This window comes from Tenrec ecaudatus, chromosome 14 (assembly GCF_050624435.1).
Source record: "Tenrec ecaudatus isolate mTenEca1 chromosome 14, mTenEca1.hap1, whole genome shotgun sequence".
Taxonomy (NCBI): Eukaryota; Metazoa; Chordata; class Mammalia; order Afrosoricida; family Tenrecidae; genus Tenrec; species Tenrec ecaudatus.
In genome coordinates this window covers 90,870,873-90,931,820 of record NC_134543.1, presented here as the reverse complement: position 1 = coordinate 90,931,820, position 60,948 = coordinate 90,870,873, and the positions used below count along the sequence as shown (strand labels likewise).

Here is a 60,948-nt window from a genome sequence, read left to right as displayed (position 1 = left end):
TCCAGCTGGGAAGAGATGAGCTGGAGCAGCCTGCGGGTGGAGGAGGAAGAGATGAAGTGGATACCAGAGTACCTGAGCTGCTGTCAGCAACCTAGTTTTGGGTGAACTCTAACAATCAATGCTTCAGACACAGTTCTCTTAGGTAAGGGAATAAAATAAAAGATTTAAGTGGAAATAATAAAGGATTTGAAGTACTCCACCTCCTTTATTTTACACTAAATCCTTGCTTTGGGTCCTGTAAGCACCCACTGAACGAACATTTTCCTTACTCGACCCACGGGAATCCCACAAGGAGGAAAAGAACAAGGCCTTATAAGTACCGCGCGCTAACCGATTGCGCCACTGGAGCTTACCAAGGGTGTGAGGGACGATGCTGGGAGAGTGGAGGGTGAGTGGGTTGGAAAGGGGGAACTGATTACAAGGATCCACATGTGACCTCTTCCCTGGGAGAGGGACAGCAGAGAAGGGGGGAAGGGAGACTCCGGATAGGGCAAGATATGACAAAACAACGATGTATAAATTACCAAGGGCATATGAGGGAGGGGGGAAAGGGGAGGGAGGGAGAGAAAAAAAAAGAGGACCTGATGCAAAGGGCTTAAGTGGAGAGCAAATGCCTTGAGAATGATTGGGGCAGGGAATGTATGGATGTGCTTTATACAATTGATGTATGTATATGTATGGATTGTGGTAAGAGTTGTATGAGTCCCTAATAAAATGTAAAAGAAGAAAAGAGAAAAAAATGATTAGGGCAAAGACTGTACAGATGTGCTTTATACAATTGATGTATGTATATATATGAACTGTGAAAAGAATTGTATGAGCCCCAATAAATTGTTAAAATTAAAAAAAAAAAAAAGAACAAGGCCTGCCTGCACGGGGTCTGTGTCCCATGAAATACATATGTCAAGCACACAGACAGCTGCTGTAAAGCCAGACTATAAATAAGAACCTCAGAATATGCTAAAGGGTCTGGAAAGGAGCCGTGAAGTAGGAGCTAGAATTCAGCAGGAGGAGATGAGGATGGGCCTTCCAAGTGATGGGAACAGCAGGAAGAAAGGCGTGGACATGGGACTCTGGGATGTACTCCCCGCTACCATAGAGTCAATGGCAATTCGTAGCCACCTTGTAGGACGGGTAGAACTGCCCCTGTGGGCTTGGTTTTTGTGTTTTTAGAAAAGTGCTCTTTTTAGAGCTAAAATGTTACTTGATGAAAGAACAATTTATCTTTCTTCCCATTTGGTTTATCATATCTACAGGACCTAGATATCTGACTCATGAGGAGACAACACATCGGTGTAACCCAATGACGAGCAAAGTACTAGGAAGTTGCATTAAAAAATAAATTTTAGGTACAGCCTAAACTTTAAGCACAGAAAAACTAATGATAACTTCGACCAACAGAAATAATTTTCCATTCCTGGCTTTCCTTTCCTCATTCTTAAAAAAAAAATTTTTTTTTTGAAGATTGGAATATTAGCCAGGAGCTCAGGCTAGTCTCTTGAGGTCTTGGCTAAGCAGGCTTCTTGAGTGTGCAGGTGCTAAGTGTCAGCACACAGAGTTTTCTGGGGGAAGTGCATTCTAACCAAGAACACCCCTGGCTTACAAAGTGGCTGCTGCAGGAGTCAGAAGGGTTTGTCTTCAGAAGGTTTCCCCTCATGGTCTCTGTGTGCCACCAAATCTCGTATTATAATCTTTAAGAGCCTGTCCTACGAACATCCCTATAGTTTCAGACAGCACAGCCAAGATATGAGCAGGGACACTTGCCCAGCAGACAGGCCTTCCGGTCACCTCTCTGGCTGCTGGTGACCAGAGTCATCTAGAAACTCCAGCTCCGCCTGTCCATGGGAATACTCACCACGCCGGCTTTTCTGGGTCATGTTGGCACTGCCATACTGTCATTCTTTCCTTGTCACACAGACCAGTAACACCGAGCACAGAAACAGAAGTGACAGACAGGCTACCAAGCCTTTGCTCCTGCGGCTGTAGCCACTATGGTCGGGGAAAACGCAGCTCCAGGCTCATCGGGAGATCGCCCTTCACAGCATGGCTGAGAGTTTAAAGGAGTTCCTTTTCCCTTCGCCTTCTTCCTTCTCTGATCCTCTCTCCAAAGGCACCACATTTCTCTAGAGAGTGTGTCCCGAATGCCTTATGTCTACAAAGCTTCTTACAAACATTAATAGACGAATGGTTAGTTTATATAAAGCACACATGTATTGCTCCGACATAGCAGCGAGGAGCCTACAGTTTACATTTTTTGGTCTATCTTTTTAAAAGGGATGAGAAATCATATTCCAGATGATCCAACCATTTAAGCGAGGGAGCGAAGGGGTGCAGAAGGAACCCAGATTTAAAAGAGGTTTAAATTTGGTCTCTTTGTGAGCCAAGTACAAACACGAAGGCTGACATCCTGGATTCCACGGACGCTGACAGCAGTCTCAGATTCATTTTCCTACCGTCGGCTCCAGGCTTTTGTGACTTGGGCAAACTTCAAATCACCGGACTTATTTTTGGGCTCTTAATTAAAACACACATTAATAATACTTATAATGACAGTAAGGCAGACTTGAGTCTTAGTATAAAACCCCGAGGGGGTATCTACTGGCCATGTGTGCAGAATTCTTTGTCAGCCACGTGGGATGCCAGCTCGTCTTTTGCATCTATAAGTTCATATTTTACACAAATGTTCCAACAATGCCAGCTCTTGAGTGACTTAGATAATTTGGAATCCAGGGACATTTTTGGTGGCAAGAGAGTGGTATTTTGAATTTTAACTCTACCTCAGTGGCCGGGGTGAGAGCTCAGTGTAGGAGGTAAGTGTCAGGGGCAGAAGTGTCGACCTGACTGGGAATCTCTCCCCTCCCACCCCATCCCCCACCCGTCCCTTTGAAACCGGTGCATATGGCTGTGGGTCAGTGTTCTCATCTTTAATAATAGGGGTGTGTTACGAGGGTTCCGCTAAATCATGTAGCCAAAGCCTCGTGTTTAGCACATGTGACAGAATGGATTCTAAAGCTCTTTTCCTTGTTATTGTTCTTGGCGAGGAGTCCGTTCCAATTCGGGACAACCCCATGTGTGCCGAGTAGAACTGCTCCCCAGTCTTTTCAGGGCTGTGACCTCATGGAAGCAGATCACCAGGTGCGTGTTCTCAGGAACTAGTTTAAGAAGTATCACACACACACAGGATGGCACCCCATGTGTGCAGAGTAGAACTGAGTAAATACTATAGGTATGTGTGTGCCTATATATATATGTGTGTGTGTGTGTGTGTGTGTGTGTGTATCTACACAAACACACGTTGTTGTTAGGTGCCATGGAGTCAGCTCCGACTCACAGCGACCCTATCCTGTACCATCCTCGCACTGTTCGTATGCCATGGGGGCAGCCATCCTTGAGGCTCTTCCACTTTTTCGATGCCCTTCTACTTTGCCAAAATGATGTCCTTCTCCAGGGGCTGGTCTCTCCTGGAGCACTCTGGCTGTAGTTCTTCCACGGCAGAGCAGCATGTCCTTTGAGCAGTCCATGGTACATTCGATGATCTCCTACACCGCAATCCAAACGCACTGATTCTTCTTTGGGATTCCTTATTCAATGTCCAACTTTCACGTGCAGATGAGGCAATGGAAAGGCCAAGGCTTGGGTCAGTGCACCTTCATCCTCAAGGTAACATCTTTGCTTTTAAGTGCTCTAAAGAGGCCTTGCGCAGCAAATTCACCCAAGGCAACACTTTAGAACTCTTGACTGCTGCCTCCGTGGGCAATGATTATGGATCCAAGCAAGACAATATCCGCGACAACTTCAGCCTTTTCTCCATTGATGATGATGCGACCTGTTGGTCCAGTTACACGGATTTGGGTCTTCTTTACATTGAGTTGTAATCGATCCTGAAGATTACAATCTTTGATCTTCATCAAGTGCTTTTAAATCATGAATGTTCACACAACTGCCTGGTGAACCATGTGCAATATCTAATATATGTATGCATACACATATATTATTGCTGGGTGCCGTGGAGTCGGTTCTCACTCATGACTCTATGCAAAACAGAAGCAAACCCTGCCTGGTCCTGTGTCATCCTGACAATCAATATATTGTCAGTGCGAAAGAGGAAGACTCTCAATGAGACGTACTGACCTAGTGACTGTAACAGTGAACATATATACACACCTACTTTCATACAGTGGCTATATATGGAGTGTGTGGGTATAAGCATGTGAGAAATATCACACTGTATAGAACAAAGAGCTTCATTTAAACCTTTCACTTAACATAATACAATTCCCTTTTCTCAGGCATCATTAAAATTCTTCAAAAATATTAGTTAGCAGTTGTATCATATTCCCTTATGCAAATAAGGTATAACGTTTTTTAATGTTTACTCCTTCTTGGAGTTTTAGGGAATGTAGATACAGGAAGCCAAAATGGAAGAACATTCTCAGCATATCTCAAGTTGAAAGACTTGGGAAAAGTTCAAGCCTCAAGTTGAAATATTGAAGGATTCCATGGGCAAAATGTGGAACGGTGCAGAAAGCATCAAAAGACGATAGAAAGACGACACAGAGCTACTGCACCAGAGTCCGTCAATGTCCAATCATTTCGAGAGGTAACATGAGCAAGAACCAATGGTACCGAAGGAGGAAGTGTAGGTTGCCCTGAAGGCGTCAGCAGGGACACAAAGCTTCGGGGCCCGACAGAATGCCAGGTGAATTCCTTCAACAAGCTGAGGAAGCACTGGGAAGATTCACTCTCGCTAAGCCAGGAAATCTGCAAGATGGCGACCAGCCAACTGACTGGAAGAGATCCTGATTTGGACCCATTCAGAAAGGTGACCCAACAGAATGCGTACAACATCAAACAAATCATTAATATCACCTGCAGGTAAAATTGTGCTGACTCGCATTCAACAACCGTTGCAGGAATCTATTGTCAGGAAGCAGGCTGCGCTCAAGCTGGGTTCAGAAGAGGCTGCAGCCTGTGGGATATCACTGCTGACGCCAGGTGAAGCTTGTCTGAAAGAGGTGAAGCTTGTCTGAAAGACGCTTACTTGTGTTTCATTGACTATGCAAAAGCTTCAGACCATGTGAATCATAACATATTATAGAGAGCACTGAGAAGAACAGGAGTTTCAGAACACTTCCTTGTGGTTGTGCGCAACCGGTATACGGGCCACGCGCAGTTATATGACCAGAACAAAAGACTACTCCGTGGTTTAACAATCAAGTAAGGTGTGTGAAGGTTGTGTCCGCTCACCATACTTATTTAATCTCTGAGCAAATAATCCAAGAAATTGGACTATACGAAGAACAATGTGGCATCAGGATTGGTTTATTAACAGCCTGAGAGATGCCTATGACACAACCTTGCTTGCTGAAAGCGAGGAAGACTTGAAACCCTCGTTAATGAAAATCATAGACAGGTGCCTTTAGTATGGAGTGTAATTCAATGTAAAGAAACTCCAAATCCTTGCAAGTGGACCAATAGAAAACATCATGATAAATGGAGACAATATTAACATATCCACAAACAAAGCGCATGGACGCAGCACTCAAGAAATCAATTGATGTTGAATTGGGAAAATATGCACGAGATCTCTTTAAAGGACTGAAGAGCAAGGATGTCACTTTGAAGGCTGTGACACCTGATCTAGGCTGTGGTGTTTTCACTCTCTCATATGCAGATATATACACACAGACACACACTGTGGTTATGTTGGAGTTGTGGGTTGCAGGAGATTTTCATTTTCAGTATACATATTATTAATTTTATAACTTTTCTAAGATGAGGTTATAATCTCGAGTATTGATTTTCTTTTTTTAACTTTTTTTTTAGTATTGATTTTCAAATTCAATCAAACCTTTGGGAAAAATGCAAGGAGACAGTACCAGGGACTCATTAGGGCAATTACAGCAAGTGTAAAATCACATGCATGCTTCTAGGCTTACAAAACGAGACCAGAAGAGTGAAAGATATATCGCAAAACATCTCGTAGCGAAGAAGACAGTCCTGAAAAGATTGCATGTGAATTAAGCCAAAATAAGCACAAAATAAAAGTGGTTCAGGCCAAGACAATTGGGTAAAACCCAGAAGTTTTCAATTTACTATGCACTTTCAGCAGCTCTCCAAGACACAGCTATTTTAAAATTGTGCTACAGTACACTTTTCTTGGAAAGTATCTTTAAAAAGATTAGATAATGAAGAACTATCATCGTTCAAGATCTAGAGGTAGCAAGAACTCAATAACTTAAGTCCCATCAAATGTGTTTCAAGAGCAAAGCCACCTCGAAGAACATGAAATGTATAGAAAATTTCCAGAGTTACCAAGATTCACCTAGTTTTCAGACCAGGCTGGAGATCTTATGCCAAGTAGTATGATACTTAGGTATTATGTCAACTTGGCTGGCCAGGTTTCTCCTCAAGGCTGTGACCTGCTACCAACATAAGTTGATGCTGTGGAAAAGCTTGCTTGCTTTTTGCTGACTTTTGATCACATCTAACTCCCCGAACTCTAGTTCTCTGGACTTGAGCCAGAGGCGTGGGAATCCTGAGAGTTGTCAGCAGATTGTCGCCTTACCTGTCCACCTTGTATTCACGTGCCCCTGCACCTGGAAGCTGGGTCTGTCAATCTTGAGTTCATTTGCCCCTGCAGCAGTTCCAGTCAGGAGAAGCCTCCAATCTGACATCTTATCCACATACAGTAGAACCCCAGACTTTGACGCTAATCCATTTTAGAAGGAGCGTTGAGTTCTGGATCAATTTTTTCCCCATCAGAAATAACTGAAAATAGATTAATCTGTTCTTGGCCCCCAAGTTTTTACCCTAACCTTGCCTTTTTATACAAAACATTACCAGAAATTTCAGAGGAAATAAGTTCAGAGTTAAAATATATCATTTAAGTAAGAAACACAACATTAAAAAAAGCTTTTAACAACTGCAGTATGGCCCATACCTTGAGACTGATGAAGATCTGGAGCTGTGGACACGGATGTGGAGAGGAGGGATGGAGGGAGAGTCATTGTTTGGAAGGGGAATATCCTTCCCTAAAATCAACTGGTAGCTTCTTTTGAGGAGTTTTTTTCCCTTCTTTGCCTTTTTTCACTAGGACCTGGCTGGCTTCTCTTTAAAAAAAAATCTGTCTAATGTGGTCAGCTGTTGGCATTTCCTTAACTGTTTTCTAAAAGGGTTCACTAAATTATCATCAACAATATTGATAGCATGGCTAATCAGTTCCTTATCATGATGATTCTTTTAAAAAAAAACTCTTAGGACGCATGGTTTTTATTTTAAAACAATTCAAAAGGCCACAAAAGCTAAGAAAAATATAGTAAAATGCTGGGAACACAGATGCAAAAGGTTCAAACAATGTGCTTCGACAACACCAACTAACACCGAGTGACCAAAGCATGAACTTCTTTTGCTTACAAAAATCCTGTGCGTGGGGTCAGAGTCCCACGTTTTGTTCGAGCTCCGGTGCAAAACGTTCTTGACATTTCACGTCAAAATCCAATTGTATCGAGTACTGATGCGGTCGAGTACGGAGTTCTTTTCTATTTGGAACTTGCCCACCTCTACAACCGTGTGAACACCATCTCTTTGATTTTAATTTCTCCCCAAGTACACACATCACTAGTTTTGCTTCTGTAGAGAACCAGCCTAAGACAAGCAGTTTCAATTATGTGGAAGCACCGGTTTGCGGGCTTTTGCAGAGCTCATGCAGTCTGTCTGTCCTGTTTCACTCCTGGGTCTCCGTATAAGAGCCCCAGCCTCCTTTGCTACATGTCCGGACATACTGTTTTTGATTTGATTTTCCCCTCTCTCATGTACTGTCACTGTAGCAGAAACATCTTGACAACAAACTTTTGGCTAAAGTGATTCTCCCCCTGCCCCTTGTAAAAAAAAATATTGGCATGTAATTCACGTGTCATACAATTCAATGGTTCTCTCACACTGAGAAGAGTTATACAATGATCAGCACAATCGGCTTTAGAACACGGTCTTCATTCTTGCCCTCATCATCGTCATCTGTAAATTGATGCTTACAGTGCAGGCAGACGAGACCCAGAGCCTTTGCTCGGCTGTCTGTACTCCACGGAAGTAACACCTACTTACTAGTTTTAATGGAGTTCTTGGGGAGCACAAGTAGTTCCTGGGTACGACCAGTCTGTTGTTCGACCATTAGAGAAGAGGCTGACAGTTCAAATCCACTCAGAGGCTTCATTAGCAAGGCTGACTTGGTGATCTGCTTTGGAAGCTTACAGCCTGGACAACCCAATCGGGCAGTTGTCCTGTGCACACATAGGGAGGCTGTATTAGTCTGGGTATTTTAAAGAAACAAATCCACAGAAACTTATGTATAAGAAAGAGTTTTTTATATAGGTTAAATGTGCATCAAGAAAACATCCCAACCCAGTGCTGCCCAAGCCCACAAGTCCAACACTAACCCATATGTCCAACACCAATCCACAAAGTCCTCCTCCATCTCACAAAGCAGACGCAATGACACCGACTGCAGGAGGAAAGCTGAGTCAGTGAATGTGTAAGCATCTCAGCGCTGGCAGGGGTCTCCACAGGGCTGCTCCAGACCCAGGGCTGCATCGGGTAAGTCCACGCGGCTTCCCCTCGGGGATATTTTGCAGGAAGTGAACCTTGCCAGCTGAAGCAGGGGACTGGCTAAGGCAGCTGCACCCTGGTGCGACCATCACAAAGCAAGAGACCAAAAAACTAGAAAGGCGAGGCTCACTGAGCCATTTATGCCTCCGCCCTTCAATTAACCCCACATGCGTTTATCAGCCAGGTTGGTCCAATAAACTAACTAACTCAGTGACCATGCGTCAGGATCGACTCCACGGCCAGCTAACAACCACTGCTGTCACATCAATGGGAACTGTTTGCTGCGCCATTTCCTGGAATGGTATCACGAAGTTGCATTGAGTTTTCCTTCTTTCCTTCCTTTTTTTCCTCCACGCCCATCTCCCTCCCTCCCTTTCTTTGCAGTCCTTCCTCTGCTCTCCCTCTCTTCCTTTCTCCCTCGCTCCACCACCCCATGCCTTCACCTGTGTAAGCACTCAGGACTTTATCACGTACCTCCCATGTATGATTTGTTGCCTTCTGCACTGTGAATATAAACGTACATAAGACATGCTGATACCATATCTTCATTGTCTTGGCTTTAGCTTCCAATGGGACCCACGTATCCATACAGATACTGTCATTTCTGAGGTATCTGTTGTAGGTTAGGTCTTTTCACTGAGCTTAATTACTGAAATCTGCTCAGAGGTTGGAATTATTACTATTCTTATAATACAGACGCTAAGTTTAGGCTCAGAGCATTCAAATATCAAACGGCACACCGTTTCTGTGAGAAAGAGTCAACGGTTTTCTTCTCATGGCTCTGGATCCAAGTCCGGCACTTTCCCCACTGTGCCTGCATATTGGCTACGAATGGCCGCGCTTTTGCTCCGATGTTTTGCATAATGGGCTGCACATGGGGCATGCAAAATAAAGGTTGGTATGGCACCAGGCTCCAAGTGGTCTGATGGAATCCTCATTTCCCTACTTGTACTTGGAAGCATCGTTTAGTATTTTCACAAGTACGCGCATTTTTCGTATTTAGGAAACTGGAAAAGGTTTCGACTTAAATGTGTTGACAGCAAGGTGGAAACAGCCTCGGCGAGATCAGGAGACATGAAAATGCCAGGGAAGGCCTGCATGTGTCCTGAAAAGACGCCTTCCCAGACTGGAGCTGGCCATGGAAAACATGCAGTCAGAAAAATCCCCAAAGTACCGACGATAATCTGTATCAGGACGACTCTTGAAATTATGATAGGAAGATCAGATTCTGTTTTAATTTGACAAGTGGAACACGCATAGACGCACACACACACAAGATGCAAAGAGAATAATGTAAGTAACGCCTTATACTCATCACCCAGAAATGAAAAGTGAAATAAAAATTTTGTCCTATGTGTCTCAAGATTAGAAACAAACAAACCAATGATCCAGCATCCCCCCTAAACTCCATCTACTCACTCCATACCAATACACACCATCAAAGGTCTGATTTCCAATCCACTATTTTATACAATTATGTGAACAGATATGTTTTCATGAAAATGTACAGTATTGTTTGTGTTTCTTATAGAATGTGCAGAACCGTGCCATTCTACAACTTGCACTGTATTTTTCATATCACAGCTTCTCTGAACTCTGGGTTAAAATACAAAGACCCATTGGATTCTGTTTAGAAGCAGTATAGCATTTTGTTAAGCAAATCAAATAATTTTCTATGGCTATTCCTACTCCTGTTGATGGCTGAGAAGATTGTTAAAAATAATATGCAATAGAGGTGGTGACACGAGTTTCTAGCCTTCCTGCAAATGTTCCTGTTCCTGTGAGGCATTTCCCTAGAACTGGGATCCTAGGTGGTACACTCAAAGTGTAAACTCACTGCCATTGAGTCAGTTGTGACCCCCAGCAAGCCTACAGGACAGGTCCTGTAGGTTTCCGAGACTGTAAATCTTTATAGGAATAGAAAGCCTCATCTTTCTTTCTTGGAGCATGAAGTGCTTTTGAACTGCTCACTTTGCAGTGAGTAGTCCAATGCATAACACACTCTCCATCAGGCCTCCTGGGTAGTACACTAGGGGTAAGTTTAATTTGATCATCAATTGACAAATTACTCTGTAAAACTGATATACACTCTAGTTAAAAAACTCCACCGATGCATTTGAGTATATGTTCTCCATGAATTTTTCAGAGGAGCTCTGGTAGTGTAGTGGGTTATGTGTTGGGTTGCTAACTGCAAGGTCAGAAGTTTGAAACCACCAGCAGCCTCACAAAAGAAATACGAGGATTTCTTCTTCTGAAAATATTTAGCTTCAGAAGCCCACAGGGTACTTCTACTTTGTGTTCTAGGATCCTTGCAGGTTGGGAATCACCCAATCGCAGTAAGTTACACCTTCTTCAATGCAAGATACTCTCAAACTTTTAAATCTTTGCTAAGTCTGATAGGGTATCTTATTTCAGATAGAATTTTTCCAAATTATTGGTATGACTGAGCATCTTCTCATACGGTTTTTTTTTTGTGTGTGTGGCTCAGCTTTCTTTTATTTCTTGTGAATTGTCAGGCTTTGTCAATATTTTCCCCTCCTGGCATATTTTCATGTGTTTCATTTATAAGAGGCATACATTGTAGACATGAACTGTTAAACTGTCACATGCGTTAACTGTCAAAGTAATTGTTTATTTTTATTTCGAAAAAATGTACAAGGTCAATTACAAAAGTATTGAGACTGTATTCTTATTCCCATGCAAGATGGCACATATTGTCTCAACATTGGGTGAACAAGGTTTAAGAGCTTCTGTAGATCTAAGCAAAAAGGTCTCTACAAAGGCCTTCAAAAGCCTTCAGAGTTCATGCCCTTGTGAGTTAGACAGACACAAATACATCCTATACACAGATGAGCAAACCAAGAAGAACGGACTTTACTTTTAAAAACCAGTAGCTGGGCGGGATCTACAAGCCTCACAATAGCCCCTAAGTAGTTTCATTAAGTATAATAACCTGATCATAGTTTAGGCATCTCAGATTTAAAATGTGAAAGTTGATACCAGTTGGTCATTCTACATCTTGAAGTGCAGGGTTCTCTATGAAATTATGCTGAACTAGGTCTGTGGAGATCGTACTCACGTCTTTTTCAGTTTGGATAGTGGCTTCTATTGATTGAGAATTGTGGAAAAGCAAATATGAGGCAGACAGCTCTATAAATACAAATGTTCTAACTGTGAACTAACTCTGTGAACTCAAGGAGTTTCTTTTATCCTCTGTGTGTTTGGCTCAGTTGAGGATCCAATACTCAGAAGGAACATGCTGAACATTTCCTGTCCATAAGTGCTCATTGAATTCCAATTTTGAATTAGATAACCCTATGATCTTGGTGTCACCAAGATGGTCAAGATGGAAAATGGCCTCATGGAACTAAAGTGTGGGTGACAGTGAAAACTGAGCTCAACAAGGGAAAACGAAAGTGGGCAACTGAGTGCGTTTGTTTCTATTGTTGAGCTGTAGTCCCGGCAGCCTCCTGAACAGGGGTTATTATATTGATGATCCATCTTGCCTATAGACAGACACAGAGAGAAAACCAATTGTCCTTAACTCACTTCCCACTCACAGCTGTGTTACGTCCCTGTGGCAGATTAGAACTGGACCATAAGATTTTCAGTGACTGATTTTTGAGGAGTAGACCACCAAGCTTTTCTTCCAAGGTACCTCCCCATAGATTCAAACCTCAGACCTTTCCGTTAGCAGCAGGGCACTTTGAACCTGGGTCACCTCGAGATTCCAGAATAGAGATGTATAAAACCCAAGCCACAGTTCCCACTCACTTCCAGCTCAGGAGATGCGAGCTACCTCTTTCTGCGCCACCCCCCACCCCCCAAACCTCCCTTTGGAGCCACTATATCAGCCTTGAGACATTTTTTCATGAAAACACCGAGTTATGATATAGGAACCATCTGACAACGTTAACGACTTTGTGCAACATGCTCTCTTTGGGGAAGAGTTTACCCACTGATGGGACAGCTCAGTAGACTTGGTGGTGGGCACGGGCTAAATTGTGTATTTCTAACTCCCTCCCTCCGCGGGGGTCCACCCCAAGCAACTATCTTTCTCTGATTGACTGCTCACGTCCTGCAGGCATCCATAAGCTATGAGCCAGGGATGATGTACCTACCCCCTTAGGGACTGAGACACGCAGTACAGTGCAGCTCTGAGCTCGCCGATGAAAACGGCTGTTTCTAGCTGTTCTTTTTAGCACAGACTTCCTTCTTCCTTCAGACACTCGAAAGACAAAACAAAACAAAAAACCTGTTCCGTGTCCCTCACAGCGTCCAGTAAGCATTTCAATGTCCTGTTGGCCCTCTCTCCCTGTTGCCTCCCGAAAGAGAAAATCTGCTTGGTTTGGTTTTCCTTTGGCCAAGCACTTAAATCACCCGATGTTTCACAAGTAACTTGTGATTGGGATTCACGGTTCTGTTTATTTTGCGGGCGTCAGGACAGGCGTCTTCAAATCTCCTTCGGCTGGAAATGTTCTACAAAGTCAGCGCCTGACCTTGCAGATGCGCTGGTTTCTGCGGGGACAGTGACTTCCTCCCTCAACACCCGCGGCCTCTTCCAGAAAGCAGTCTCCTCGTTCAGAGAACAAACGAAAGCGCTCGTTTGTCTTTCGAAAAATACTCAGACGTCAACCCTGTTCGTCTTCCTAAGCAGCACAGGGCGAGAACTTTGGTTTCGACGCACGTAGGTAGGTTCGGTCCGAAGTTTCTGGAAAGTTATTTTCTCCTTGGACTTTCAGGCTGCTTGAGTTTATCATTCACCAGAAAACCGCTGCTCGCCCGGCGATGGTTCTTTTAGCAAGAGAAGCTTTATTGTTCTGAGCATCCTTTTAGGCTGAATCGCCCCCCGTTATTGCCCTCTGTACACCGCCGACCAGACCGCCTGCATCGGGAGCTGAAAGAACCCTGTCGGGCGGCGAGGGGAGCAGGGTGTCACGTTGGCGACAGGGCTCCGGCTGGCGGCGGGCTCGCCTGCAGGGGTTAAGGGCGGGGCCGCCCAGGTCAGCGACCTCGAAGTTGGGGGCCTCGGGCCGAGCCGCGCCGGAGCCGCGGTGCCCTCCAGACGGCAGGGTCCCGGCAGCACCGAGCCCTCCAGGGGGCCCGATCGCCTCCTCGCTCGCGATCTCACGGGGGATCCTGCCTCGGCGACAGTGCGCGTCGTGGGGCCGGCGCGGGCGCGGCGAGAGGAGCAGCCCAGGCCTGGGGCGGAGAGGAATGAGGGGCCGGGAGCCGGGGGGATTTCCTCCCTCGCTTCCCCCTCCAACGGGAGCGGAAAATGTGATTTGCTGTGCATTCCAGGCGCGGTTCCCTGGGGTGACCTCTGCCAGCCGGCCCGGGCGGGGGGAGCAGACAAAGAGGCGAGGCGGGCGGAGAGGGGACCCCGCGGGGAAGTAGGAGGGGTGCGGGGGGCGGGGGCAGTCCCGGGAAAGGGGGCGGATAGCGGGTCCGGCGGCGGAGGCGGCGCCTGGCCAATGGAGAGGCGCGGCCCCGGGCGCCGCGCTCCGCCGCCGGCATTTAAACGGGGGACGGCGCGATGCCCGGCACTCGGGGCGCCCTCCGCGGACCGGGCGACCCAGCGCGCAGCCTGAGCGTCGCTCCCTGTCCAGCTGACCCCGCGCTGAGCCCCGGCGGCTCCGGCCGCGGCCGCACCCCGCGCCACGTGTCCCCAGCGCCGGCCCGGAAGACCCGCCGCAGTGACAGGTGAGCGCCCAGGCGCCGGGCAGGGGCCCGCCAACGCCCACGCCGCCTCCCGCGCCGGTGCCCGTGCAGGGCGCCCGAGGGCCGCGCGCGGCGCCGCCGGGTCTCTGCCGGAGAGGTCGCCCCTGCGGTGACCTCGCGGGGCTCGGTCTGCAGCCAAGGGAAGGGGCAGGAGTGTCAAGACGGGACGGGCTGAGCCCCCGTCTCACTTGGAACCCTGGAGCCCCCCTCGCTGGCGTTTGGTGCCCTTGGGAGCCGCGCCCGTGAGAGGGGTAGCGCAGCGAGGCTGGGAGCGGGGTGGCGGGGGGCAGCCCCGAGTGAGCAGGATCGTGAGAACCTGCCGCTGCGCCACTACCGAGGGGCAAGATCCTCGGAGAGAGGCCCAGATGTCCAAGGCCCTGCCCGGCCACTGGTGACGCCGGGGTGCTCTTCTGAGGCCCAGGGGCCATCCTGCGGTGCGCCCCGGGTCCTGGGAATCGGGGTTTGGCCCCTTCTCTCGTGCCCGGGGTGAGACGGAGCCGCGGGTGGGCGCGCGCCGCCAAGAGCGGAGGACCCCAATGGTGGTGTGTGGTCCGCTGGAATACGGTGCGCAGCGGGCACGCGGGAGTCCTGCGCGCGCCCAGGGCTCACCCTGCAGGCAGCGTACCCAGGGGCGCTCCCTCCCCGGGCCGAGCCTCTCCCGGTTCCCCGAGTGCCTGTGCCGAACGCCTCAGGAAAGCCAGGTCCAGGCACCGGGCAGCGACCACCCGCCCAGTGCCCCTTCCGCACGCAACGTCTGCCCTAGAGGCCCAGCCTCGCCTCCCTCTCAGGGCAGCGCCCACGACGGACGACGCGGGACTGGCAGCAGGAGGCTGGTGTCCGGGTCCGGAGCCCCCATCGCCGCGGTCCCACGCACCGCGATGCTTTCCCCGGCTCTGAGCGCTCTGCCGCGGGTGGGGGCCAGGCCGGGCAGCGGTCGGGCTGTCACCTGGTGCCCTGGAGACGTCTGTAGCCGCCAGGCTTGCGCTGAACAGAGGAGTTCGCCCATAGCGCCTGGCAGTACTGTCTTCTGGGCCTGGCGCCGCGGCGGGGTGCCCTAGCCCGGGGACGTTTCTCCTCCTCGCGGCGTCCGCTAAGGGTCCTGGGACGCGGAGGGTGAGCAGGCTCTGCGCGCCCATCCCGGGTTTGCCTACGCGCCCTTCGCCGAGACTGGCTGCTCTCCGCGGCCAGCTGGGAATCTGGGCCCTTGGGAGAGCGCCGCAAATCGAATGTCGATGTTAGGGGTTAAAATCGCGTCTTACAGTGTTCGGGGGAGGGGGCCGAGAGAGGCTGCCGCCTGCCCGTAGGTAATTGGATCTCCCGCTGCCAAGAGCAAATCCGAGCGGTGTGCGCCACTGTTTATGTTCCCTTTGGAGATGGTGCCAGGACACGAGTTAAATAAAACAATCGCTGTGTCAAGTGGGTCGCAAGGGTTTTAAGCTGTCCCAGGGACCCCCGAATAGTGACTGTCCCCCCATCCCCCCAGCCCGGCGGTACACACAAGTTAAATAAATAACCCAGAAGAGGTTAAGATCACTCCGATCATCTCAGGGTGAGGAGTGCCCTTTCACGCGCGCAGGGCTCGCCCCACCCATTGTAATTTTTCTTTTCAGCAAGGAGGCAAGAAGGGGCAATTGAGCCGGGCTTTCAAAGGGAGGCAGAAACGTTGTTATGAAAACGGCAGTCTCATCTCCCTCAGCACACACCTCGAATGGACCACAGTAGGCGGTTTGATTACTGTCACTGGACAAACTTAGTTGTCATGGGGTCGATGATTCCAAATTGTTAGCATTAACAAATTATTTTAAGAGTCCTTTAGAACTGCAGTGGCTGTGTGTGTGTGTGTGTGTGTGTGTGTGTGTGTGTGTTTAACCTCTAGGTCACCGTCGGAATTAGAGTCTTTTGTAAACTTTGTAATTTCACAGGTTTTCTATTTTCTTTAAAGTTTCCTTTGAACCAAATGTTTTGGTAACCCACCCTCCATAGGAAATCCTGGTTGACCAAAGTACTCCTCACCCCAGTGGCTACCCAGGAAAGAACAGAAGACCCAACCCTCCTGGTGTGGCCTCCCTAAAAGTGATTACACATGAAAGGGATAAAATCGAGTTCAAGACTAACCCAATTTTCATTTAAGTGTAAAGCTTGATAAAATGCTGAGAATTTTTATATCCCAGACCCTTCTCCCAAGAAATTCTTGTTAAGGAAGGAAGAAAGGAAGGAAGGAAGGAAGGAAGGAAGGAAGGAAGGAAGGAAGAAAAAAAAAGGAAATCTGTGCTTAGGAAGCTGTGGCGCTGGCGCTAGCACAGAGAAAGGCAAGGCCAGGGGAGGGCGCTATCCAGCGGAGGGAGGGAAGTGTTACCGCCAGCCCGCGCCTTACATCTGAAAGGGATTTTCTTTAGTTTTAACATATGCTCTTAGAAATGCAAAATACAACAGGAATGCCTGGGACAGGAGAGAAGTCTCTTTCTTCACATAGCTACAAAATCGATCATTATTTGATTTACAGTATTCTACAAGCCCGCTGCGTTAGAAAACCAATCCCTGTGTCCCTTCTTAGAGATGGTGCTGGTGTCGAGAGCATGCATAAAGATGTTTCTTTAGACTGCTTGTCTCTCCCGCAATATGACCTTCGACGTACTCCTAACCTCTTCTGAATCTAGATGACCCGATAAGTAAAAGAGAGAACATTTTATCTGTCCCATAGGCTGTTGTGAGAAAATAAGTGAGACAATGCGATCTGAATTGTTGCATAATGCCGGACACAGGCAAGGCTCAAAAAACAATGGTTAGTGTTTCTTATTGGAGGTGGTGTTGGTAAAAGTAGTAGTGCACAGCACTTGCAGGGTGGTTCTGGAATTGAAGCCTAGAATTCATCCACTCAACGACTAACTTAAATCTTGTGTTATGCTACAGACCTAGAAGTTGATTGCCCTGACATAGTAGTATTCAGTGACCATTTAATAACTATGACCTTCTAACTCGTTTCCTGTTGACTTTAAGAATTTTATACAATCAATCATTATTCACTACAAAAATCTGTCAATGAGCATAGAGCTCCTGAGATAATTAACCACCAGGTGGTCCTCTCTGTTCTCTGTGTGATGCTGGATCCCAGCCTGATTCAGCCTGAATGGTCTTTAAAATAGGAAGGTTGTGCCTGTGGTTAAGGTACTCAGGTCTGCTGGAAGAATGTGACTTTATTCTCCACCATTACCAGTGTACCAACGATTAGCTTTCAAAAAAAAATTACCTTGTCTGGGAAGGGAAAAAAAAATCAACCCAGGATATTGTAAAGACTTTCTCCACTTCATTTCTAAAAGTTGATTATCATTTTAAAAGTTAGTGGTCCAAATAAAAGCAACCAATTTGCTATCTCCTATTTTGCGCTTCTCTAAGATTTAGTCCTTGGAAAAAGGAACGATGATGTTAAAACATGGTCGTCTACCCCCAGGGCACTTGCTGTCACGTCCATTATGTTTTAGATTGGAAGGATAATTTTATAGCATAATTGCTTGAAGTCATTTAAAAAATTTGATTCATTAGGAGAGCCCAACCACAAGTTCAGGTGCAGACATCTGGCTTCCTGCCCATTCCCTTTCCTGGAAATCCACGCAGAACTCCTTTGAATTGGATTGTGCGGGTTTGTTGGCTAAAATGAGAAATAGGATGAGAACAGCGCAGAAAGGGACTGGCGTAAGCTTTCCGGAAGACATCAGCTCCCACCCCTGTGGAGTCAAGAACATTGAAAACAGCTCACACATACTATTTTTATCCCCGCGTTCCCCAGAATTAGAAGATGGTGTCCTCAGAGCCACTGTGAGGGATGGAATAGATCCATGAGATGTGCAAGGACAGTCGGTTATCTTGCCTGGTATTTCTACTTGCTTCCCTTCTACACTTCAGTTATTTTGTTGCTGAGAATACACACAGGAAAACACTCCACATTTCATGCAAATAACACAGGGTCTACGTATGTGTTATATGAATTTGGCACCCCGAGCACGCCCAGCCATGCTGGTTGTCTGTGCGCACGAGGCATGCGCATGCATTACTTGCGTGGCTGCACTGTGTGTGAAAAATGAAGGACACTGATCCAACAGTTTCGGTTGATTGGCAGCTCAGCAGCAAGGATTGCATTCTTCCAGTTGTGCAGTCACTTTCACTCTCCTTTCTGGGTTGTTCCTCCTTCATTTACATAAACTCACTGCTCCATGTCCCCTAAGTTTCCTATCCAATCATTCAAATTGCTGTCATCAAGTTGTTCCCATAGAGAGAGTGCTTGAAAGAACAATGCTGGAGGCAGACTTTTTTTTTGCCAGTGAAACTAAACTCTTGTTTGGCTTTCGGGGTTTAAGAATTTAGGGGCTATTTTTGGCTGAAGGTTTAAAGATGAACTCAGGACAATAGTTTTCAGGGCTTCATCCACCCTGCAGAAAGTCTAGAGTCTGTGATTCTGTTCTGTATTTTGAGCAAGCGTTTCCTGTTGATACACGGTGTTGGAAATGTCCGATAATGGTAGTGGGAACCAGCTAGTTCTTCTGGTCTCCCGATCAAGGAGGCCATTTTTCCATCAGTCCCACATTGCATATTCTCCTCTTATTCCTGTTCCTTTACCCCTGTTGTTTCAGATGAATAGAAACCCACTGCTGTGCCCTGGATGGCCACTTAAACACACGTTTAACACCACAGGCACTGCGCAATGCACTAGGAAGTAGGACAGGGACACTGAGCACGGTATTAGCTGGGATGTTTGCCGAAACCATGAGCTCCATTTCCAAAGGAAGGAACCCAATTCCTCGAGGCGTTCGGTTATACGTAAGCAGCCATGGCAACTCCTTTGTGGGTGGGGTGTCAGTATTGTAAATATATCTAGCACACAGGCTTTGCTAATTCTTTTTATAAGTATATAATTTATGGAGAGCAATTCCATTAATTGGCTGTGGAAAATCTACCCTTAATCAATGCAACATTCTCACCACCATTTACCCCGCTTTCCCACATCTGGAAAGCAACTTTTTCCTCTGTACATTTGGATTCTCTTGTTTGAGAATAAGTGAGGTCATACGGTATTTGCCCATTTGATACAGGCTAATTTCACTCAGCAAATGTCTTCAAGCTCTGTCCACACTGCAGCGTGTATCCTGACTCTGTTTGCCCTGCTGGCTGTGTGGTCTCTATCTCATTGTATGTGTGTACCATACTTTGTGTGTCCATTCACACGCCGATGGAAATTTAGGTTCTTCCCCCTTTGGCCATTGGGACTACAAGGAGCATCGTTTGGGGGTAATTTTTAGTGTCTGCTGCCTTTTGAGTAGAGCCCAGGTAGGTTCATGGTTTATATACTGGGCTAAAATAAGGCTTTTTCTCCCATAACGATTGACAGCCTCAGAAACCCACAGGGGCTGTTCCCTTCTGTCCTGTAGAGTCGCTAGGAGGCGAACTGACTGGAAGGCAATGAATTTGGCTTGGTGTTTTGACTGTCTTTTGGGTAATATGCCTAGACGTGCAATTACTTGGACACACGCTAGTTCTGTGTCCAGTTTGTGCACAACTCCACAACAGGTCACACCATCCGCATTCCCACCAACAGTGGGTGGGGCTCCAGTCCCCCCACATCCTTTCTAGCATTCGTTCTTGTTGGATGTTTGTGAAGCAACCTTAGCCATGTTTAGTTATTCGATGTTTCTGATTATTGTTAGGTGCTGTTGAGTGGCTTCTAACTCTTAATAGAGGCCCCATGTACAACAATGAAACACTGCCTGGTGCCGCACAGTTACTGTCATGCTCGGGCCCGCTGCTGCTGTTGCAGCCGCTGTGTCAGGGCAACTCGTCGTTTATGCTGATGCTCCGCTTTACCTGGCATGGTGCCCTTGTCCAAAAGCCGGCCTCTCTTGACAGGAGGGCCCAAGGACATGAGACCCGGTCTTACCATCTTCACTTTTAAGGAGCATCTGGCTGCACTGCATCCAGACAGATTTGTTTGTTCTCCTGGGAGTCCACAGTACTGCCAGTGTTTTTTTTTTCCTGGTACCAAAATTCAAATGCTTCCGTTCTGCAGTCTTCTGTATTCACTGTCCAGCTTTCACAAGCATATGAGGGATTGGAAATGTCATGGTCTGGGTCAAGTGCACCTTCGTTCTTAATCCGACATCTTTGCTCTTATGCAGTACAGTTAGCCAGTGCACCGATGACCGTGGACGTGGTCAGGTGTGGCAGACTCTGAGAGTACGTATGCCTCTGAGACAGTGGACTGGAAGGACAAACCTACCAGCTGCTGCGGGAGGGGGACATGAGGAGACTGCTTCTGCAAGGGTTTGTCCTCTGTGGTCACTATGAGTCAGAACTGACTTGGTGACAGTGGGTTTGCCTGAGTTCAGGGTGGCACAGAAGAAAGAGGAGTGGGATGGTGGTGTGAAACATGCTGGCGGAGAATACCTGTGGGGGAAGCTGGGCATGAAAATGGGATCGTTTTACTTGGAGATGCACACATGCATGAAGGGGAAGTTGAGTCAGGGTTTGAAAAAGAAGGATACTACTGTCTGCAAAGGAGACTCGAGGGAGGGTTTAATAGAGCATTAGGATGCAGCTTTAACTGAATGACGTGCGGGCCGTTTCCTAAATGGAAACTACCAGCAAATATTTGCACCTCATGGTTGCTCCTGGGTGACGACTCATGGCAGCTTAAATCTGGATCAGCATTTGAATTTTTAAAAAATATATTCTTGGGGACTCCTATTAGGCGTGGATGTGTCAAACAGAAGACAGCCCCTGCCCTCCAAGAATTTCCATCTCCTTGATTTTCTTCCTGCCGATGCTATTTAGCGGCAAAACAGGAGGGATGTTCAGAGCCAAAAGCTGCCATTTCCATCCCTGAGTCATCAAGACCAGTTTTGAGAGTGGGGAGCACAGGGTGGCTTAACCATAGTGAGTGCTCCTCCTCCCCTCCCTCTTGTTAAAATAACCAGCCCCCTTCAGAGCACGGGGTTCTGTCCGAGACGCTGAGGCCTCTGTAGATGGAGATTCTTGAAGATGGCCTCTACGCCTCTCTGTTTAGGATGGTGAAGGACTCAATGGCTTGGCGTTCATCATGGAGGATCACTAAAGGGTAGGCATTTAAAAAACAAACACACAAAGAGCATTTTGTAATATTTTGCAGAGCTAATAAGTCTTCTCTTGAGAAAAATTTTAATTTTTGTAAAACAAAACCTACTAGCTTGCCCTTCTGGATCCCTTTGGTTTATGGGATATTGTGCTCCCAGAGGAACAGGAAGTCTGTCCAACTTAAAACTGAAAACCACCCCTGACTGATTCTGAATTCCCTGCTTTCTTGTTGGCTTCTGCCATGGACATCGTAGGGGGTGTGGTGGGGGGTGGGGGGGTGAGGATAACTCCAATCGGAAGACAAAACCCAAGACATCCGCTGGAGAGCTTTCCTAGTGAAAGAAAGGCAAGTGTTAGGAAACTCCCCTGGGCTAAAAGGAGTTTGTCAGATGGTGTGGGCCAGAAACCCCAAATCCTGCATTTGGCTGCACTGCTTATTGGCATGTGGGATGTCATCTCTAAAAGCAAAGAATGGGGTCCCTGGACACTAGTGTGGCACACAGACACCCTCCTTTCAATGAGTGCCAGGCTCCATGCCAGAGCCTCCTGCGATGGGGATGAATAGGCCTTCACGTGGCCCAGACTAGGTATTTGTTGGGAGGTTGATGGGAGCATGAACAGCTTTGGGCTCCGCTTTTAAAATGGGCAGTGGCTGAGTTCTATTTCAGATTCTGGGCCTGACTGCATAAACAAGAGAAACTTGTGAAAGCTTCCAACATTTACACTGTATTTGCCCACAAGATGGCTCAAGTTATCCTGGTCTCTGGAGAAAGTCAACACTGTTTTACAACGGAACGTTTTTTAATAAGTGATTTTTTTTTGTAAGACAAAGCCGGGGAATTATTTTGTTGCTGTGGGGGGCAAAGAGGGCTCTGTTTGAAGAACAGGGAGGCTGGCCTAAACTGAGAGAAGCCAGGGAGCCGAAGAGTCAGAGCTGGAGCTAATTGTCACATGATCAGCTCAAGTTCGTCCTCACCCCAAAGTGCTAGGGGAATGTTGGAAAGATGGTGCCTTTTAAGGATATTTTAACTTTAATGCTCGACTCTTTTCACTCCTCGTTATTCTTGGGTGTAATGGTCTGGCTTGCCCAGGACCTGCGCCTCAGAGAAGGTCGATTAAATGTAACCTTTGCCTTTTGATAATTGCTTCGGTGCAGTGGTTCTCAACCTTCCTAATGCCTCAACCCTTAAGACAGTGCCTCATGTGGTGGTGACCCCCCAACCATAAAATGATTTTGTTGCTAGCTCATGCTACTTTTATGAATCAGGCAACCCTGTGAAAGGGTCTTTTGACCCCCAAAGGGGTTGCGACCCACAGGTTGAGAATCGCTGCTCTAGTGAGTAATGCAAACTTCTTGGACAGCTGGGGTGAGGCTGAGATGATAAACGGCACTTAGATGTTATCATATAGCCCTGGTGGTGTAGGCTCCATGGATTGCTAACCCCAAGGTCTGCAGTTCGAACCCACCAGGCACTCCGAGGGAGACAGATGAAGCTTACCACTCCAGTAAAGAGTTCCGGTCTTGGACACCCCTGGGGCAGTTCTACCCTGTTCTAGCTGGTCACTATGCGTTGGAATCAACTCGATAGCAGTGGGTTTGAGTTTTGAGAGGTTATGCAAAGGAGCTCCGGTCGTGCAGTGGCTAAGTGATTGCCAAGCACAAGGTTGGTCATTTTTTAAATTCCTCATCAGCCTCTCAGGAGAAAAGGCATGGCAGTCTGCTCCCATGAAGGCGAGAGCACAGGGGACCCCACAGGGCAGTTCTCCGATGTCCTACAGGGTTGACGAGAGTAGGCCAAGGCGCTCACCGCAGGAGCAGTGATGACCATGCAGACTGCTCATGCTGATGTGCAGCAAGAGAGCAGGGCAAGGACAGTTTTACAGCTGCAGCCTTTAGCTTGGCAACCCTGGGAGGAAGAGGTGGGGGGTGTCCAGATACCAGTCAGACTGGTGGGATATCCAGAAGAGGGAGGCTCCGTGAGGAACATGAAACTGACTTCATTGACCGGCTCGGTCCATGGTTCAGTCATTCCCTCTGAGTCCCCTGGAAGTGCTACGGGCCTGGCTTCTCAACTGCTTGCTAGGAAAGTCGGCCTACGGAAGGAAAACCTGCATTTTCACAGTCACCCCCATGAGCTTGCTGTGCATATTTGGGAAGCACTGGTCTAGGAGAATCTGCATAGTATGAACACTTCTCCCCCGCCCCCCCCCCGCCTTAAAAACATGCTTCTCTTCCTGGTTCCCCTCCTCTGTCTATCCTTTTCCTGAAGACTCCCCACTTTACAATCGTACCTGGATGGCAGACACTGCGTTCCACTCCTCTGAGGCCCGGGGGTGTGAATCCACCCGGTGGCAGGGTGATCTGGTTTTATAAGATCACAGCCAAGAAGATCCCATGGAACGGGGAGGCTTGATAAGTTGTTGAAAGTAAACATGAGGAGATGACATCTTCCACCCCCACCTAAGGCACCATAAAATGTAAACACACAAAAAATCCCACTTACCCTGGAACATATGGGGCCACCATGAGTTAGAATTGGCCATGGCCTTGATTTCCCCCCTCTTATTTACATTCTATCCATTTTGTTTTTCTCTGTCTTTGTTTTCCCGATTTTTCCCAGTTTTAGCTGCACCTCTCCCTGTCTTTGTTCATTGTTCATGTTCCCTTGGCCTCTCTGACCCCTGTGTAGCTCCAGGTCTCAGTCTCTCCTTCAGTCCTTTACTCACCATGGCTACAGCCTGCATTACAGTTTGCCTATGCCCAGCCAGTTCTGCCCATTCTCTCTCTCTCTCTCTCTCTCTCTCTCTCTCTCTCTATATATATATATATATATATATATATATATATATATATATATATATATATATATATATAGAGAGAGAGAGAGAGAGAGAGAGAGAGAGAGAGACATTTCACACTGAATGATAGATTGCACGATTTAAATGGTAGGAAAATGTGTCGTTGAGTAGATTCCCACTCCGAGGAATCCCGGACAGAGACGAAGGTGTCCCAGGCTGGCATCTTTCTGAGAGCGCAACGCCAGGTGCTTCCTCCTGCAGAGGAACGTGTGGGTTTCAATCACTGAGGTTTCAGTTAGCAGCCGCATGCCTAGCCCCAGCAGGGCACCTTAGAAACACTGTGGGTCATAGGATAGGGAAAGTCCAATCTCGTGACTTCCTGTGCCGAATCCAACATGAGACTATGTGAAGGACCAAAGGGTCTTATGAATGGTGGGATCGTCCTAATATGCCCACCTTCCCCTATGGCTACCTCTCAGGTGCATGTGACTCTCACTTTTACATCTAATGGTCTGTACCACCAAACTAGGGGTGGGCGTGGGAGGGGATTATGCTTGCCTTTGCTTAGACGAAAGCCTTTGTTGAGACATAAATTGACTTCTCAAGGTCAGACAGCGGCTGGGACATCAGTTCTCACTTTCTGTCAAGTTGCTCTTCCTCTGCTCAATGCTTCCTGATGGTCCTGGGTCTGTCCTTCCCTTCCAATGCCTGGCAGTAAGGAGACGCCTCATAAGGCTTCACATCAGCAAGGCACAGCTTGAGAAACATTCTGGCTTGCTGGGGAGGAAGGGCAAGCCTTGCTTGGAGAAGGAAGCCCCTCAGCATGTTTAGGAAACAAGTTATGAACCCCAACATGGATGAACTTTGAAAACATTTTGCTGGATAAAATGAGTCAGTCACAAAAGGACAAGTTTTGTATGATCCCACTTATGTGACATGTCACGAATAGGCAATTATAGACGGACCCCAAAGTTTATTAGTGGTGACACCATGAGTGGGGCAGGAGGAGGGGAAAAGGGGGAACTCATTGCTTAAGGGACATTTCTGTTCAGGGTACTGAACAAATGTGGAAATGGATAATGATGGTTGATGGCGGAACAACACGAGGGACATGATTATTGTCACTGAATTGGATACATGAAGAATATTGACATGTCAGATTGTTTTGGTTACATGCATATTTACCATGAAAAAAGGTAGACAATGTGTTCTCCCCTAAACTTGTAACAATAATTCCACACCAATGTATCAAGAGCTTACTCACTCACAACCCCACTGCCATTGAACCAATGCCAGTCCCGACAGGATAGGGTAGACTGACTGCTCCTGCGAGTTTCTGAGACTGTAACTCTTTATCGGAGTAGAAAGCTCCACCATTCTCATGCTGAGCCACTGGTGGTTTTGAACTGATGACCTTTTGGTTAGCGGCCTAACACAACCACTATGCTACCGGTCTCCTAGGAGCTCACTAGATATTGTCAAACACATGAATGAATACACTTATTGGAATATACTTTAATACAAAGTCAAAGCCAGAAAGGAAATTCCCGTGGGATTTCAAACATTGGAGAGATAGCCCTTGACTGAGTTCCAACACTGACTCATTTAACTCTTTGTCAGCTGGTTTATTTGCTTGTCAAGCTACGGCATAGCTTAATGATCCAGTGGCAGTAATATAATGCCAACAATAAGAACAGTAGGGGAGCCCTGGTGATGCAGTGGGTTACAAGTTGGGCTGTGAACTCTGAGGTCCACAGTTCGAAACCATCAGCTGCACCACCGGAGAAAGATGGGGCATTCTGGTCCTTGAAGATTTAGTCTCTGAAACTCACAGGGGCAGTTGAACTCTGTCTGCAGGGTCGCTATGAGTTGGAGTGATTGGGGGGCAGCGAGGAAATATGAATAGGGCAAATGAAATGTTACAGAAAGTACGATGCTTTACAGTAACAAAAATGTCGCCACCGAGCTGATTCTGAGGGAATAGAACAGCTCCTTCCTGTGTCCCAGACTCAGTCGTTCTGGGAGCCGTGGTATCATCATCCTCCCTCGGAGCAGCTGCCAACTTGGAAGTTGGCAGTCTGACACTTAACGCACGACACCACCTTGATTAACAGGTGTTTAACAGGTGCACAGGGACAGGGGGAGGTGGCTTTGGGTAAAGCTGCTGACTTGGAGGTTTTGTCTAGTAAGGGGGCCTCCTAAGAAGGGGCTGGTGATCTACCACTTGCCTCCCCTCCCTCCATTCGTCATTGAAAGCTCGCGGGAGCACCATTTCGACTCTGCCGCAGGAGGGATCGCCGTGGGTCTAAATGGTTTTTGGGAGTTTGAGATAGATGTTCGCGGCTCTCGCTTGTCTTGTCATGAATTGACCTTGCCATTTTTCCTGTCTCCCCTACCCGTGCTCCCCCCCCTTTTTTTTTAGCATGAGCCGCACCGCCTACGCTGTGGGAGCCCTGCTTCTCCTGCTGGGGACGCTGCTGCCGGCCGCCGAAGGGAAAAAGAAGGGCTCCCAAGGGGCCATCCCCCCTCCAGACAAGGCCCAGCACAATGACTCGGAGCAGACTCAGTCTCCCCAGCAGCCGGGCTCCAGGAACCGGGGGCGGGGCCAGGGCCGGGGCACCGCCATGCCCGGGGAGGAGGTGCTGGAGTCCAGCCAGGAGGCCCTGCATGTGACCGAGCGCAAGTACCTGAAGCGAGACTGGTGCAAAACGCAGCCGCTGAAGCAGACCATCCACGAGGAGGGCTGCAGCAGCCGCACCATCATTAACCGCTTCTGCTACGGCCAGTGCAACTCTTTCTACATCCCGCGGCACATCCGCAAGGAGGAGGGCTCCTTTCAGTCCTGCTCCTTCTGCAAGCCCAAGAAATTCACCACCATGATGGTCACGCTCAACTGCCCCCAACTCCAGCCGCCCACCAAGAAGAAGCGGGTCACCCGGGTGAAGCAGTGCCGCTGCATCTCCATCGATTTGGATTAAGCCGCCACACCCCGCCTGCCCTGCCCGGGGGGGGCTGCAGCCCCAGGCGGGCGCCGAGCCAGACCCACCACAACTTGATTTTCACTTGGCTTAAACCTAAGGGCACGAAGAACCACCGCTGCCTCTTGGCAGGAGCCTGCTTGTCGGTAGTGGAGGTGCGCGGGTGTGTATGGTGCCTGTGGGCGGTTCAGAGACACCGGGAAGCCGGACAGAAAGAACTAAAACAAAGCATCCTTTCCTGGAGGGCACTTCCAAGGACACCACGGATCTGCTTCCACCAGGCTGGGGCTGATCCAGAAGCCCAAACTGCTCGGAGGCCCAGGCAAAGGGCGGGAGCACCATCTCCCTCGGCCTGGGCCTGGGTCTCCCCTCCAGAGGGCCAGCCTCTCCCTTCCGAAGGCACTCTTGGAGCAGGCTATGCTGCTGGCGCCAGGGACCTGCTTTAGAAGTGCCCTCCACCCAGCTGTGCTCTCCTCTCCCTTCCTCACTGTGCTCCGGCTTGCGTTCTTGCTGCCCGTCTTGGTCTCAAAATGGATGGACTGGGGTGGGGATGTGTGTTCCGTTTGTGAAGCTCTTCCAGACATTGGGGAAGGCGGCTGGAGGAGGAGAGAGAAGCGGAGGAGGGAAGGGATTGAGAGTGAGCTCTAGTTGGGCCCAAATTTGGGTCAACAGGGAGACCCATGGTAAAGCAAGAGTTGTTTCTCTGTTTTGTTTTATTTGGCTTTTTTCCCTTTCGGTCTTTAGCCAGAGCCCTAGAGAAACGAGAGTACCCACAAATCATAAACCTTGGGGAACACTGTGATCGGCTAAGACAAACGGTCACCCACCCGCCCCAAACATAAGGTATGATAAGCATTGGCCACTCCTATTTTCAGAAACAGGTAAAGAAGTCAAACCCAATGGCTCCTCAGGTGGGCAAGAGTTATAGCTCAGAACCCCCAAAGATACAGTCCTATTAGACCAAAGGTCCTAATAGCTATCCCTCCGCTTGGGTAAAATCCCCTCGTTCCCATGTTATGAATCTGCATAATGTTTCTGAGAGCCATGACCTTGTCTCCTAGAGGCTCTACCTCCTGGGAGTATCCCTGATCGAAAAGAACCCATCTGCGATGACAGAGTCCAGGTCTTGCCCTGTGATGTTTCCTGCCTTCCAGCTGTAGTGGAGAGAGAACCAGACAAAAGAGACAGTAAGGAAATGATTACTGCAGCGAATGTGTTGCAGTGGAATGGATTCTGATTCAGAGACCTCATACGGCAGGGTAGCACTGTCCCTCGGGGCTTCCAACAGCTTATGTTTTCAGACCTAGAGTGCCAGGCCTTTCTTCTGAAGCCCCTCTAGGGGAACCAGCACCTCCAACCTCGTGGTGAGCAGATAAGTTTATTAACCATTGGTACTCTCTAGGAACTCTGTCGAAGGAGTATAGTTAGTTCATAGTAACCAGGAGGAGAGGTCGGGGATCTTGCAGTGTCTCCAAAAGCTGGCCACTCAGGAGGATGAGTTGCCCCGTTGGTGGGATTGGCGTAACTTTGTGACTCTTCAGTGTTTTCTGATAGGCACTTGCCTCTGATTCGACATGGGCAACTGAGGATTTACCCAAAGTCCAAAGCAAAGTCGAGTCACCAACCTTACTGCCCTCTGGATTTGCCTAGCCTCTCCTGATCCAGTCCAAGTTAGGTACACCTCCCACAGCTGCTCTTGTTGCCCTGTCTCTTCACAGCCCCTCGCTGTCCCAGTCACGAGTCAAATGGGAAACAAACACGGTGGACCTGAGATGCAGTTGCCTCTCCTGGGCACCACCGGCCAAGGATCATCGAAAAGAAGATGCTGTTTTCATTTTGGTCCCATAGTGCTTTCCCGTCTAACAACTAAACAGGCGCCATGCTTCGAGACCAAGGGGCCGAATCCAATGTTGAACCTTTGAGAACGCACAAGGGATGGTTCTAGATCAGGCACATCTATGCTAACACTTGAGTCTGTGTGTCTTATCTACCCCGTGTGCCCCTGTCTTTGCCCCCAAATCAATGTACCGCCCACATCCCCCACTCGAAAGCACGGAATGGATTTAATTAAGCACACAAAGGCTAAGCTGGGAATTGCGAGGGTTGGGCAGAGGGAGCGAGCTGAACGTACAAAACCACACCAGAGAGGAGAAATGCCACTCGGCACCAGCAGACGCTGCATTTCTGTTACTGATGTCACTCTGCCACACGCAGGCGATTTTGTTAAAAGAGATGACTGAAGTTGGCAGCAGGATTCTTCTGTTAGTAGCTTGTCCCACAGGCTTGCATGTAAGTCAGCTTTGGCTCGGGTAAAGAGAATTGCCTCAAAATTAACTGTACGGAGATAATCAGCAGCATCACTGCCCTGCAGTGAAGCTCTTGCCCAAGAGAGAAATGCCTGCTTTGCTTACTGTGTCTCTTTCAAGACTGGCACAAGTATGGCGTGTCTTCTAACATGTATTGAAAATGCCATATTTGTTACCTATTGTATTGGAGTCACCGATGATGTAATGATATATATATTTCTCGTTATTATAGTAGGATATTTTTTTATGGCAAGATATTTGCGATCTCCATCTTTCCTGTCAAACTAATGCCAAACACCAGATAGGAATTTTATGATGTACGCTTTGGGCTTGGCATTAAAAGAGCGAAACACATTTTGTAAGCCTGTAAGTTGTTTCTTTGTTACTGTCGTTCTTCAAAGTTGAAAATGTAAGCAAAAAAAATCTGAAGGAAAGGATAATTTCCACTGTGTGGAATGTGAATAGTTAAAAAAGTTATGGTTATTTAATGTAATTATTCAAAGCGTTTGGTCACTGTGATGTCCAGCATTTTGTTTGACCTCCTCTACCTAGCTTCCTGGGAGTTGAGCAAGGATGCTGGCCCCGGTGGGAGGGAAAGGCGGGAAGTACTGCTCCTGTGATTCCAGCCCCTCGTGCCCAGGCTGATGCCAAGTGAAACGTGTTAAGACAGGTGTCTGCAATCGGTGGACAGCTGCACACAAGTTCTCTTGGTCACACGGTCGTCCTAGTCTGCGGGGGCTGGTAAACAAAAGGCCCCACCCCGACGGGCTTGGGAAGCAATCTGCCGGGCCATGTAGGGATGAGGCAGAGAAGGCAGCTCAGGCAGTTATAGCCATGGTTTGTGAGGGATCCCCTAGGGGTTCTCTTGACAGGATTTCTCAAAGGACACAGGACAATCATGGGGGCTTATTAAGAACAACTTTTAAGAAAATGGAAAATTGCGTGGGTGAGTCAAAAGCCGGGAAAATTGCACAGAGGAATTACCTCCTGCCATCATGACAGAGCACCTGGTTATTGTTTGAGGCCAGCAGTGACAGCCGGTGAGACATTCACTGGGAATCCTTGCCTCGTCCACCCCGCATCTCGGATCGTGCCCCTTCAGACTTCTTTTTGTTACTAAAACTCAAAGGACATTCAAAAGGAACACAATTAAGAGTCCCCTGGGGTGCCCAAACTGCCGTTCTGATGTAGTGTAATCAGAGAGGAAAAGATTAAGGAGATGGAAATACCTTCAGGAGTGCATAGACCTAAGTGGAGGATATGTTGAGAAATAATCGCTTCACATTTAGATTTGCGGTTTAAGAAAAGTTTCTGTGATTTTTGTAGCAATACTTTTTTACTTACCCTCACATGCTGTCAGAGGCTTTTAACCTGGGACTTCAGGTAAGGGAACAGTCCGTGTTGACAGTTCGTGTACTGAACTGTTTATGACCCGAACGTGTGTTACAGAGGGAAGACCCGAGTTTTTAATCGAATGTGCCTTAAAGGGTACCATTTCTAAAGAAGCCGTAAGGAAAATGTTGAAAGCTATTGGGAAGACGTATGATGAGTGGCCACAAAGAACCCATACTTAAAAATAGTGCACAGCTGAAGTCCTTTTAAGGAGACGTGGAAGGTGTATGTGCAGAGCATTTTTAAATGACCAGATAATATTGAAGAGTGAAAGTAGCTCACTATTGATTTGTCATTCCCGTGAGATATTTCATATCAACTGCATTGTGTATTATGCATGCTTTAACCATGGGATAACGAAGCATTGCTTAGACGATGAGGTCCCTGGCTTTGTATAAGGTTTAGAGGGGATTTGATAGTCTCATAAAAGCCTGTTTGGTTTAAAGTTTTATACATCTGTAACTAGAATTTAATTCTCACCTCAGTAACATGCTAAATATTCTTTCCCAAAGAGCAGCCAATAAATCAGACTCTTCTCTTTGTTTCCATGTTTCTCGGTTTTCTTTTGTCTTAAACTGGTCGTGATCGCAGAGCAAGGGTACACGACACTTCCTTTGTCACAGGAAAACCAAAACCAACCCAGTTGTCCTGGAGTCTGTTTCAGCTCAGGTGACCCCCCATGTCACAGGGTCAGACTCCTCCAGAGTTTCCGGGGCGGTGGGCTTTGGGAGCCAGATCGTGAGGACCACCTTCTGTGGTGTCTGCCACATTTTGATTAGCAGTCGCATGCCTAACCTTTCCCCACCCCAACACTTCTATCGGCATATAATTCACAAATCAGACAAGTCAACAGTCAATCACATCAAGAAGAGTTGTATGGTCTTCCACCACCATCAGTTTTAGAACATTTTCTTCATTCTTGGACTCATTGTTATTAACTCCCCATTTTCCCCCGCAACCTCCTCTGCCACAGCAATAACAAAGTACAACATAAAACAGCAATCAAAAAGAAAGCAGAAAATATTGAAAACCAGAGCAAATTAAAAATGGATCATAAGGGCTGTCGAGTGATAGGGTGCTAAATTCTAACCTAACAGCATCTGCGGCCATCCATTTTCCAATCAATTCTGCATGTTAGCAAGGTGATCCCGTCCTCATCCATGGTCAGAGGGGGTTTACCAGAGGCTTAATTCAAGTGCATTTCCTTTTCACTTTGTAAAAAAACAAAAAACCGGAAACATTTTAAAGTGGTCAGAAGGGAGATCAAATGAGAAAATGTTACATGTTAACTGAACTCTATCTGCCATAGTGGACTTTACAATTCTCTCTGTCTGTTAACATGACTATTCATATCACTGAACTATGATCAGAGGGGAGTCACCAGAGGCTTAATCCATGTGTAGCCCCGCCAATGAATTTTGGAATCCCACTGTCATCCACAGCCCTCTACAAACCAAGTGATCACAATTTAAGCTCTGATACCATTCTCTCCTTTGGATTTGGATTATTTTATTTACAATCCTTGGATCACATAGGCTGGCTTGCTTCTTCCATGTGGACTTAGTTGACATCTCACTTAGATGGCTGCTTGTTTGAAACAAGTCTTTTTTTTAAAAAAAAATCATTTTATTAGGGGTTCATACAACTCATCACCATCTGTATTGGACAAGGTTCTCTAGAGAGACAAACCAGATTGCTAGTGATTATATATAAACATATTTATAAAGATAGATATATAATTCAAAAAATAAACTGTTAAATTATATACAGATAGATAATACAAGAAATTAACAGTTAAATTATAAAGCAGTGAGACACTAGCAGTCCTTCAAGGCTTGAGAGCTGTCAGTTGCCAGTCCCCTTCTGTAGAGAGAGCTGGGCTATATATACCCAGGCAGCAAACAGCAAGGCAGGTCCCCAACTGTCATCAACTGTCAGTCCCCAGCTCCAGAGATGAACATTCCAATCGTGTGGGCTTAAAGGGACCTCAACTTACAGCGACACAGTCCACAGGCTAGGCATCCCACAGGTAGTGTACCCCTTTAAACTGAGGCACAGAACAACCAAGGTGAGGCTCACCGAGCCATTTATCCCTCTGCCCTTCAGTTAATCCTACTTGTGTTTATCAGCAGGCTGGCACAATAAACTATAGCACCATCCATCCATACATCACTTGTGTAAAGCACATTTGTACATTCATTGCCCTCATCATTCTCAAAACATTTGCTTTCACCTAAGCCCGTGGCATCAGCTCCTCATTTTTTCCCTCCCTCCCCACTACCCCCTCCTTCATGAACCCTTGATGATTTAGAAATTATTATTTTGTCATATCTTGCCCTGTCTGACAAGTCTTTAAGACCCCAGACACTATTCTTTCTGATAGCCAGGTACCATCTAGTTTCTTCACCACACTTTGCTATAGCACCTATATCTTCAGTGATCGCTCCTTGGTTTTGAGATATTTAAACACATATCCACACTATATATAATTTGATAGGGGTTGAGTCAGTTATTGCTCTGGGTGCATATTTCTGAATTTCTGAGGTTATTTTCCAATATAAAAACTGCACTGTTATCAAGTTATTTCCAAGTTATAGCGACCCTACAGAGTTCTGAGGCTTTAAATCTTTACCAGAGTAGAAAGCCTCATCTTTCTCTCAAGGAGCAGCAGATTAGTTGGAACTGCCGACCTTGTAGTTTAGAAGTCCAACTTGTAATTCACTATACCACCAGGACTCCTTGTTTACCCAATTCATGTAGATACCCAAGTGTAAAGTGAGAAGCAATTCAAATAAAGTCCTTAGCGCTGTATCTGGCACCAAGACCCCATATATAATTGCTGGGATTGTTTTTATCACTGACCTTAGCAAACACCGTTCAGTACAGAATTTGTGTTAGGTACTATGACTCTGTTATTGATAAAAATCCCAGCAACTATGTATGGTGTATTTATGCCAGGAAGGGTTCTAGGGATTTTATTTGAACTGCTTCTAACTTAACACTCTGGGTTACATGGTGAGGTGGGTACTAGTCTTACCACTGCTAGGAAGCAGTGAACTCAGACGGTTTTTCTACAGAGCCTGTGCCCTTAAATGCGATGTTAACTTGTGAAGATTTTTACTTTGCCATCAGCTCATTCTTTGAAGGACAGAACTCAGCACTTTAAAAATCGGCTCCAACTCTTGGTTATTGACTTCTAATAATGGAGGCTGTCATTGAGGCCATGGGTGAGTTGGAGAAGATAGAATTTTTGGCTTTCATGCCGGGGACCTGGGTTCAATTTCTGGCCAATGTACCCCACATGCAGACCCCACCCTCTGACAATGTGCATTTCGATGATGCTGAACAGATTGCAGTGGATCTTCCAGCTAAGTCAGACTAGTAAGAAAGGCATGGTTACTCAGTTCCAAATAGGAGCCATTGAAAGCAGTATGGACCACAATAGTCTGCAGTAATGAGGACAGTACAGGGCTGCACAGTATTTGACTCCATGGCTCTCTGGGTCTCCACAAGCTGGGGGACAACTTGAGGCAGCTAACAACAACAAAGGTTGTAGTTAGTGCCACCGGAAGTCCTTCTCTGGAGCAATCCATCAAAGTCTCGTGGCCATTTCCCTTCGTGTGAAGGCCTCCTGAAGCCCGCAGGGGACAGTTCAGTAAGAACTAGAGAAAGAGTGCCCCCAGGGAAACACAGTCTGAAGGTTACTTGTGGCCTGGGACTGGGCCTGAAAGCTGAGTGGGACTTGATGCGAAGGGGTTTCCAGATGAAAAGAATGGCATTTGGAGAGACGTCTGTGAAAATTGAGCGAGGACTTCCAAAATTCCCTCCATGAGAAGCATTATTAAATCTGGCCCCCCAAAAATGGTCTGAATCCGTTTTCTCAGAACTCTGGAAATTTAATGAGTGCTTGCCGCAAGAACTTCTGAATATCAATCAGAACACGGAACTTTGCGGCAGCACTATAGTTCCTCTGTTCGATTCCTCCGCGGCAGCCCAAGTAGCCTTTAAACCCCCACAATTGCAGTGAAAAAGCCTTCCATGCACCAGCGGAGGCAAATGCCTTCCCAGGGACCTCATTTCCTCATGATTTGATGTGATGGCACAGGGGGTTACACACTGGGCTGCTAACCTCAAAGTCAGCAGTTCGGAACCACTAGGAGCTCCATGGTAGAAAGATGAAACTTTCTGTTCCCATAAAGTTACAGTCTGGGAAGTCCATAGGGGGAGTTCTACTTGTCCTATAGGGTTGCTATGGGTCGGCGTCGACTTGATGGCAGTGAGAGTTGATTTCCTCAGAGGTTATACTTGCAAGGCTATCTATTTGACTTAACTTGGCAATGAGTGTGGGAAACCTCATTGAAAACACAGGGAAGTTATTTTCATTGGGGTTGCCTGAACCAGTGAAAAACAGTGGGGGTAAACAGCAGGCTATCCAAAAAGCTTAAACAGCTGGGGGATGAGATGTGCAGAGAGGCATTGAAAAACTCCAGTGTGATACTGGAGACCCACAAGACCAAACACATGAATAGGGCAGTATGCATTCTCTGAGCTGTGCAAATCCCTTAAGAAAGACCTGGGAAGGCCCTATGTTCTCACATTGAGCTGACCTTGAGGCTCAGCACACTCAGGAAATAAAGGCAACGGTTGGGTTGTCGATTGCCTAATTATTGACGTATGCCCCAGCATGCACACAGAGCCCCCTGGAAAAGACAAGTTGACGTATTGGTTCCTAGTATTAAGGAAATCTCTGTTTAATCATTAGCTGCTTACCAAGCTAACCAAGCAGAGATTCCAGTGGCCCCAAATAACAAATGATACCGACTTTGCAAAATTCACTCAGAAAACTCACCAAACAGAAACAACTATACAAACAACAATAAACAGCAACAATAACATCCGTTGGAGAAGCCACGGGGAGGAGGTTGGTGGAAGGAAGGTGTGGTAGACCAGGATGGCTAGAGAAACACAACCAGGGACATTCATACATGTGTATGAAAGAGCTTTCTATCAAGAAATCATTATTTATCAAGAAAACACTCCAGCCCAGTCCAATTCAAATCCATATGTATGATTCTAGTCCACAAGTCCCTCTTCAGACTCAGGAAGCCACATGCAATGATGCAGAATGCAGAAACATCACCGGGGAAGTAGATGAAAAATCTGGTGGATCCAATGGTGGAAACATCACAGGGCTCTCGAAGGTCTCAGCTTGGCTCATCAGCAGGTAAGTGAAGGCAGAGAGAGGAACTTTCCTAGGACCTTCCTTTAGGAGAAGTCACACCCACAAGGAGCCACCCAGTACACATCCGGTGTGACCTGATGGACAGGTTAGACTTTACCACCTACACTTTTATATATCAAGTTGGCATGAAGTTATGTAAATGCCACAGAAGAGAAAGGACTGAATTCCAGATTTGACTCATCTATTTTAAATGTCTAATTGTCAACAACAAAATAGAAGACATGCAGACAAACAACCAAGTATGGCTCATACACAGGAAAAACAAGACAATAATAACAACAAAAGCTGTCCCTGATGGAGCCCAGATATTTGACTTACTAGTCAGATTTTTAAGTCAACTATTTAAAATTAGTTCAAGGATTAAGTGAAATAATTTCTACATAACTAAAGGAAAGTATGAGATTTATATCTTGCCAAACAGAAAATATCTGTAAAGAGATATGATTAAAAGAAATGGAGTTGAAATATATTAGAACTGATAGGAAAAATTCACTTGAGGTGCTCAACAATCAATTTGAGCATGCAAAAACCAGATTTCTTTCTGTTTCTCAAACTGGATAATCCTAATAGCCATACATAAAAGACCCTACCTAACAGTAGAATACATATTCTTCTCAAGTGTACATGAAACATTTCCCAGAATAAACCATATTATGGGTCAGAAGACAAATCTCAAACAGTTTTCCTGTCTGTTTTCATGTTTTATTTAAAAATTATTATTATTTTAATTCATTTTATTGGGAGGTCTTTTTTTAATTGTTTTTTAGGGGCTCATACAGCTCTTAGCACAATCTATATATATTTCAATTGTGTAAAGCACATCTGTACATTCATTACCCTCATCATTCTGAAAACATTTGCTCTCCACTATAGCCCTTTGCATCAGCTCCTCATTTTCCCCCTCCCTCCCCACTCCCCCTCCCGCCTGAGCCCTTGATAATTTATAAATTATTATTTTGTCATATCTTGCCCTGTCCAACATCTCCCTTCACCCACTTTTCTGTTGTCGGTCCCCCAGGGAGGAGGTCACATGTAGATTCTTGTAATTGATTCCCTCTTTCTAACCCACTCTCCCTCTACCCTCCCAGTATCGCCACTCACACCGCTGGTCCTGAAGGTATCATCTGCCCTGGATTCCCTATGTTTCCAGTTCCTATCTGCACCAGTGTACATCCTCTGGTCTAGCCAGACTTGCAAGGTAGGATTAAGATAATGATAGTGGAGGGGTGGGGCAGAAAGAAGCATTTAGGAACTAGAGGAAAGTTGTATTTTTCACTGGTGCTACATCGCACCTTGACTGGCTCATCTCCTCCCCTAGCCCCCTCTGCAAGGGGATCTCCAGTGGCCTACAAATGGGCTTTGGGTCTCCACTCTGCATTTCCTCCCTCATTCACTATGGTAAGATTTTTTGTTCTTTGATGCCTGATAACTGATCCCTTCATCACCTCATGATCACACAGGCTGGTGTTTTTTTCCATGTGGGCTTTTTTGATTCTGAGCTAGATGGCCACTTGTTTACCCTCAAGCTTTTAAGACCCTAGATGCTATGTCTTTTGATAGCCGGGCACCATCAGCTTTCTTCACCACATTTGCTTATTCACCCTCTTTGTCTTAAGCGGTTGTTTCAGGAAGGTGAGCATCATAGAGTGTCAGTTTAATAGAAGAAAGCTTTCTTGCATTGAGGGAGGCCCAATATCTTACTTGAGTAAGACATTGAGGGAGGCCACTCTTACTTGAGTGGAGGCCCAATGTCCTTCTGCTATCTTAATACTAAATCTATAGGCACATAGACCTATTTCCCCATCCTCATGTATAAATATATTTTCATATGTACATGTCTTTATCTAGACCTCTATAAATGTCCTTTGCCTCCCAGCTCTTTCCTTTATTTCCCTTGACGTTCCTCCTGTCCCACTATCATGTTCAGTCCCCACCTGGGTTTCAGCAATACCTCTTCATTACATTACCCTTGATCATGCCCTACCAGGCCTTTCACACCCACCTCACCACCAATTTGGATCACTTGTTCATTTGTCCCTGGGTTTGTTAACACTACTTCCTTTCCCCCAAACTCCCTCTATCCTATGTCCCCCCAAAACTGTCGGTCCCGTTGTTTTCTCCTCCAGATTGTTCATCCAGCCTATCTTATTTAGACAGATCTGCAGAGATAATAACATGCAAAAAAAGCAAGACAGAGCAAAACCAAGCAACAATATACAACAACAACAACAAACCACTGACAATGAACAAAACAAAACACAACAAGAAAGAAAGCTTGTAGTTTAAGGATTGTTTGTTGGCCTTTAAGAGTATTTTCCAGTTCAGTCTGTTGGGGCACCACACCCTGGCCCCAAAATCCACCTTCAGCATTCCCTGGGGACCTTGCCACTCCATTCCCTTGCTGTTCCACTGCACTCTCCCAATGCTTTGCCTTGGTGTGGCGGGATCAGGTTGGGTGTAATTCCTACATTTTGTCTCCGGTGCTTTCCCCCGTTGGGCCATGGGTCAGTGAGGGCGTCATGTCTCATAGTGGGACTGGCCATGTGGTCCTCTCTGTCAACTGGCTCCTCTAATTGGGGTCATCGTCCTCAAGGCCTGGTGAGCCAGGATGTGCTCCACTCTCTCCTACTCCCCCTTCATGTGCTCCCTCTCCGAGCTGCAGATTCTATGCTGTCCTTTGAAATAAATTCTTCTGGAGGGAGGGGCAGGTATCCACTTAGTATTTGGTACAGGGGCCAGCCCTTATTGGGAGCTCTTACAGATATTATAACAATCCATAATTCAATTAGATCAAGTATAATTGTACAATTTCTGCCCTCACCAGTTTCAAAACATTTTCTTTCTTCTTGAATTCTTTGATATCAGCTCCCCTTTATCTCCTCCCTCCCCACCCCTAAAATACCTTTATTATTATTATATTATTATTTTGACCAGATCTTAGACCATCCAATGTATCCGTTCACCCACAATTCTGTTATTCATTCCCCTAGAGTGGGGTTATACCCTCATCTTTGCTATCAGTTCCTCCTTTCCCTCCTTCCCCCCATCTCTTCCCATACCCTCAGGGAATTATTACTCCCATTACTGTTTCTGAAGCGTTTATCTATCTTGTATTTCATGCTTCCAACAATCTTAATTATTCAAATGAACATACACAGGTAAAACAAGATTAATGAAGTAGGTAAATCCAAGACCATAAGAGTATGGGGAGGCAATATTAAAGAATTGAAATTGCCCAAAGTGTGTTCTCTGACCATGTGGAGTGAAACAATGAATCAGTAACAGAAAATTATTTTTTTGAGAATTCAGAAATATATGGAGATTAAAGAACACACCCTAAGGAATCAATGACTCAAAGAAGGAACCACAAAGGAAACTAGCAATATTTTGAATTGAATTGAAACCCAACAACAAATTGAAACCAACACTTGTGGATGGAAGTTGTGGATGAAATCAGTGAAATCAAGAGCAGTGGTTCTCAACCTGTGGGTCGTGACCCCTTTGGGGGGGTCCAACGACTCTTTCACAGGGGTGGCCCAATTCATAACAGTGGCAAAATGACAGTGATGAAGCAGCAACAAAAATAATTTTTTGGATGGGGGGCTCACCAGAACATTAGGAACTGTATTAAAGGGTCATGGCATTAGGAAGGCGGAAAATCACTGGTTTAAAGGAACATTTAGAACTACAAACACCTACATTTAAAAAGATGAAAGAGTTCAAATCAATACATTAAGCTTCTCCCTTAAGAAAGTACAACAACAAGAAGAAACCTCATCTCAAACATGCAGCATGAAGAAGATAGAGATTTGAGGAGGAGCAAATGAAATGGAGAAGACTAACAAAAGTTGATTCTTTGAAAAGATCGATAAAACTGACCAATTTGTACCTAAGGTGACCAAGAAACTAGGGATACGATTCAAACGACTAAAATGAGAAATGAAAAAGGAGACGTTATTACAAAGTTTACAAGGGAACCCTGTACAACTAACTATATGTCAGCAAATTAGGCAACTTAGATGAAACAAATGGATTTTGAGTGCAAAGCTCCCCCACAATTCCGCTCACTACCCCACATCGAGGTAAGCTGACCCAAAGCCTGGGGGCACCCTCCATCAACACAGGCAGAAGGATCAAGCCAGGCACGGTGAATTGCTGGAACCCTCATCACGGCCCACCTTCTAACCACCATTAACCAAAGCCAATGTCCTTTCTGTGTTCTCAATTCCTTTTTGGATCAGTTTGCAAAATCCTGTCCTATCCAAAGTTTTATTACGTGAGTAATAAATCTTTTTGTACTTTAAAAAATATGAGTGTCATCAGTCTTGACATGCAAACTAAATTTAGGTGGGGATTCATCCAAATTCTGAAGGTGGCCAGACACCAAACCAATCAGCGAGTTGATTCTCATGGAAACCCCACTGAAATTGTTTCAAGAAGAAATAGAAAGTCTGAATAAATCTACAAGTAAAGAGACTTAATTAGTAACCAAAAAACCTTCCCACAACAGAATGCCCAGGACCAGATAGTTTTACTGGTGAATTCTACCACATGTGGAAAAGGTCATAGCAACCACATGCTGAAAAGGTCATAGCAACAGTCCTTTACAAACTAATGGAGAACAACATAACTAACTAATAAAGTTGCAAAAAGCCTCATCAGAATACTGGCAGCCTGAATCCAGCAACACAGACACCATGACCAGATGGGATTTCCCCCAGGAACGCAAATGTGAGTTAACATGCAAAAATCAATCAATATGTAAAGGACAAAAATCTGTGATCACCTCCAGGAATATAGAAAATAAAAGACAACCCAAAAACCTTTAACAGAATTCAACCTGGCTTCATAATTAAAATAATCAACACACTAGGCATAGAACTTCCTCAACCTAAAAAATGGATGTCTATGAGACATCATAGTTAATATTGAGAGACTGACAGCTCTTCCCTTACCATCAGGGACTAGCAAGGATGTCTCCTCTTGCTGTTTCAACACGTCTGAGTGAAAGCACAGGTCTTTCAATGATCCCTGCTTTACAGGTGAGCCGCCCACAATCAGAGATAAAACGATGTGGGCCAATATGACACGAGTGATTTGCTTTCTTGGAGATCCTCTGGGGAAATGGTCTGGAATTAAATCCCAAGAGGACAAGGGCCACTCAAAGAGAAGGAGGAACGTTACTGCCTTTGATAGGAGTGGCCGGAGTGACGTCGCACCTGGAGTTCAGAAAAATGAGAATTTGTGCAGCACTGGAGTAGCCCGTCCACCATCTGGGACTGAATTGATCAACGAGCCATGGTGGTGGACGGGTCGGGAACCTATCCAGTGACACACCAGACTTCACGCCTCCTGCTCATTCACCTACTGTAGACAACACTGCTCCTTCTGCTCACTCGGTCCACATGTTGCATTGTGAGAATTCTTTCTCATACACAACCCCTTGCAGGAGCTGATTTTGGCTGTGCTTGTGGTGGGGACAAGGTTTCAAAGAGGACGCACCCGTAATGTCTCCCAGGCCCACTACAAAGGAAATATAAGTCGTTCGGAAAGTTGAATCTGGATCAGGGCCAGGATAACTCTCCTCTTCTTGGAGAAGGTGCCAGGGGATCTATAGTGATGGCAGGTGGTGTAAGAAGTGGGTCCCCTCCGCTTTATGTCTTCTCTGAAAGATGATAACCATGCTAATAAATTTAGTGCCACATTCTTTACAGTGTGCTCATCCGGCCCCTAGAACAAGGCCATAAACCATAATGGGCTCCATGATGCTTTCAATTATTAGACATTCATTTCTGTGCTTCATCACCCCCCCCCCCCATCCCCTCTTCCAAAATTTGGCTTTATTGGTTTTGTTTTCTGGATGGATGAGAGAGGGCAGGGGTGGAATAAAGGCCTACTTTTAAGAAATCTGAGAGAACTTATAAGTCTTTGAAAATAAAACCTAGGCTCCCTAATGGAGGAAGACCTAACATGTTTGTCATTGTAGATGCCATAAATGCACAGACATGTCGGAATGAACAGAGCTGGTTTGTGGTCATTCCAGGATCTTTCCTGGGTCATAGGCTGTTTTCTGCTACCAATATTAAGTGAAGCAGCAACAATTTATTTTGTGGTTAGTAGTTGGGATGTGGACAACTGCACCTCTCCAACATTTTAAAGAGCAGAAAGGCACCCAGAAAAGAGTTTCTGGGATGTGGGGCTGAGCCCTAGAGAGAAGCTGGGAATTCAACACACACGCGCACGCACACACACACACACACACACACAGGCACACCCAGAAAAATAATGACAGGATGTAAAAGAAGATATTCTTTGTTTTCCTTGCCCTGATATCCCACACGGAAAAAATACTGCCATTCAGTTGTTGGAAGCAAGGCTGGAAGAGTGAGTCTCTTGGTAGTCTCTGGTCGCCTCCCTGTGTTTCCCTAAACATTCCAGAGTGTCAACTCCTCTCCAGACCCACTGTCCGCCCCTGAATGTCACACCTGTGCCAAATCCTCACTGCTTCTGCTCCTCCATAATTCACTACAAACTGGCACGACTCACACAATTGAATCAAAGAGCATTCGTATTGTGAAATTCTAGCTAGATTTTAAAATAGCATAAGTCTTACTTCCTCCTTTGAACAAGGAAGACCAAAGAAGAATGGGTGCGTGTGAATGGTGGTGCAGGAGAAGAACTTTCAAAGTACCAGGAACTGCTGAAAGGGTACATTGATCTGGGTCAGAAGTAGTGCGGCCAGAGTGCTCTTAGAGGCAAGAACGGTGAGACTTGGCCTGACGTCCTTTGGGCATGTTGCCAGGAGAGCCCAGTCCCTGGAGAAGGACATCGTGCTCGGTCATGTGGAGGGGAAGCAAAAAAGAGGCAGGCCTTCAAGGAGCTGGATGGACACAGCGGCTGCAACAGTGGGCTCCGGCACAGGAACAATGGTGAGGATGGTGCAGGACCGAGCAGTGCTTAGTTCTGCTGTGTACAGGGCCGCTATGGGTCGGAGGACGGAGCCAATTTGATGGCACCTAACAACAGCAACCACGACAACTACCACAACTTTCTCCAAGAACCGTTCCTTTGAGACTTGGCCATATAATCAAATAAAGAGTTGCCGGCGCATTTCTTTCCCTCGGCACACTATTTTCAAGGTTCATCCACATTCTGGCATGTATTAAAGCCTGCATGTGTCTTTCTTTAAGAGTACTAGTTCTTTGTATATTCACAGAAAACCAAACTCACTCCACCAAGTCCTTCAGATTTATGTCTAGGACTAGGTAGAACTGCCCTGCTGGTTTCGGAGACTGTAAATCGTTACAGAAGTACCAAGCTGCTGGTGACCACAGAGTGGCTGGTGGTTTCAAACTGCTGACTTTGGGGTTAGCAGCCCAACGCATAACCACTACGCCAGCGGGGCTCCTGGCCACACATAATAGCTAGGTTTGGATATAAACCACGTTTTGTTTATTAATCTGTTGGTGGTTATTTGGGTTGTGTCTATCTTACAGCCTTTGCTAACAGTGCCGCAGGGAACACAGACGAAGTACCTGAATCGGCAACTATACTGAGATCAGCGTTTAAAAGTGGTTATCCGAGGCAGGAGGGAGAGAGAATGGGAGCAGGGGAATCACAGTTTGGGAAGCAGCACTGAGGTGGTTTATGGAGATGGACAACTTGGCACAGGCTGCTGGTGATGGCTGCACAGGGTGATGTGCTTGATCCCACTGAATGGTATTTGGAAAAATGACGAGCTGCCAAAATGCTGTCTATAGCGGCACAGCAATGAACCTCTTAACAGAAAACAAAGCAACACGAGGTCTAAAAGCAAAATACAATGGAAAAAAGCAAGACACATTTATCTTGCCTCTCACAGAAGATTCTTCTTCCTTTGTGAGTAATAGGCTTTTCATGAGCAACCAAGTGGGGATGGCGAGTGGAAAAGGAAGGCAACACTGGAAGCGAATCCCAGCTCTGGGAGAAGAGGCTACAGCTGGGATCGGGTCCAGTTTCCTGGGGATTTTCTTTGGAAAGCTCTTGGCTGGTGGAGACTGTTTCATCTGAAGGATTGGGGGAAGGTGAGGAGAGCTGAGGAGAAAAGAAAGTAGAGGGGCGACGGGATCCATGGGTTTGGTTTGTACGTTTTCCGAGAAAACCCATCTCAGAAAAGAAATTGTCGTCAGAGGGAAAGATACAAGTGGGAGACTGACAATACCCAGCAATCTGTGGGGACACTTCAGTAGAAATGTTGTTCACTCGAATGAAGCTCCTCAATGGTTCAGAATAACGCTGGGGGCTTTCTGTGATGTCCACCTCCGAATCAGTGAAGTCAGAGGGTCTACGGATCAGAGAGCTCCTAGTTTGGGACCCAGGCCCTCTAATTGCTATAGTTCCTCCATCTAGGGCAGGGTTCTCAACCTTCCTAAGGCCACGACCCTTTCATACAGTTCCTCATGTGGTGGTGACCCCCCAACCATAACATTATTTTCCTTGCTACTTCATCACTGTCATTTCACTACTGTTATGTATTGGGTGATCCCTGGGACAGGGTCCTTCAACCCCCAAAGGGGTCGCGACCCACAGGTTGAGAACCACTGATCTAGACAATAAGGGAGCACTTAGGTGCATGATTAAAAACTGACTTTTAGAGAAAAACTCACTGCCCACTGAGGAGGTGGGCAAAGGACCTGAACAGAAGTTTCACAGGGGCAGAAATCCGAATGGCCAACAAACCTATGAGAAAATGTTCCTGATCTTTAGCCATAGAGAAATGCAAATTACAATAACTATGAAGTACCACCTAACACCCTCAAAAATAGCCCAATTCAAAAAATCAGAAAGCAACAAGTGTTGGAGGGGCTGTTGTGAGATAGGAACTCTCATCCACTGCTGGTGGACCTATAGCTACGTACAGTCACTATGGAAATCAATTTGGAGATTTCTGAAACAGATGGAAGTTGAGCTACCATACGGCCCAGCAATCCCCCTACTGGGCATATGCCCAGAAGAGGCAAAAAACAAACATGACCAGACATCTGTGCTCCAATGTTCATTGCGGCACAGTTCACAATCTCAAGGAGTTGGAAACAACCCAAATTACCATCAACAGACGAATGGATTAAAAAACTGTGGTACATACATACAATTGAGTACTATGCATTGCTAAAGAGCAGCGATGAACACATGAAGTACATCGTCGCATGGGAAGAACTGGAGGAAATTATGTTAAGTGAAGTAAGCCAAGCACAAAAGGACAAGTATAACATGAGTCTGCTGAGGCAAGTTTATAAAAAAAGAAAAGACAAATGTAAAAGGGGCACAGGGAAAAAGCTGTTGTATACAAACACTCCTGGGGTGAGGTCCAGGTAGTATGGCAGGGGCCAGAACAAATCCAGGGGTACATATGGTAGCCAACTAGAAAGGGCAGGGGGGTGGGGAGGAAAGGGAACAAAAGAGAGATGTGTGGTGGGGGAATAAGGCACTGACCCACCCAAGGGGAGGGTATTGTTTGTGTCTTCACAGGGAAAAAGGGATCAGACTTAAATCAGCATTCCGGGATGTGAATGCAGCATGCCAGCATGGAGAGGGGAGCCAGTGGAGGGGTCTGAGGGCTCGGCCCCCATACCAGCTACATGGACAACTGCCTCTCCCCCCAGCAGGATTTACTTTGGAGGAAGCCACTGAAGCTGCAGCTAGGGAGGAGGGACATGTCTGATCAGAGCACATGGGATCAAATGAATGGGGAGGAAGAGAGTGGAGCACATCCTGGCCCACCAGGCTTGGATGAAGATATCCCCACTCAGAACAGCGAATGCACAGAGTGGACCATATGGCTGATCCCTCTATGAGACATGACGACCCTCGCTGACCCATGGCCCCACAGGGGACACTGGCCCGATCAGACCCCGTGACACCAAGGCAAAACACTAAAGGCGTGCGGCAGAGCAACTGGGGGAGCAGAGCAGGGAGCTCCCGAGGGAGTGCAAAGGATAGACTTTCGGGCCAGAGCATGACACCCCATTGGACTTAGCTGGATGACACACCTAGAGGTCAAAAATCAGACCTTGATCTTTTTACAGGTTTTTCTTTCTTTTTAAAATTTTTTCTTTTTTAAAAATTAATTTATTCTTCTCTGGGTCATTGGTTTTCTTTTTTAGTTGTTGTCATCATTGTGTTCTTTTTTGTCATTTTCTGTTGCTATGCCTTGTTTTTTGGTACATATTATTGTTTCTGCAGATCTATCTGGATAGGATAGGCTAGATAAACAGTCTGGAAGAGAAAACAATGGGACCGATGGTCCATGGGTCCCGGGGGACATGGGAAAGGGGGATGCGGGGGAAAGGAAGTGGTGTTGATCAACCCAGGGACAAGGGAGCAACAAGTGATCCAAAATTAGTGGCAAGGAGGGTGTGAGAGGCCTGGTAGGGATGCAGCTAGACCAATGTAACCGAGATAAATTACTAAAACCCAAATGAAGGCTGAGCATGAGAGTGGGACAACAGGAAAGTAAAAGGAAATAGAGGAAAGAAATAGGAGGCACACAGTTTTTATAGAGGTCTAAATATAGGCATGTACATATGTAAATTTATTTATATAGGAAAGTGGGGAAATAGATCTAAGCACCTATATTTATAGGTTTAGTATTAAGGCAGTAGATGGACATTGGGCTTACTCGATACAAGAACACTTTGTTCTATTAAACTGGCATTCCATTATGCACAACTTCCCAACACGATAGCTGAAGACAAATGTGTGCATCAGCAAATGTGGTGAAGAAAGCTGATGGTGCCCGGCTATCAAAAGATATAGTATCTGGGGTCTTAAAGGCTTGAAAGTAAATAAGCGACCATCTAGCTCAGAAGCAACAAAGCCCCCATGGAAGAAGCACACCAGCCTGTGTGACCACGAGGTGTCAAAGGGATCAGGTATTAGGCATCAAAGAACAAAGAAATCATATCTTTGTAAATGAGGGTGAGTGCAGAGTGGAGACCCAAAGCCCATCTGTGGGCAACTGGACACCCCTTACAGAAGGGTCATGGGGAGGAGATGAGCCAGCCAGGGGCAGGGTATCAATGATGCAACATACAACTTTCCTCTAGTTCCTAAATGCTTCCTCCCCCAACTATCATGATCCCAATTCTACCTTATAAATCTGGCTAGACCAGAGGATGTAAATTAGTACAGATGTGAATTGGAAACACAGGGAATCCAGGACAGATGATCTCTTTAGGACCAGTGGTGAGAGTGGTGATACCAGGAGGGTGGAGGGAAGGTGAGGTAGATAGAGGGGCCATATTATAAGGATCTACAGATAACCTCCTCCCTGAGGGATGGACAACAGAAAAGTGGGTGAAGGGAGACGTCGGACAGTGTAAGATATGACAAAATAATAATTTATAAATTATCAAGGGTTCATGAGGGAGGGGGGAGCAGGGAGGGAGGGGTAAAATGAGGAGCTGATGCCAGGGGCTTAAGTGGGGAGCAACTGTTTTGAGAATGATGATGGCAACAAATGTATAAATGTGCTTGACACAATGGATGTATTTATGGATTGTGATAAGAATTGTATGAGCCCCTAATAAAATGATTTTTTTAAAAAAGAATTACTTGAAAAAGCTTTTGGGAGTGACATGCAACCAAATGCTTACACAGAAGAAGCTGACACTTTGCAGTTTTGCCCTATAAAGAACTACTCTGCTTCCTTGTTCTTTGGAATGCTTAGCTTCACTTTGTAGCCTAATCTTCTTGGTCAAAACTGTTGTAGTCTATCAGTAAAATTATTTGCTTTAAATTTTAACAGAGACTACGGTTTTCCCCTTTGGCAGTTCTTGGTAGTAGACATGGGATTTAAAGCTGTATCACCAGAAAGCTGATGGTGCCCGGCTATCAAAAGAGATAGTGTCTGGGGTCTTAAAGGCTTGAAGATAAACAAGCGGCCATCTAGCTCAGAAGCAACAAAGCCCACATGGAAGAAGCACACCGGCCAGTGCGATCACGAGGTGTCGAAGGGACCAGGTATAAGGCATCATAAAAAAAAAAATCTTACCATAGTGAATGAAGGGGGAAGTGCAGAGTGGAGACCCAAAGCCCATTTGTCAGCCACTGGAGATCCCCTCACAGAGGGGTCTAGGGGAGGAGATGAGTCAGTCAGGGTGCGATGTAGCACCGATGAAGAATACAGCTTTCCTCCAGTTCCTAAAATGCTTCCTCCCCGCCAAATATCATGATCCGAATTATACCTTGCAAGTCTGGATAGAGCAGAGGATGTACACTGGTGCAGATAGGAGCTGGAGGCACAGGGAATCCAGGGTGGATGATACCTTCAGAACCAGGGGTGTGAGGGGCAATACTGGGAGGGTAGAGGGTGAGTGGGTTGGAAAGAGGGAACCAATTACAAAGATCTACATGTGACCTCCTCCCTGGGGGACCGACAACAGAAAAGGCGGTGAAGGGAGATGCCAGACAGGGCAAGATATGACAAAATAATAATTTATAAATTTTCAAGGGCTCATGAGGGAGGGAGGAGCAGGGAGGGAGGGGGAAAAAGAGGACTTGATGCAAAGGGTTTAAGTGGAGAGCAAATGCTTTGAAAATGATTAGGGTAAAGAATGTACAGATGTGCTTTACACAATTGATGTATGTATGGATTGTGATAAGAGTTGTATGAGCCCCCAATAAAATGTTTAAAAAAATAAAGGTGTATCACCTGTAGTGACTCCCAAAGACTCAAGCTTTGATGCTGGCAGAGCTGTTTGGGTTCTGCTCTACAAATTTCTCAGTAGTCCAACCAGGTAATTAACTTCTCAAAATTTGAGTTCTGTCACTATTTACATAGTTCTTCAAGGGTTATGGAATAATCTGGTTCATTTTGTCTTTATTGGTTTGGTTTTGTTTTCATTCTGGTCTTGCAAGCATTCACCTATGTGCTAATGGCAACATATGCCCAAATATGCTTGATACAATTTATGTATGGATTATTATAAGAGCTGTAAGAGCCCCTAATAAAGGGCAATGTAACTGAGACGAATTACTGAAACCAGAATGAAGGTTGAACATGGTAGTGGGACAGGAGGAAAGCATAAGAAAATAGAGGAAAAGAGCATACATAGAGGCCTAAATACAGACATGTACATATGTAAATATATTTATGATTATGGGGGAAATAGACCTATGTGCATGTATTTATAAGTTTAGTAGTAGGGTAGCAGGTGGACATTGGACCTCCTCGCACACATTCCCTTAATACAAGAGCACTCTGCTCAGCTAAATGGTCATTCCGTGATACCCACCTTCCCGACATGATCGCTGAAGACAAATGTGTGCATAAGCCAACATGGTGAAGAAAGCTGATGGTACCTGACTATCAAAAGATACAGCATCTGGGGTCTTAAAAGCTTGAAGGCAAACAAGCAGCCATCTAGTCGGAAGCAACAAAGCCCACAGAGAAGAAGCACACACTCTTGTGTGATCAAGAGGTTTTGAAGGGATCAGGTAGCAGACACCAAAGAACAAAAACCATCATTGTGTGATGACCATATAAACACTGAAGATGAATGTGTACATAAGTCAGTGTAGTGAAGAAGGCTGATGGTGCCTGGCTATCGAGAGAGATATCGCGTCTGGGATCTTAAAGGCTTGAAAGTAAACAAGCGGCCATCTAGCCCAGAAGCAACAAAGCCCGCATGGAAGCAGCACACCAACATGCGTGATCATGAAGGGTTGAGGGGACCAGGTATCAAGCACCAAGGGTGGGGGGGGTCATTTCATCATGAATGAGGGGAGCGTGTGATGGGGACCCAATGCCCATCTGTAGACAACTGGACATCCCTTGAAGAGGGGTAGTGGGGAGGAGATGAGTCACTCAGGGTTCAGTATATCAATAATGAAAGTCACAACCTTCCTCTAGTTCTCAAATGCTTCCTCCCCCTCACTATCATGATCCCAATTCTACCTTGCAAACCTGGTTAGACCAGAACCCCTCAGGACCAGTGGTGAGAGTGGTGAGACCGGGAGGGAAGGTGGGGTAGAAAGGGGGAACTGATCACAAGGATCTACATATAACCTTCTCCCTGGGGGATGGGCAACCGAAAAGTGGGTGAAGGGAGATGCCGGGCAGTGTAAGATAAGATAAAATAATAATTTATAAATTATCAAGGGTTCATGATTGAGGGGGGGATGAGGGAGGGGGGAAGGAAAATGAGGAGCTGATTCTAGGAGCTCAAGCGGAAAGCAAGTTTTGAGAATGACAAGGGCAACAAATGTATACGTGTGCTTTACACAATTGATGTGTATATGGATTGTGGTAAGAGTTGTATGAGGCCCAATAAAATGATTTAAAAAAATAAATCAATAAAAGCTGACCCATGTATGGGATCTGTAATGATTTGAAGTACATAGCTAGTCCCAAAGCACAATCATTCCTTTTTCCAAAATTGCTGTTATGACCAAAAAAAAAAAATGTGGTAAGCCAAATCTTTGTTGTTATGACCAGAATGGAGGAAAGGAGTCCACACAAGTTTCCAACTAAACAGTGAGTGACTCAGGCCCAAACTGTGATTCAGGCAAAAACAGATTCAAATAATCTAAGACGGATGTGCATCCTCAAGTAGGAAGCTTGGCGCTCTGGGGGGTGGGGCTGGAGAGGAGTGGTCACTGGGCTGGACCATGATGAGACTGTAGCCATGGCCTGGGGCTCGGCAAGGCCTCCTTGGTGCCCAGAGAGGCAGGGCGGCAGAACCAGTCTACCCACTCCTAAAGGATCTTATAGAGCGTTTCTGTTGCCCAAAGAATTAGGAGGCTTGCCCTACTCATGTGCATAGTGTATACTTCACCGGGAGCTCAGAAACCTATGTTCTCTAGACCCCGAAAAACGAGAGTGGCTGAACCCGGCGATTGGTAGGTAATGTGATCTGACTTTTGTAGCAAGCCAGAAGCCAGATGTCCCCACCCCTTTGATCTGAATAACACTTTAGGCTGTAGACAATAAGATTGGTTTTAAATTTATTGTCTCTTTGATTTCTGCATTCTAATGCTTTTTAAATTCTTTACACAAGACAGGGCTATATATAGGCAACTGGCTGGTTCAACAGAGGCCAAGAAAACGCCAGTAGCTTCTGAGAGTGCTGGGCAGAGCCCCATGCTCAGTTCTCGGCACGGCACCCGAGCTGACTTATTTAGGGGCAGGAGCCTTTTCTCTTTCAGCTGTTTCACTCCAGAAAAAAGTTTCCCCCTCTCGATTCTAGCATGGCCTGTGAACAGAATTCCAACGGAACAAACCTCTTCGCAAAACGCTAAAGTGGAAAGATCAGTTGAAGGGAAGAAAGCTAAGTCTCAAAGTTGTCTTTCTCTAAGCCCATTCTAATATTCATCCCGGTCACGGTTCATTTCTGTCCTGCTCTATGACATGGTCTGGCTGGGGGAATCAGCCCCAGAATTTGTTTCTTCAGGCCTGTGGATGGTGGAGATGCAAATGTCCGAACCCAACCTCAGCCTGGTGACATGAGCTTCGTGGCATCTGGGGACCTCCTTCAAGTAATACTCACTCACTCACTCACTCACTCACTCACTCACTCACTCACTCACTCACTCACTCACTCATTCACTCACTCATTTACTGCCAGTGAGTCTTTTCTGACTCAGAGCCAGCCTATAGGACAGGGTAGAACTGTCCCTCTGAGTTTCCTAGATTATAACTCTTAACGGAAATAGAAAGCCTCATCTTTCATAGAGTGGCTGGTGGCTTTGAACTGCTGACCCTGTGGTTAGCAGCCCAACTGATACTCAGTGAGGAAATAAGTATTAGCTCGGCACTGAATTAAGTGGGTGAACATGTTTGGCACCGTTCCTATCTGTAAGCCGCTCAGGCCACAGGGTACAGCACCAGGACATCCCAGGCCTGCCCTGGGAAGAACATCCATCCAAAGGCAGGAAAGGGGGTGGGGGGGGGCAAGGCTCAACCTGCTCTTCATGGCAGCAATGTCACCTTGAGGAAGCTCTGGCTTTATCTCATGTCAAGGTCCTCATTGGGATTACTGGGCACGTTCACAATTACCTAGCATTTTGTTAAATTAAATAGCCCTTCCACCGTCTGAATCAGATTTGAGCCTAATAACCATGTTATACAGAATCGTGGTTGCATAGTGATTGTACATTGGGCTGGAAGGTCAGCAGTTCGACGCCATCGGCCACTCTGTGAGAAGAAGATGAGGCTATCTATTCCTATGAAGAGCGACAGTCTCAGGAATTCGCAGGGGCTGTTCTACCCTGTCATAGAGGGTTGCTTTGAGTCAGCGCTGGCTCCCTGGCACTGAAAGAACCACCTCCTCCATTGACTACGATACTGCCAAGGTCGTCACGCTACTAGTCACCCCACGAACTTGCTTGGGCTCTCATCAAAAGAAGGAGGTGTGACTCCGCTCAGAGGTATTTGGGAAGAAAAATTCCGCAATTCGCTTTCAAATGCTTAGCTATTGACAAACTACAGGGAGCACAGGCTTCAAGTGACACACAAGGGCCCGACAAGAGTCAGAACGCCCTCCACAGCCGCGGGTTGATCTCCACAGCTGCGGGTTAGCCGGCACAGTGACCAACAGCTCTGGCCTCTGTTTTCAGAATGAGAAAGCAGACTTCAATGCCAAGGCAGTTGTCTGAAGCCTCACTGAGAAAAAGGTAAGACCAGCATCTAGATCTCCTGACCTCTCTACCTGCCTGTCTACCTGTATCATGTGAGGTGTTTGTCTGTGAGATGCAACCGTTACAGCAAGACTCCGAGTCTCCTTCGAAATTCTCTAGCAGAAGGGCAAGCCATGGAGCATGGAGTTAGCTGAGGCATGAGAAGACAGGGCTGCAGATGCTTGGTCTGCCTTCCGCCTTGGGTAGGGAGATGCCATTGCAAAAGCGTGGGAACAAGGGTTCCAGAGTGGGGCTGGGGCTGGCCCTTGGTGTCCACAGGGCCTATCAGATGTTCCAGTAAGTTTTCAATCAATTCCTTGGATATCAGGTATTAGGCCATAAAGCACTCCTTTCTGCTTTATGGTTCTGAAATATGAACTGTGGCCACAGCTGAAGCTTTTAAGTCTGATCATGATGGCTCCCCAGAGAGGCTCTTCGGAAACCAGAAGGAATATAGTCAGGAGGGGGAGGGACGTAGGAGGAAAAGCAATTCCCTCATCACACTGGTCTCCCCAACGTATCAGGTCTCCCTGCGAGATGTTGCAGTGGCCACAAAGTTCGGTACGAGCTGTTTTGAAGAAAGTGCAAGGCACAGTTATATACTCAAGCACATTGCAAACACAAACGGTAACAAATACATTAAACAATAATTAGTGAAGACAGCAACTGTGGAATTGTACACAAACAGGTATATATGGAGACCGACCTACTCACTCACGGCAATGAATTGGCTGATGTGGCCGGCTTCATTCTGATTGTGAATACTGTTACTAGTTGTGGCAGAGTTGGTTAGAGTTGAACTACACTCTATATGTGTTCAAAGTTATGACCTTTTGAAGGCAGATTGCCAGGTGTGTGTTACCACCTGTGGGTGGATTTGAACGGTCAACCTTCCCACTACTATTAGTACTACAACTCCCGTTTTTACACCTGCCTAAAGTCAGAGAGCAGATGTGGGTCAGAACCTCGACTCCTAATGTCTGTTTCAGTTCTCCTCTTACCTGTGTGGGCTCCCTGGGCCCCCAGAGTTGGAATGAGTTTGTGGCTCTTGTGCTTTGCTTTGGATCAGTTCTTTTTAAGGTTAACTTTTTTTTAATAACCATTATTGATTTCTGGGTGACCTGCATTGTGTTCACAGAGCATATTGTAAGGATTTAATTCTTTAAAAGTTGCTGAGGTTTTCATTTTAGCCCAGAATCTGGACAGGTTTTTGGGGCTAATATGATGCCTTTGCTTAAAGACTCGTTGGATGCTAGATTCTGAATGCATCAATTGATTAGTCCTATTGTTCAAATCTCGTTTCTCCTATTTTTTTCCCTGTATGAGCTATTAGTGACTGATTAGTGTGGTGTTGTTTCGTACAATATTTTTCTTTATACTTCTATCCTTCCGTCATGTGTTTTCACGCCTTGCCTTAATGTTCTTCCTAGGATGCTACTGGGTGAGCCCTGACCCATCGGACGCTGGAGGAACAACAGAAAGAAACACTGCCCAGTGGGCACCATGTACACAATGGTTGTTCTGGTTGACCCTACGTTCTGCAGCCATTGTGTCAATCCTTCGTGTTGAGGGTTTTTCCCTTCTTCTCTGACGCTCCATTCTACCAAGCATGATGCCCTTTTCCAGGGACTGGTCTCTCCTGACAACATGCCCAAAGTCCGTGACACAACACACGTCTTGTGAGCCTTTACTTCTAAGGAGCATTCTGGCTTAACTCCTTTCAAGACAGATTAGTTGGTTCTTCAGGTAATCCATAGCGGAATTCGTATTCTTCGCTAACAGTCTAATGAAACTGAATGGATTCTTCTTGTCTTCCACATTCACTGTTCAGCTTATCCGATATGATTCATCATCTGCCTCAAGCATACAAAGCGATCGAAAGTACTTTTGGCTCAGGGCAGACACCACTCAGTCCTCAGAGCGACGTCTTTGCTTTGGAACACTTTACATGCCTGGATTGGCCATGCCTTAGGTGGCGGTCTGCTAGGGGCACCGTTGGAAAGCACCAGGTGCTCTTTGGGAGAAAGACAAAGTTTTCTACTCCCACGAACAGTTACACTCTTGCCACCGCATAGGGGCACTTCCAGCCTGTCCTCTAGGGTCTCTGTGAGTCGGCAGCGACTCAATGACAGTGAGTTTGAGTTTGAGACTTGGGGTGTACAGCAGAGGTGTCCAATGTAAATGTCCTTGGATTGCTTGATTGTTGCTTCGGGGAACATTGATTTTGGATCCGAGTACAATGAAATCCCTGAAAACTTAAATCTGTTCCCCTTCTATTTATCACGGTGTTCTTAATTGGGCCAGTGGTGAGGATTGGTGTGTGCTTTGCACAGTACCGCTTTGCGTCCTAAAGCCTGTCGTCTGTGATGCTCATGAGTGCTCAAGTCCTCTTCACGCTCAGCAAGTGAGACAGTGCTCTTTTCATATTACTGGGGCTCCTGAGCCTTTCTCCAATCCTGATGCTGCCTTCTCCTTCATATAGGCTAGCTTCTTGGATGCAGCCGGCCCACAGCTTTGCTGGTGGGCAACCATGCAGTGGCACACTGCCTCGTACATCCACAGGAGCATCCTGAACGGCTCTGATCGTCTCATTCCTTCAATGTTCTCCATAGTTTGCTACGATCCACACAGTAAGTGCCGTTGCCCATTTCCTAACACACTAGCAAGCGTTTTAAAAATATTCTCTGCTCTCAGACAAGATTCATTGGGCATCAGTAAGGATATGCCTTGTTCCGTGAATCTAACTTGAATTTCCAGTTCCCTTTGGATGTACTAAGCACCTCTGGGGGCAGAGTGTTTATGCTGATGCTGCTCACCACAAGGTCCACAGTTTGAAACTGCCTGCTGCTCTGTGGGTGAAAGACAGGGCTTTCTCCTCCCATGAAGAGTCCTGGAAGCTCGCAGGGACAGTTTTATCCTGTCCGATAGGGTCATTCTGACCTGACATCCACTTGATGGCAGCGAGGATGGCTTGGTTTATGGATGTACTGCTACAACTGTTTTTGAATTATCTTCAGGAAAAGTTTACTTGCATATGGTATTAATGATCTTGTTTAATAATTTCCACATTCTGTTTTGCCACCGTTTTGGGGAGTGGGCACAGATATGGGTCCCTTCTGCTCGGTTAGCTGGGTAGAGGCCTGGCCCATACTAGCGCAGCGGTTCTCAACCTGTGGGTCGCGGCCCCTTTGGGGGGGGGGGTCTAATGACCCTTTCACAGGGGTTGCCAGATTCATCACAGAAGCAAAATGACAGTGATGAAGTAGCAACAAACACAATTTTATAGTTGGGGGTGGGGGGCGGTCACCACAGCATGAGGAACTGTATTAAAGGGTCGCGGCCTGAGGAAGGTTGAGAACCCCTGAACTAGTGAGTGCTTCCAGCATTGCATCAGATTGCTGAAACATTTCTAAAGGTATTCCACGAATTCCTGGATCATTGTTTTAGGCTAATTAATGCCGTCAGTGAGAGCAGCTTTAATACTCTCTGTTCTCGACCATATGCGACCTCTTGAAGTAGTTCAATGTCACCCCGCTCTTTGTGGTCGAGTGAGTCTGTGGATTCCTGGCCTTTGTTTTAATGCTTCCTGCACCCTTCAATATTTTGTCCATAGAGTCTTGCGATATTGCAAGTTAGTGGGAGGTGGGGACTTCAATGCCATCAGAAGGATCCTATCTGAGGGGGCGAGAAGCTGGTCCCTGGGAGAGCTGGTGGATCCTTCTTGTCCTCTGATCTGCCACACCAAGCCAGGAAAGGGAAGTTCAGGAGCAGAGGTGCCCTGGCTTTCTAGATTGATGCTCTTTCTCCACTATTTAGATTCATGTTCTTCTGTGTGACGAAGCCCTAAATGCAGCGGTTTCTAAGAGGAGAACAAACCAATCTAATGTTTTGAACTCGGCTGTGAATCTCATAAGATCAGGTAAAGTGGATGGACATTTTGGTCACTTTTGATGTTTTCTAGAAAGTGAAGGATGAGGAAGGGGCTTTTTTGGGTCTTGCCTTTATGTCTGATTCTGACCAGTATAAGAAAATTGAATACAACTATCTGCTCATTCATGGTCCTTTCACAATTAAAAACAGGTTCTCTCAAAAGATGATGTAATTTAGCAGCAGGTATCTTAAAAAAAAATGACCCTGGATGACTCTAGGCTCTTATTTGCCTGCAAATAAAGCAATGACCATAGCCACAATATTGGTAGATCTGTCTGGGAAATTTGGAGCCATATAGAATCCACTGTGTGTTTAGACATTCTTTTCAGTGGGAAGGCTACTGTTCTACCTGGTCAGGCCCATTTCCCAGCGGATTCCTCAGGAGGTTACTTTAGCAACTCAAAGGTCGACCAGATGACTGCTCCTCCTGGACTCACAGGATGCCCCGTGTGGCTCCCATTACTTCCCGCTCTCTGGCTGTGCTGTGACACCTTCCTTCTCAGCTACGGAAGGAAGAAGATGCTAGTAGGCACGTACTAATTCCCTTGAAATAGATTTTTTAACTGTATGTATATACATATACACGTGCATGTACACACACACACACAAAACACACACAGACACCTGTATCCTGTTCATTAATTTTTTTTGCCTAAATGCATTGTCTCCCAAACCCTTGAGTTAAGGATATTTAAATTTCTGGTGGGGAGTGGGGAGTGGGAAAGGGCCCTAAGGATGGACAGGGCAGTCTTTATGGAAAAGTAGCATTTAGTTAAATGTCAGAGTGTCACCATACCTCCAAGATGAAATTATAAGATAATCTTTATATCGACTTTATTTTGTCTATATCGCCTTCTTTCTTCTGAATCAGCTAACTCTATGGTATTTAGAGATAGGACAGTGGCTCACAGCACTTCTTTGAGAAGTCTGAATCCTGATTTTGACATTACCGATTGCATGGGTAAGTTACCAACTTCCCCAAGCCTGGTTTTCATCTGTAAAATGGGCACAGCCGTCCTCTTTATGTCACAGTGTTATGAGGATTACACAAAGTAATATGCAAATAAATGCTTAGCAGATCACCCTGCGTGCACATGTCCTCCAGACATAGCTACTGTTGTTAACACAGTTAAACAGAGCCCTATGCTCCGTCATTGGACAGGGACTGAGTTCACTTACTCATCGGCCAAGACCCAGCTTTTGGAGGGAGAAGCTTTTCTACCACTCACATGATCAGAAATGTGGACTTAAATTTTTGGACTGAAATTATAGGATCATCTGTGGATCCACTTTTCCTCCACCAACCAAAACCAAAGCCAAATTCATTGCCATTGAGTCAACCCTGACTCATAATGATCCTGTAGGGCAGAGTAGAACTGCCTACTGTGGGTTTCCAAGACAGTAACTCTCTCCCTCTTTTAAAGACTTTAACTCTTTGCAGGAGTGGAAACCCTGTGGAGAAAGAACCTGGTGGCTCTGAACTGATGCTCTTGTGGTCCGCACCCCAACAGGTAACCCCTGTGCCACCAGGGCTCCAGCCTGTACAAAGTCCTCGTTGGGCTACATCTCACACTCTTCAAGATAGAGAGGATTTCTTTCTGGAAGCTCATGAGAGGAGGTAAGGAAAAATCTTAAAAAAACAAACCTGAAATTGTTTTAGCACAAAAGTAAAAATGAAAACGAGGGGGATGGGTTATGGAGGTAGAAGAAGAGACAGAATAGGGGAACCTACTGTGACAGATGGCATTTTCCCAAGGTGGTTCCACCTGACAGAGCCTGTCTTACCTGTGCTATCTCACATCACCGTGTGGTTTTCACATCTCTCCAGCAGAAGGTAGGGGCTTGGCCCTCTGCCCACCAGGACTGAGCAGACCTTTGGACATGCCTCGGCAGAGAACAGGATGGAAATGATGGCGTGTGAGTTGAGCCTTGCTCAACCAAAAACAAGACATCTTCCCCGTGATCGCTCAAGCACCTCTATGGAGAGACCCTTAGGAAGGAAAACGGAAGTCCCTCAACCCAAGTTGCTCGGCCCTGTATCCTTCCTGCCTCTGTCTACTTTGCTCTCAGATGACTGCAGACCCAAGTGACAGAGAACTACAACTTTATAAGAGACTCCCGCATGAGAACTGCCCAACTGAACCCTCCCAGAATTCTTGACCAGCGGCATTCACGAGACAAAAAGTGATTATTATTCTTTCAATCTGCTCAGATTTGGGGTAGGGCAACAGCTGATAACGAATATGGCTACATTTGTGTATCATTCATCACACAAGAATGGACAGGAAGAAGACACTACTGGGAGAAGACTTAAGACGCAGAGGCGCCAACGTCTTTTCTAAGGGTGAGCAGCGGCTAGCTAGTGTCTGAAGTGGCGTTTTGATTTAGGAAGTGGTGGTCTGTTGGTGGGGACCACGGTACACAGAGTGTATGCATGCAGAGGCACAAATGAATGCTTATACATTTCATATGCATCAACTGCCTAGCCGGGGGTGGGGTGGGGTGGGTGGAGCACGTTGGCAGATCTTCCTAGAATGTGTCTCCATACTGGGATGCTCTGCACAGTTTAAGGGGATGGGTGAGTCAAGCAGTGGCAGAGCTTGGGTCTGGGTCCTAGTTTTGATGTGGTCCCTGAGTGTGTCTTTCAGCAAGTTCCTTAGGCCCTTGAACTTCAGTTGCTTTTACTGTGAAATAAAGATATGGTCATCTCCAGTGTCTGAAGGTCTTCATAGCTGCGAGTGGCTCTGTGAGATGATTTCCATGCGCTGAAGTTTCTCCAGATACCAAATGCTCATTAAAGCACATTCACACGGAGGCATATTCCAGTCGATGTCTCAGAAATAAACAATCCCTGGCATTCAGGAACAAGGAGTCAATGGATCAGTAAAACACATGCACAAAATTGCACTTGTATTTAACGAAAAGTGTGTTTTTTAAATGTTATGTTCATAAAACACCCACATGCTTCAAATAATATCTTGGAGCTGCATCTTGCACTTAACACCAGAACACATCCATTTACATTTCTTAGGCGTCCCAATCCCTGAGCTGCTCTTTGGGAAATTTATGTTCGGGCAGTAGTTGTTTTTCAGCCAGCCTAGCTGCGGTGACAGTACCTTTCTGGGCTTGGCCGTTGGTGGTGCGCCTTCAATGCACAGCCAGATCGCCCGCTGTTTGTAGAGTCAGCAGAAGCAGAGGAAGAGAAATGATAAACAAGGAACTTCCTCAGCCCCTGCTCCTGCAGCTCCGTCGCAGCACTGCGCTGCTGCGGTGAGGTGCTGTCGAGTCAGTTCTGACCCATAGCGACCCTGTGTGCAAGAGGACGTCACCCTGCCCAGTCTTGTGTCACCCTCACAAATGTCTTTATATTTAAGCTTATTGTCGGACCGAGCCTGCAAGTTAGAAATGACTAGTAATTGTCATATTGGGAGTATGACTGGGATGTTATTTTAAATGCCAAGATGCGCCTCTTGAAAACAAATCTGCATTGTACACCAGACAGACATGAAACCAAGATTTATTAAAATATCCTTAGCATATTTACATCTGGAAGCCATGAATGTAAGTCACTGCAAATTCCAAAAAAATATAGTTCTATCTTGTGAAACAAAGAGGTATTAACAGATTAGGATACAGATAGTCTATCACAGAGATAGAATTCTTTCAATAGACAATCTACATTATCTAACCAATATATATTGTGTACAAAAATACACTTGACCTGAAGACCAGTGGTGTCTAGGAGGAACAAAATACACACACATATCATTATGTACAAATCATTTTTTGGTTCCTTCACCCTTTCCTTTAAAAAATAAATACTTCATTGCAAATGCCATTTACAACTCTAACTCATGGGCATTCCTTTGCTTCGACAAATTCCAATGAACAAACAAATGAGAAATACATACTTGTAAAAACTTAAAGGGAAAACCCCTGAATCAAATGAGCTTATCATGGTTCAAAGAAACCCGAGAGCACCTCAGAAAGGTTTCCCATCTTGAGTACCTTCCCCTGGTCCACACCGCATTATTGCTCCATGTTGTTGGCAACCTCATCTGCAGCCTGGTTTCATACTTAAGTGGAAAAGGCAACATTGGAGCAGGTCAAGTGACTATTTAGAAAGCTGCGTGCATCTGTTTTGTAAGTGCTTTAAGGGCGCCACAGTGACAGCTCACTGGAAAATAATCACCCAGTGTCATCAGCCAGAGCCAGGCTTGTA

General features: G+C 46.2%; 2 protein-coding genes across 3 annotated transcripts in view; one reads left to right on the top strand and one right to left on the bottom strand.

Moving 5' to 3' along the window:
* Positions 1-14,164: 14,164 nt before the first annotated feature.
* GREM1 (gremlin 1, DAN family BMP antagonist) lies at positions 14,165-31,446 on the top strand. Its single transcript, XM_075531491.1, has 2 exons — positions 14,165-14,307; positions 26,645-31,446. The coding sequence occupies exon 2, from the start codon at positions 26,646-26,648 to the stop codon at positions 27,198-27,200; it is 555 nt and encodes a 184-aa protein (XP_075387606.1). The 5' UTR covers positions 14,165-14,307; position 26,645; the 3' UTR covers positions 27,201-31,446.
* A 28,823-nt stretch (positions 31,447-60,269) lies between these two features.
* FMN1 (formin 1) overlaps positions 60,270-60,948 on the bottom strand; it is a 429,794-nt gene continuing 429,115 nt past the window's right edge. The window contains exon 18 of one of the 2 annotated variants that reach the window (XM_075530963.1): positions 60,270-60,948. This exon is cut by the window's right edge and continues 7,026 nt beyond it. The gene's annotated coding sequence lies outside the window, so the exon portion shown is untranslated. The other variant, XM_075530964.1, reaches the window with a different exon arrangement.

Bases quoted from the DNA above. Each gene is read 5' to 3' on its own strand.
- GREM1 (XM_075531491.1), top strand. From the start codon at position 26,646: ATGAGCCGCACCGCCTACGCTGTGGGAGCCCTGCTTCTCCTGCTGGGG.